A 72,089-nucleotide genomic window follows, 5' to 3' on the forward strand; every position below is an offset into this window, starting at 1 on the left:
TATATATATATATATATGGGCTAAATATAATAAAAGAATATCATAAAACATTATCTTTGATGGAAATAATATGCTGAATAAAAAAACTAACGTTCCGTTTGGACATGTATTTTAAAAAGTTTATTTAGTATTTTATAAGTGAAAAAAACTTAAAGTATGTGTTTGGAATAAATTTTTGTAAAATATTTTTGAAAAGTATTTTTTAAAAAGTGTTATCCAAATATAATTTTTAAAGAACAATTGAGAGCTGATTTTAGAATGAAAGTCATTGATGGAACTCAAAACACATTACTTTGGAAATGTTAAAATGTTTTAATAAAATAGTTGTTCAAATACATATTTATTCTTAAAAAAACTTTTTAACACATTTTATTTTTAAAAAAAACACTTTTATAAAATGTTTTATAACCTAAGTGACTATTAAGACATTAGTGAATATTTTATTATTTTTTAAATTTTAAAAATGTACTAGCCTAAATTTTGAAAATAAAACTAGTGCCTTGTGCACGCAATGTGTGCATACACAAATTTTTTTTTTGAATACAAAGCTTTTTATGTTAATTAATTTTCATGTTATTTTCAAAATTAACACGATGAATTAAATATTTAAAATTTTAAAAATAATATATTATCTAATCTAAAATTTATAAATATAGATAAAAATATAATTAAGTTTTAAAATATAGATAGATATAGTACTAATATTTTTTTAAAAAAATTATATTTTAAAAAAATAGAAAAATAAGTTTCAAATTACAGATAAGAATAAAAACTTACATATATAAAAAAAATTAGGTCAAAAAAAGGGCATTAGTGTAATTTATTTTGGGTTTCACCAAATTAATTGAATTTGAAGGTAGTACAGGGGTATATTTTTAATTAAATAATAATAATAGTAAGATATTGAAATGGGCAAACCTTTGTTGGATAATGGAAATATTTATTTTGGAATTCCTTAAAAATAGCAAGATTTTTTTTTTTGGACATGAAATAGCAAGATTTTAAGGCTAGCAAAAAATACTAATTAAGAAAAAAGTTGACAAGTGTTCAAATTTAATTGGTGTATTAAGCAATGTAACGTATTAGAAGATTTTGGCGCCGTATTTTCACTCAGAGCACGTAGAAAAGAAAAATCTCTTCTATACCTGATTACATCATTGAATGTATGATCTTTGGTTTGGTGGTGACAAAAGGATCATAAAATAACATTATTGTGCACAATGCATTTGAAAGAATAAAGCTTCAAGGTCATCTTCCAAACAACTCTACTACAAAACAGCTAACCAAATCTCGTACCAACAGAAACTAGACAAAAGATGCAACATCGCGATAGAGAGCAAATAGGGGGAAGTGAATTCGACTCTAACGGAACAAGCAGCTGCAGCAGATGAAGTTAGTTGCTCAAGTCTTGAAGAATTCCGCAGGTATGGATAGAGGACATTGCTTTTTTGCTACAAATTGATAATGAATCACGAAGAAAAAACATGATTTTAGGATTAGCCAACATAAATGGAGGATATGTACCAAAAGGAAAGGGTTTTTGTTCTTGAATAAGTTTGCAGTTTAGGTTTGCGATACTAGGGGTTGATAATACCTTGTTATTGCCTTGTGCAACACGAACAAATCTACTAGAATAAACAGAATCAGCACTGAAGGCGTTAATCTAATAGATTTTTTTTAGCTAATAAATCAAGGGACACCTCAGGAGACATTTAGCTATAGATGCTGCCATCTAATATGATACTGTTGGAACACGTTCTCGGATCAGTCAGATGTGATACCCGTAGCAGCGAAAGTTTAAAAGTTTTATTTTCTGATCTGGAACGATTCCAGATCATGGGTATCAAATCCTAACGATTAAAACAAACAAGTAAAATAAAACAGAATTAAATTTATCTCTCAAGTCTTAACTTGAGGTTATGGACTCCAACAGAAAATTTTGTTCTTCTTGTATATCCCAGGAACTGATGACTCGCTAGAAATTCTATCAGAAGTTTCTACGAAGAGAATAAACAGATCTGATCTGTTTAATCAGACTGCAAATTCGAAAATTTGCTGACTGAAAAATCGAACACAGAGAAAGGGGGGCGAAACCCTAGGGAGAGTGCTCTCTAGGTTTCGAAATTTGTGAGCTGTGTTGTGTAATTTTTGTACTGCAATAACTTATTTATAACATGGGCTGCTAACAGCTTAGGACCCATTAGTCATAAGTTCAAGCCTGACAAGCAAAGCCCGCATGTTCAAAAATTAATATAAAATTCTCGTGACTTAAATTGACAAACCGATTTTACCAATGTGTACAGAAACCTTTTTTGTACATTTTAAAGTCAAGATAAATTTTCTGAATCCGAATTCAGTGGTTTCCAAAAATGGCATCCCTATGTCATTTTAGGAAATCTCACTCCCTCTACTCATTAATAAGAAGTCCTACTTCTCATTTTCTAAATTTAACTCATTAAATTTAATTATCTCAACGGGGATTAGAAATTTATTACTTGTGTAACCCTTAATGGTTCAGGGATACAGCTAGCCGTGGGCCCACAACTACTTGTGACTCGGAGCAACAATTTTTGACTTACCCATCGAATCATGGTAAGAGCGCCTATCAACATCACCCCATGATTCCCTAGGTATCACTGATAGTGCCTGCAAGAACCAGTAGGTTTTGGTTAGCGTACAGTACGGTCCCTTCATCCATATATCCCGATCGAATCAACAACCATTGGTATATCGAGAGTCGTTCGAGATTCGATAACTATGCAATACATCTTGAAGATCAAATAGTGACATCGCATGTGCAACTAGAAAACCAAGTAACCCAATGCACATCATGTACTCTGGCCAGAGATTTGTCACACTAATATCTCCTCAGATCGCATAGGATATCCACACTCGCAAGCGTGTGGTGAATCCTTGACAACAAAGCATTGAATCCTATATGTGTTGTACCTGTACCGAATCTCGACACCTGATGACCCTCATAGAGTTGGTAAACGAGTCAAAGTACAGTACTAGCATATAGAGTCTCCATGATGTTTCAAGTAGTAAGGACTAATGGTGTACAACCAAAACCGCGGACTTATCCACTCAATTAGTGAAAACCACTTGGAAAGTTCGAATAGGGTAGTTCGATCATCCATCAAATGAATATCTATTTGCATGCTTCGAACATCTCTATGTTTCATACCAATGAAACGTGGTACTTGGCATCACAAATGCTAGTCTCAATCTTGAGCGATCCTTATCCTTATTGTGGATGACTCAATTGACTAGGAACTGGTTTAGAATATACAGTGATTACAAGATGTGTTTCATGATAGTCATCCATATCCACTATCACATCTTGCATACACTTTAGTATATTCAAGGTCTTTATTTAAATATTGTATAGCACGTCACAACATAAAAATATGATAAAAGATAAAGTAAATGTCAATATAAAGTGTAAATTATATTAAACAAAGATTGTTTACAAATAGAGTCATAAAGGCCCTTAGCCACAAGTTGGCTAACAAGGCACCCACTCTTTCAATCTCCTACTTGCCCTAATGCCAACTAGTCATACTACGTAGTCTCATTGCTTCGCGATGTTTGTCAAATAATGGTCCTGGCAAGGGCTTAGTAAGTGGATCAGCGTTATTGTCTGCAGAGGCCACTATCTCGACAGTAATGTCTCTTCTTTCCACGATCTCCCGGATGATGTGGTATTTCCTCAATATGTGTTTGGATCTTTGATGAGACCTTGGTTCCTTTGTATGAGCAACGGCACCAGTGTTGTCACAGTACACCGGGACTGGACCAACAGCTTCAGGAATGACCCCCAACTCTTGGACGAAATTCCTCATCCAAACGGCCTCTTTAGCAGCAGCTGATGCTGCAATGTACTCTGCCTCGGTGGTGAAATCCGCTGTGGTGTCCTGCTTGGAACTCTTCCAAAAGACAGCACCGCCATTGAGCATGAATACAAATCCAGAGGTTGATTTCGAGTCATCCACGTCGCTTTGGAAGCTAGAGTCGGTATAGCCTTCCAATTTCAATTTTCTTCCCCCATAAACCATGAATATAATCTTAGTCCTTCTCAAGTACTTAAGAATTTCCTTCACAGCTTTCCAATGCATTTGACTAGGGTTCGCTTGATATCTGCTCGTGACACTCAGAGCAAAGGCTACATCTGGTCTGGTAGATATCATCTCATACATGATACTACCTATAGCTGACGTATATGGTATGTGTGTCATTTTCTCTATCTCTTCGTCAGTCTTGGGAGACATTGACTTGGATAGAGAAACTCCATGACACATAGGTAGATGTCCTCTTTTGGACTCATCCATGGAAAACCTCTTCAATATGGTGTCGATGTAGATTGCTTGAGTGAGTCCTATCATTCTTTTAGATCTATCTCTATAGATCTGTATTCCTAGAATATAGGACGCCTCACCCAAGTCCTTCATCGAGAATCTACCTGATAATCATATCTTTGTTGACTGCAACATCCCTACATCATTCCCAATGAGTAGGATGTCATCAACATAAAGTACTAAGAATGTCACGACATCCTTAACTAATTTCTTGTACACGCACGGTTCCTCCGGGTTCTTGATGAAACCAAAGTCTTTTATAGTTTCATCAAATTTCTGGTTCTAACTTCTTGACGCCTGTTTGAGACCATAAATTGATCTCTGAAGCTTGCATGCCTTATGCTCGCTTCCCATGGATGTGAATCCCTCGGGCTGCATCATATAGATTTCTTCCTTAATGTTTCCATTAAGAAACGCAGTCTTCACATCCATCTGCCATATCTCATAGTCATACCATGCTGCTATGGCAATTAAGATTCTTATGGACTTGAACATTGCGACTGGTAAAAAAGTTTCATCATAGTCAACACCTTGTCTTTGTGTATAACCTTTTGCGACCAATCGTTCCTTGTAGGTCAGCACCTTACCATCAGACCCAAGTTTTCTCTTGTAGATCCATTTACACCCTATAGGAATAATTCCATCGGGAGGATCTACTAAAGACCAAACTTGGTTTGCATGCATGGAGTCTATTTCAGACTGCATGGCTTCAAGCCATAGATTCGAATCGGCATCAAAAATTGCCTCCTTGAAGTTTCTTGGATCACATCCAACGATGGGCTCACTTTGATCCCCTTCAAGTAGGAGATTAAGTCGATCAGGAGGTCTAGAAGTCCTTTCGGATCTTCTAAGAGGTGGCGTGTCAATTATTGGTTCCTGAGGTGTGGGGTTGCTATTTTGTATCTCGGATACTTCTCGAACTTCTTCGAGTTCCATCATTTTGCCTTTTCTATCAAGTAAGAATTCCTTCTCAAGGAAGGTGGCATTCCTAGAAACAAACACTTTTGTTTCAATAGGATGATAGAAATAATATCCGATCGAATTCTTCGGATACCCTACAAAATAACATAAAGTGGATCGACTATCCAACTTATCTCCCACTGTCTGCTTCACGTAAGCAGGACATCCCCAAATCCTCAAGTACGAATACTTAGGAGTTTTGCCAGTCCATAATTCATATGGTGTTTTGTTCACTGCTTTAGTATGGACATTGTTCAACAACAATACCGCCGTTTCAAGTGCATAGCCCCAAAAAGAGGGTGGGAGCTCAGTGAAGCTCATCATAGATCGAACCATGTCCAACAGAGTTCGATTACGACGCTCTGCTACACCATTAAGCTGAGGTGTGGCAGGAGGAGTCCACTGAGAAAGAATTCCATTTTCTTTCAGATAGTCCAAAAACTCGGTACTCAAGTATTCACCGCCTCGATCAGATCGAAGTGCTTTAATACTTTTACCTAGCTGGTTTTCTACTTCATTCTTGAATTCTTTGAACCTTTCAAACGATTCAGATTTATATTTCATTAAATATAAATACACATACCTAGAATAATCATCAGTAAAGGTAATGAAGTAGGTGTGACCATATTTAGTACCAATACTAAATGGGCCACAAATATCTGTATGGATCAAATCCAATAGATTTTGACTACGCTCAGGTTTTCTCTTAAAAGGTGTTTTAGTCATTTTTCCTTTTAGACAGGACTCACAAGTAGGTAGAGAGTTTATATCTGACAAATCAAACATTCCCTCTCCCACTAGCTTGTTCATCCTTCGTGAGGAAATATGACCTAGGCCTAGCATGCCATAGGTTTGTCGGGTTTTGACTATCGTTTTTTCTTTTAATTGTTGTTGCCGGTTTATCAAAATAATTAACTGGTACGTTTTTCAATTTTAAGTTATATAGATCGTTTTCAAGTTGTCCACATCCAATTAAACATTCATTCTTGTAAATATTGCAAATCTCATTCATAAAATTGCAAGAAAAACCATCTCTATCAAGCATAGAAATAGAAATAATGTTTTTAAACCAAATCTGGCACAAATAAAACATCTCTCAAAAATAACTTAAAATTGTTCTGCAGAATTAAATAAACGTCTCTCACAGCTTTGGCTTCAACTCTAGAACCATTTTCGAGCCTAAACTGGGTCTCACCCATCCTAAGCTTACGACTTCTTGTCATCACCTGCAAGTCATTGCAAATATGAGATCCACATCCGATAACCAATACCCAAGAAGTAGTATTAAGTGAAACATTTATTGCAATATAAAACATACCCTTTGCAGTTCGCAACTGCTCGATATATTCTTTGCAGTTACGTTTCCAATGACCGGGTTTCTTGCAGTGATGGCAAACATCTTCAGATTTGTTCACGTTTGAAGCCTTTGTCTTGTTCTTCTTCTTGGGTCCAGTTTTATTGGGTGGGGCAGAACGTTTCTTACCCTTTGCACTTGGTCTCTTCTTAGAGTTAGAAGAGGAGCCTACCAAGAGTACCGGTTTATCCTTTTTTAATGTGGCCTCATAAGTGACAAGCATATTGACCATCTCTTCAAGGGTGGCCTCTATCTTGTTCATATTGAAGTTCATCACAAAACCGTCAAACGACGAAGGAAGAGAGAGAAGTAATAAGTCCGCATTCAATTTGTGCTCCAATGTCAAATCGAGTGTTACCAACTTTTCAATGAGCCCGATCATTTGTACCCTATGCTCACGGACAGAAGTCCCATCTCGCATGCGGCATGTCATTAGCTCTTTGACAGTGGCGTACCTCTCGGATCTCGACTGAGCTCCAAAAAGTTCCTTGAGGTTGTTGTGAATGTCAGCAGCATTTACTGCATCCTCAAATCGCCTCTGAAGTTCATCAGACATCGAATCCTGCATGTAGCATTTGGCCTTGATATCATGGTCCCACCATTTATCAAGTTTGGCCAACTCTTCCGGACTCACATTAGCCGGGGCTTCCTTCGAAGGAGACTTTTCTAACACGTAGAAAACCTTTTCCGAACTTAGAACAATCTTTAACTTACGGAACCATTTCGTATAGTTAGCGCCAGTCAGTTTGTTTTGTTCGAGAATAGAGAATAGTGGATTACGCGAATTCATCATAATGAAATACTGAAAAGAAACAGACAATAATCAGTGATTGTTTAATTAATTTACTAAGACATAAAATAAGACGAGATTAATTTTATGAATTACACTACCACTATTTTAACGATTTCACCACCCTCTAGTGAAAACGAGAAACTGGTTTTCTTAGTGGGAACATGGAGTCCAATTGACAAATCATAGTCTCGAATAATATCAGTCAACCATAATTTTCAAAAGGTAGAGCCCAATTGCTTCCAAAACAACCCCCATGTTTTTACCTCATGTCCAATAAGAGCCCAATAATATGAGGCCGTTTATTGTGACATGTCAAGATGACCCACCAATATTAAGTTTTGATGGACGGTCGCCGTATGGATCCCCCAATAATATGAGCCAATCCCACGGGAGTTCTACCCAACTTACAACATGTGTCGATCCAATGTACAGCTTTCCGACGAACGAGCCCCCTAATAATATGAGACGGACCATGCCCGCGGGTAGCATCTCATACAATGATCGTTGATGGAAGGTAGGAACATTTAAACAATATTTAAATTCTCTTTTGTTAATCTTGATATCAATTTTAAATCAAATTTAAAATGAGGGATTTTAATTTTAAAAATTTGTCTCATCATTTAAAATTTTGTATGCTTGCGTGATTCATGCAATTTAGTCTAAACATGCATACAACAATAATATCAAATATTATATAAAGGATGATCGATGTCTAGATCTACTCGACCCGTGGTTGCCAATCACGAGTCTAAGTCCAATCCTAGGTGATATGCAAGTATGCAATGCAATCCTATTACATTGAGATTCCAATTTACATTTCTTCGGTCTTTATTGTCTGTTGGGCCCACCTTTGTCTTCAAATCTTTATCTCCCACTAAGTCTAATAAATTTACAATAAATTTTGATGACAAGTAGGGGATACATATTTAAGGGTGGGAACGAGCCATAAACCAGACCCACTTTTATTACAAATGACAAATCAAATTTGGGCAATAAACCAAGTCCATTAATAAAACCCAACAATAATAATAAAAACCAAATGTAAACAACCTAACATACAGCTAAAAAATTGGTCATGACAATCGATCATCCTTTTATCCAATTATTTAATTCAATTAAATGATTGGATAACATGCAATTCAAAGTGGCAATAATTATAAATAGATAAAATCATATTTCATACATAAAATCTTATTTTATATATAAAATCATATTTTATCTAGTTTATCCATAAAATCATATTTTATATATAAAATCTAATTTCATATATAAAATCATATTTTATAATCAATTGTATCAAAATAATTAATTTTAAAAATTTTAATTTATTGGATTAAATTTATAAATTTCCAAAATTCAAAATTTATCCAAAAATTAATTTTCTTAAAATTTTGGGCTCAAACAATTTTGACCCATTGCCTCGTGGACCAACTGAAACAATTTTCAATCGGGCCAAAAACTGGGCCCAACAACAATTAACGGGCCGAAATCCAAAATTTCAAAAAATCAAATTTTAATTTTTCTGGGCTGCCCGAGACAATCCCGGGCAGTCCCCGACTGTCAGGCTGGGGGCCCAGCCCCGTCTCTGGGCCGCCGAGCGCGGCCCAGCTGCGCGCAGGGCAACGGGCAGCCTCTCGAAATTTGTTTTTTGTTTTATTTTCTGAAAAATCGAGGCTTTATACAATCGAAAATTTTTAATCGTTTGATCTGAGAACAACCTGTCTCTGACGCCACTGTTGGAACACGTTCTCGGATCAGTCAGATGTGATACCCGTAGCAGCGGAAGTTTAAATTTTTATTTTTTGATCTGGAACGATTCTAGATCATGGGTATCAAATCCTAACGATTAAAACAAACAAGTAAAATAAAACAGAATTAAATTTTACCTCTCAAGTCTTAACTTGAGGTTATGGACTCCAACAGAAAATTCTGTTCTTCTTGTATATCTCAGGAACTGATGACTCGCTCGATCAACTCCTGAATCAGGTTCACGAACAGAATTCTTAATCCCTCTGATAGACTGCACCAGAAAGTCTATCAGAAGTTTCTACGAAGATAATAAACAGATCTGATCTGTTTAATCAGATTGCAAATTCGAAAATTTGCAGACTGAAAAATCAAACACAGAGAAAGGAGGGCCGCCGAAACCCTAGGGAGAGTGCTCTCTAGGTTTCGAAATTTGTGAGCTGTGTTGTGTAATTTCTGTACTGTAATAACTTATTTATAACATGGGCTGCTAACAGCTTAGGGCCCATTAGTCATAAGTTCAAGCCTGACAAGCAAAGCCCGCATGTTCAGAAATTAATATAAAATTCATTGTGACTTAAATTGACAAACCGATTTTACCAATGTGTACAGAAACCTTTTCTGTACATTTTAAAGTCAAGATAAATTTTCTGAATCCGAATTCAGTGGTTTTCAAAAATGGCATCCCTATGTCATTTTAGGAAATCTCACTCCCTCTACTCATTAATAAGAAGTCCTACTTCTCATTTGCTAATTTAACTCATTAAATTTAATTATCTCAACGGGGATTAGAAATCTATTACTTGTGTAACCCTCAATGGTTCAAGGATACAGCTAGCCGTGGGCCCACAACTACTTGTGACTCGGAACAACAATTTCCGACTTACGCATCGAATCATGGTAAGAGCGCCTAGCAACATCGCCCCATGATTCCCTAGGTATCACTGATAGTGCCTGCAAGAACCAGTAGGTTTTGGTTAGCGTACAGTACGGTCCCTTCATCCATATATCCCGATCGAATCAACAACCATTGGTATATCGAGAGTCGTTCTAGATTTGATAACTATGCAATACATCTTGAAGATCAAATAGTGACATCGCATGTGCAACTAGAAAACCAAGTAACCCAAAGCACATCATGTACTCTGGCCAGAGATTTGTCACACTAATATCTCCTCAGATAGCATAGGATATCCACACTCGCAAGCGTGTGGTGAATCCTTGACAACAAAGCATTGACTCCTATATGTGTCGTAACTGTACCCAATCTCGACACCTGATGACCCTCATAGAGTCGGTAAACGAGTCAAAGTACAGTACTAGCATGTAGAGTCTCCATGATGTTTCAAGTAGTAAGGACTAATGGTGTACAACCAAAACCGCGGACTTATCCACTCAATTAGTAAAAACCACTTGGAAAGTACGAATAGGGTAGTTTGATCATCCATCAAATGAATATCCATTTGCATGCTTCGAACATCTCTATGTTCCATACCAATGAAACGTGGTACTCGGCATCGCAAATGCTAGTCTCAATTTTGAGTGATCCTTATCCTTATTGCGGACGGCTCAATTGACTAGGAACTGGTTTAGAATATACAGTGATTACAAGATGTGTTTCATGATAGTCATCCATATCCACTATCACATCTTGCATACACGTTAGTATATTCAAGATCTTTATCTAAACATCGTATAGCACGTCACAACATAACAATATGATAAAAAATAAAGTAAAGCACCAACTCTTTTAGATACTGCAGATTCCATTTGCAAAACCTGAGACTCAAAGATAGGTTTATCCTGAGAAGAAATCGAAAGAGGAAAAAGTACCTCTCCCTAAAGTATGTGTTATCACTTATCAGCAACAGAACTCTTCAACCTGAGGATCATAAATCCCTTCACATTTGATTAAACAAACAAGTTGATAAATTACAATTTCGATTAAGATGATAAGGATTGTCTTGTCTAATGATTTAAAAACATTGATGAAGACATTTATATGGCGCAACTAAAAGACTTAAATTTCGTGGAAACTCAACAAAAGGTCTAGAGATTTCAGAATTTGCATTTACAGATTTAAACAAACATCCTGAAAATGGAACATCCAATCTACCTATCATCAAAATCATCAAACAGTTCTCTAATTCAACCTTTTCTTTTTGCTGCAAACTAATTATGCCAAGTATCTAAAAGTGCAACAATCTTTTCAAAACAAGCTCCTTCCTTCACCAAAACCATGGCAAGTTTGCGGTACTCTTCCTCTTCAAATGAATTTTCTGCCACTAAAGTATCAGAACATTCAATTTGTCTAAACAAGATTAGGTTCACCTCTTTCATTATGCATCAAGAAAGTGGCAGTTTCACCAGTGGAGTTTTCCACAGCTTTAGGCAGAACTTGTCATCCAATGGATTCTTCTCTTTCAAACCTGCAATCTCCTCTTCATCATCAAGAACAACTCTACCCTGTTTCATATCATCCCCTGCCGCAACATTTTTTATGTTTGGAACCTAGAAATAATCTTGCGTATAAGAGTCACCCTCAAAATGGAATCCAACAGGTGTTGTCCAACCAAAAGAAGCGAAATCATGATTTCCTCCGTCGCTAAATCATTTGCAGATTGCACACTGGAATCACCAATATAATATTTTCATCGGTCGATCATAATCGATGCAACAAGATTCTTGGCGTATACGAAGATAAACCTAAAGACCCATATTTCCACCTGAGCAGAGGCACAAATCTCAGCCGTCTGTTAGTTACACCAGGATCACCGCCGAGAGAGAAGAGTATGGTCATGGAGTCGATGCAAGAAAATTTCTTCAGAAAGTTCATCATGCCCGTATTCAACAAAGCAGTCCCGTCTCCCCGCCCGAATCGATATTTGAGCAGCGACCACATGGCCGTCAAAGGATTGGACAGAAAAAGGGGATATTACGGAAAAGAAAAAGCACCAGACGCGACCTCCGCGCGGCAGCAGGATCACGGTGGCAGGTGCAAACTTTAAACACACCTGGCATTTCCGCAAACACCACGCGGGTCTGAAGAACAAGAGCCGCGAAGCTCTTGGAGACCGAGGCGCAAATGCAGAGGCATTTGGCATCCAAAATCTTGTCGAAGATGGGCACTATCAGCTCTTTCAGGAGGCGATTGAAATGGTTTTTCTTCACAAAAAATTCAGACGCCAATTCATTTTTTTCTCAATGATTCTTCCATTGTTTCTCTGTATTTTCTTGTTTGTTCGTGAGTAATCAGTGTACTGAGAGTGTTTCAAAAAAAATATCAGTGTACTGAGAGTGGAGGAGATCAGGAGAGGGGACGGAGCTTGTTGGTCAAGTGAATGGGGTGGGTGGGGTCTCCTGATTTCGTATTAAATTCCATTTATGAGGGCATCCGCGTTCCCAACGATTAATCTGAGGATATTAACTAAATCAAATAAATTATAATCTATCCATCAAATCAAATAATGTATTAACTAATTTTTTTTATTTATTTTTAATTTACATTTGATTACTTATCCATGGATTACTTATCCTATCACTCAAACCAAACGATTCCTGAGGATATTAATAAACTAGCTAGAACATAGTCCATTTCACAAGCATGCATCAGTTAGCCAGCAGTAGCTAGAAAATAGTCCAATTCACAAGCATGCATCTGTAACCATATTCTGTAATAATGTGCAAACCATAAAACTTCATATTCCATCAAAGAACCAACTAAAGTTGATCCCAATTCTTTTCCCATTTCAATTTAATAATCTGCAAGGCGGAAAGCCAGTAACTATTGTGTGATGCTAATAGATTCATTGTATATTAACATAACAGCCAGCACAAAGCACTATTTTCTTCAGAGATGAATCATCAGAATGATGCTCATCTGTACAAAAAACTGAAGTAAGATTAAAATTGAGCGGACTTGAATGTTGGAAGATTGTAAAACAAGCTTACAATGTCAAACAAAGCATACAGATACCATTTGCCATTCAGCGTTTATAAACAGATAAAGAACAAATAAGGGGAAGTGAAGTTGATTTTAATGGAGAAAAAAGCTGCAGCAGATGAAGTTAGCTACTCAATTCATAGAAGAATTCCATAGGTATGGATGGGGGATTACATTGTCACTACAAATTCATAGTAAGTAATGATGGAAAACTTGGTGTTAGATTCAGCCAACCTTATACTGTGTATAAAGTCTTGAAACAAGACAAAACAAATAGTTTCAGCTTTGATTATTTTTGGATACATAGCTGTAACATTAATCGCCTCGGTGTTGCTTATATACTTTATGCATACAAAAAAGAGAAGAAAATTGGCCAAAGTTTGAAATATAAGTGATATTGTTTTAACTAGAGAAATCTCATGCTCGTGATAGCAACACCTAATGGGCTGCATCAGCACGACCCGTCCTCAAATGTGTTGATCCCAGGTGCAGCATCACGAGATAGAAACTATAGAAATTAAAGAATAAATAGACATCAAGATTTACGTGAAAAACCCCCAAAAATTATTAGGGTAAAAACTACGGGCCCAAAAAATTCCACTATAATATTTGGAGAATTACAACATCTCTCTGTGTTTCCAAAGAGACACTCACTCTCTTAATACAGAAGAAAACCTATCTCACAAATATATATAAAAATATAGGAGATGAAATACACTCAAGAACAGAAGAATGCTTGAGGCTGGGATGATTCTGAAATGCCGAGGGAAGAGCTCTATTTATAGAGCTGATCCCTCATCTAAACATGCAATTTGAACACAAGCAGCAAATTCAAGAATGAATTTGCCACATTTATTGCACCTGCCAAGTTAGACTTTTCAAACAACATGTGCACATTTGCCGACATTTCTCCCACTTAAATATTTGATTGAGAATCAAACACATCTCCACGCATCCTTTCAATCTTGCCATTCCCGCTGCTTACGTTCCTGCGAGGCCACTTGAGGATCTACACCATTCAAATTTCTCTGTGTTCACTAGCTTTGTCATAATATCAGATATGTTATCCTTCGTATGGATATTCTGCATATCCACACTTCCTTCCTCTACTACCTCTCGTACAAAGTGAAATTGAACTCCAATGTGTTTAGTCCTGGAATGAAAGGCTGGATTCCTTGCAATGTGTAAGGTACTCTGACTGTCACAAAACAAAGGAATCTTTTCTTGTTTGTGCCCAAGCTCCTCCAATAACCTTTTAATCCATATTGCCTCCTTGCAAGCTTGAGTAGCTGCCATGTATTCTGCCTCCGTTGTAGATAACGCCACAACTGTTTGCAGTTTTGAAACCCAGGTGACTGCACCTCCTGCAATTGTAAACACATAACCAGTAGTAGATTTTCTTTTATCTGCATCACCCGCATAGTCTGAATCCACATAGCCCCTGAGTGTAAAATCTGATCCTCCAAAACATAATGTAGCATCCGAGGTACCCTTAATGTATCTAAGGATCCTCTTAACCATGCTCCAATGCTCTTGTCCAGGATTTGCCATATACCGACTGACTGCTCCCACTGCTTGTGCAATGTCTGGTCTTGTACAAATCATGGCGAACATTAAACTTCCCACTGCTGATGCATACGGTACTCGAGACATCTCCATCCTCTCTGCTTCACTGCTAAGACACATCTCAGAAGATAACTTGAAGTTAATAGGAAGAGGGGTTGAAACTGGCTTACTATCTTGCTTGTTGAAGAGCTGCAAGACTTTCTTCAAATAATTTTTCTGGGAAAGCCAAATCTTCCTATTGATTCTGTCTCGGTGAACTTGCATCCCTAGAATCTTGTTTGCTGGTCCCAAGTCCTTCATATCAAATTCCCTAGCCAACTGTGCCTTCAATTCTTGGACCCGATCTTTGTTGGGGCCTGCTACCAACATGTCGTCCACATACAACAGCAAAATGATATAATCATCATTACCATAACTCTTGAAATACGTACAAGGGTCTGCACTGAGTCTGTTGTACCCAAGGCTCATAATATAGGAATCAAATCTCTTGTACCAACACCTCGGCACCTGTTTGAGACCGTACAGAGATTTGTTCAACCTGCAAACCAAGTTCTCTTTGCCTTTTTCTGCAAAACCTTCTGGCTGGAGCATATAGATTTCTTCTTCAAGATCTCCATGAAGAAATGCCGTTTTCACATCTAGTTGTTCTAGATGTAGGTCAAACACCGCACACAATGCCAATAATACTCTGACTGTTGAAAGTAGAACCACAGGAGAAAATATCTCATTGAAGTCAATCTCTTCTTTTTGAGCGTACCCTTTGACAACCAATCTCGCACGATACCGCTCCACTTGGTTATTGTCATCACGCTTGATCTTATAGACCCATCTGTTACCGATAGCTTTCCTCCCTTGTGGTAGTGTAACAAGATCCCAAGTTTTATTTCTGTCCAATGTTTCCAATTCTTCCTGCATCGCTGTCATCCACAGGGATACATCCGAGATTTGAGTAGCCTCAAGAAAACTAGATGGCTCACCATCCTCTGTTAATAGACAATATGCAATGTTGCTTTCAGTGACATAATCTGAAAGCCAACCTGGTGGTCTTCTCTCTCGAGTTGACTGCCTCACTTTGGAAACCTCTGACTCAACTGGTTCTTGTTCCTCGTGCTCTGGTACTGCTTCATAAGAAACTTGATCTTCATCTGTCTTATTTTCCACCTGAATGATAGTAGTTTCTGAATTCAGTGTGCCTTTGTCTCCCTTAACTTTATCTTCCTCGAAGATAACATCTCTGCTGATGATAAGCTTGTGGACAGTAGGATCCCACAAGCGAAACCCCTTTACTCCATCAGCATAGCCCAAGAAGATATACTTTCTGGATTTGGAATCCAACTTTGATCTTTCTTGTTCATTGTTCAACACGTACACCGGACTTCCAAATGTATGTAACCGAGAATAATCAGCTGGCTTGCCAGTCCATACCTCCATTGGAGTCTTCAAATCAATCGCCACTGAAGGAGAACGATTGATGATATAAGAAGCGGTTTTGACTGCTTCTACCCAAAATGACTTTGGTAGACCCGCAGTACTCAACATGACCCTTGTTCTGTCCAACAAAGTTCTGTTCATCCGCTCTGCCACTCCATTCTGTTGAGGCGTGTAAGCCGTCGTGAACTATCTTTTGATGCCTTCATGCTGACAGAATGCATCAAATTCATCACTGGTATATTCTCCTCCATTGTCAGTCCTCAAACCCTTGATTTTCTTGTCAGAATCAAGTTCAATCCGCGCTTTGAAAACTTTGAAGACTTCGAAAACATCTGATTTCTTCTTGATTGGATACACCCAACATCTCCTAGAAAAATCATCAATAAACGAGACAAAGTATCTAGCTCCTTGATAAGTACATTATGTATGCATTAGTTCGTGATTTTTTTTTATTTTGTGTGCATTTATATTATTTTATGTGTGTGTTTATGTGTTTTAGTTTATGTGTGTGTATTTCACTCCTCGGGTTAATTTTGTAGGAAAATGAATTGTTGAAGAGTGAATTACGGAGCAGCTTTGGTAGAAAACTCAAATTTAATTTTAGAGAGACCCAAATCCGATCTCCACCGTTCACAATATATTCAAGATGTTTTAAAGCTTCTGTCCAAATTTCAGCTTGATCCGACGGCTAGATCTGAAGATATGAATTTTTCAAGAAAACTACGCGCAGGTGAGGATGTATGCACGGACCCCGTGCAGGGGTCCGGCTATGGGTCCGTTCCGCTTCGTAGAAAATTCGGCGTTTCCAGTTTAATGCACGGACCTAGACACGGACCCTTATCCAGGGTCCGTTCATGTCGCAGAATCAAAAAAATAGAATTTTTGGGAATTAAAACTTTCAACTTTTCGGGCTTTATTTCTTGGGCTTTCAAAGACATATAAATAGGAGATTGTCAGACGTGAAAAAGGGTTGGAATCGCATAAGAGAGACGGCGGCTAGGAGGCTTGGAGATTGAAGAACGCTCCATTCAAGTTTTTCTTCTTTTCTTCTTTAGATTATTAAACTTTTGTTTGAACTATATTTTTGTTTATTGATTAGTTTTTCTTCAACCAAGACCACGAGATTGGGCCAGACAGTTTTATGTTGAATATTTGGATGTTTATTTAGGATTTTTGGATTTTTGTTAATATTATTGATTGTTGGATTTAAATTATGTCTTGTGAATAACCTGATCAACTATTTACTTGCTTGTTAATTGATTCCAAGTCGACAGAGGAGGAATTGATTTCAATCACTCCAATAATTGACATTTGGTTAAACCGACAAGAAATAGTATTCGGTTTCAGTATGCGGCTTTAGATGAAAACTGAATTATCACAAATATTGAATGCATTCATGTTTGATTATATAGTAACCCAGATTCTAATTTAAGATAATAATATGATAAACATGATTAAGGGTTGGTAATTAATCAATTTCGAAGTGTTATTGGACTTCGAAAGAGATTATGGGCTTTTGACTTTGGGCCGGATCGGAAGCTCCGAACCAGATCGGAAGTTCCAATCCCAGCCACTTCGGAAGCTCAGCGGAAGCACAGAGATCGGAAGCTCCGATCCTAGAACGGAAGTTCCGATCTCCAGCTGCCAGCAATGTTCGATGACTCAGCCGCGAGTTTTGACAAGTGTTGAACGTAGAGCAGATCGGAAGCTCCGATCGTCGGATCGGAAGTTCCGATCCTGGCGTGTCCTGCATGCACGCAATGAGCTGGATCGGAAGCTCCGATCTTGAAATCGGAAGTTCCGATCCTGGCCGGGAATTTTGCCTATAAATAGGGCTCGTTTGATTTCATTTTGAAATACGAATTCCCGAGTTTCTTTCTTCAGTTATATAGTGTGAGATATACACGTGAGGGCCCTATCGGTTATAATAGAGGTTCTGGAATAACCAAGGTATGGTAATAGTCATTCGGGACTAGCGACTTCAAAGGGCTAACTACGGACGAAGGTATGATCCGGGAATCTGTTTAAGTTTTGAGAGTACTTATTAGCTTAGTTAAGGCTTATAGAATTTATGTAGTGATACGGTGAAATTTTTAATATAGGCTTTGAACCTAGGATCCTACTTTACTTGAACTAGCCTAGAGGTACGTACACATTGACTGAGATTTCCAGCGAGTATACATGTTTATATGTTGCATTTATTTGGCATTATTATATGGCATGATATATGATTTACCGCTTTTTATATTCATATGTCATGTGCATATACACGTTGAGCCTATACCTTGTTATACCTGACTATAGATTCGCTCAGCTCTATACTCGATAGTCTGTCATTGAGAGTACCGCGACGGCGGGGGCATTTATGTCTGTCTACTCTGGTATACTAGACGAGTGTGGTTGCACCCAGAGGTTGATCCGTGCGGTGGCAGCACTCATGTGGCGCCGGTTCTGAGCATGATTTTTCAGATGACCCTGTACCAGTCATCATGTTGCATGCATTATATACATATGTTTACTCATGTCTATGTACTGGGCGTTAGCGCTCACGTCCTAGTTGTTATCTTGGACACCCTATTTCATGGGGCAGGTCACAGGATGGACAGAGCTGGTAGTTCAAGGCAGGACTAGAGAGCAGGAGCCTTGAGAATTTTATTATACAGCAGGATCTGATATAGCTGTATAATGTTTACTGTTTAAGGTTTCGATTTGGTTGTATCACTACAGATTTAAGTCTGGATTATATTACTAAGCTGATATGTATTTTATGGTTTTGTTTCCGCATGTTTTACTCTGTTAAGTTATTTTGCTGTATTAAGTTTAATGCATGCTATTAGTTGCCAGTTAGTAGGTGATACCATGCAGGATCACTACATTTTTGGTATCAGAGCATGCTTAGATTTTGGGATTAGTACTTGGAATTTAGAATTAGTTTTGAGTAATTCTTGCGCATTTGGGATTTTAATGTGCAATTCTTTTCAGGATATGGCTGACGAGAGTCACGGTAGTGTTGGCCAGGGAGGTGGTCATCATCATCGTCGCCATCATCATCATGATGATCATCATCGTCATCATGAGGGCAGACGTCGCTACTCTATCAATAAGTTCATGCAAGTAGGACCGAAACCTTTGGTGGGAGGTGAGAATCCTGAACAGGCGAGGAGTTGGATGTCTAAACTCGAGAGTACTTTTCGTGCTTTCGATTGTACTGAGGATCAGAAATTGGAAGTTCTAGAATTTGTTCTAGAGGATCGAGCACGTTTTTGGTGGGATGCCAAAGCTGCTCAGGCACGTACTGAGAGAGGATAGGTGACTTGGGGGGATTTCCGTCGGGAGTTCCAGAAATTGTATTTTCCTCTGGATGTTCGCCAAGCACGATCAATGGAGTTGCTTACTCTGAGGCAAGGATCAATGACTATTGATCAATATCAGCAACGATTTCTTGATCTGCTACCTTTCAGTCCTCATATTAATGAGAGTGATGCATCGAAGTATGATATCTTTCTACAAGGTTTGAACCAAGATATCTACTCTCAGGTTGTCGTCTGTGATGACCCGGTATCTTTTGAGACTTTGGTGAACCGTTGCCGTCTTGTGGAGACTAGCAACAGGCGGGCACAGTTGATGATGCCAGGACAGCCTAGTGGATCTTTTGAGCCTCGAGCTCAATCTGTTGTGCAATCTGGACCAACGTCTTCTTCTACTCCTACTACTTCATCTGGATCTCGTGGTTCATGAGGTATGTTTCATTTTGGGAAGAAGAAGAAGAAGGAGGAATTTTGTAGCCATTGTGGAGGGAAGCATCCTGCAGCTTCATGTCAGAGAGCTACTAGTGCTTGTTATATTTGCGGTCAGCAGGGACATCTGCGGAGAGATTGTCCTCAGCGCATGGGTTCTGCTAGTGGATCGGGATCACAGGTTGGATCTCAAGCTTCTATTGTTCCACGTCAGCAGCCAGCACCACAGAGTTCTTCTGGTTATCGTCCCCATACTCAAGGGCAGGTGTTTGCTCTATCTCAGGAGCAGGCTACAGAGGGAAGCGATCGCATGTTGGCAGGTACCTTTCTGTTATGTGGTATTCCTGCACTTGTATTAATTGATACTAGAGCATCGCATTCCTTTATTTTTAGTCGCTTTGTTAAGAGACATAGATTACCTTATGTATCATTAGATATGGATTTAGTTGTATCTAATCCGTTGGAGCAAGAGATAGTAACTAAGCGTCTAGTGACGAGTTGCCTTTTGGAGTTTGAGGGTAATGTGTTAATAACTAATTTGATGATATTAGCGATGACAAATTTTTACTGTATCTTGGGAATAGATATGCTGACTTTGTATCACTCTACTGTGGATTGTTATCAGCGTCTGGTACAGTTTCATCCGGATGAGGGTGATAGCTGGTATTTTTATGGTGAGGGTGCGCGACCTCCGATGCCACTTGTTTCGGCTCTGAAGGCATGTCATGTCTTGGAGTCAGGTGGGGAGGGATACCTCATCTATGCAGTTGATATGTCCATGAGCAGTACGGTTATTGATCAGTTACCGGTTGTCAGAGAGTTTCCTGATGTATTCCCTGATGAGATTCCTTGTTTTCCTCCGGTGCGAGATGTTGAATTTGGTATTGATTTAGTACCAGGAACTACGCCTATATCCCAAGCACCTTATTGTCTGGCACCTTCAGAGATGAGGGAATTGAAACAGCAGTTACAGGATCTGCTTGATAAGGGTTATATTCGTCCGAGTGTTTCTCCGTGGGGAGCACCTGTTTTATTTGTCAAGAAGAAAGATGGATCGATGCGATTATGTATTGATTACAGGCAGTTGAATCGTGTCACCATCAAGAATAAGTATCCTTTGCCGCGGATTGATGATCTGTTCGATCAATTACAGGATACTTCTGTTTACTCAAAGATAGATCTGAGATCTGGATACCATCAGATGCGGGTACGAGACTCAGATATATCTACGACTGCTTTCAGGACCAGATACGGGCATTATGAATTTCTGGTGATGCCATTCGGTTTGACGAATGCACAGGCAGTCTTCATGAATCTGATGAATCAGATATTTCGAGTATCTGGATAGATTTTTCATCGTCTTCATTGATGATATTCTTGTCTATTCTCATGACAAGGATGAGCATGCACAACATCTAAGGATTGTTTTATAGACGTTACGAGATAAGCAGCTGTATGCGAAATTGAGCAAGTGTGAATTCTGGCTTGATCGGGTAGTGTTTCTCGGTCATGTGATTTCTAATGAAGGGATATCTGTTGATCCTAGTAAGATAGAGGCAGTGCTGAACTGGTCTCGTCCGACGATGGTTGCTGAGATTCGTAGTTTCTTGGGTCTAGTTGGATATTACCGTCGGTTCATCGAGAATTTTGCACAGTTGGCAAGACCTTTGACACAGCTTACACGGAAAGATGTTGCCTTCATATGGTCCTCGGATTGTGAGGAGTCATTTCATGAGCTGCGTAGACGTCTTACTACTGCACCTGTGCTAGCTCTACCTTCTGGATAAGGAGGTTATGTTGTCTATACTGATGCCTTTGGTCAGGGGTTAGGATGTGTTTTGACACAGCATGGACATGTTATTGCCTATGCTTCTCGACAGTTGAAGACGCATGAGACTAAATATCCAGTGCATGATCTCGAGTTGGCCGCCATTGTATTTGCGCTCAAGATTTGGAGACATTATCTTTATGGCGAGAAATTTGAGATATTCACGGATCACAAAAGTCTGAAATATTTATTCACTCAGGCGGAGTTGAATATGCGATAGAGACGCTGGATGGATCTTCTGAAGGATTATGATTGTGAAATCAAATACCATTCAGGTTCTGTTAATCTTACTGCTGATGCCTTGAGTCGGCAGGTGAGACTTTCTGCACTTCAGACTAGTGAAGTATCTCATATGATTCAAGAGTGCTGTTCATTGAGTTTTACGCTCAAGCATAAGAAAGGAAAAAATGGGATTCGATTGTATACTATTCTATCTGAGCCAGCATTGTATTCTCGGATCAGAGATGCTCAGATATCTGATGTTAAGACTCAGCGTTTGGCACGTCTGGCCAATGGAGTTAATACATCTGGATTCCATTTTTAGGCAGATGGTTTATTGTACCTATCTAATCGAGTGGTTGTACCTAATGTTGCGGAGCTCAGGAACGATATTCTTTCTCAAGCTCACAGGAGTCGATTATCTGTTCATCCTGGTAGCATGAAAATGTATAAGGACTTGCGAACTAGATTCTGGTGGAAAGGGATGAAGAGGAGTGTGTATCAATTTGTTTCGAGATGTTTAGTTTGTCAACAGGTCAAGGCTGAACATCGACGACCAGGTGGATTATTGCAGAATCTTGAGATTCCCGAATGGAAGTGGGAGCACGTAACTATGGATTTTGTTACCCACTTACCTATGACTTCACGTCAGTGTGATGCTATCTGGGTCGTTGTTGACCGTTTGACAAAATCATCACACTTTATTCCTTATAACCGGGAGTATTCTTATGATCGCATGACACGTTTATACATCCAGGAGATAGTGCGATTACATGGGATTCCAGTGAGCATAGTCAGTGATAGAGACCCGCGATTTACCTCACGTTTTTTGGGTAGTTTTCAGGAGGCGTTGGGTACCACTCTGAGTTTGAGCACTGCATATCATCCGTTGACTGACGGGCAGTCAGAACGGACGATTCGTACGCTGGAGGATATGCTACGTTCTTCTGTCATGGATTTTGGCTTATCTTGGCAGGATCAGTTACCTTTGATCGAATTTGCCTACAATAACAGTTATCATCGTAGTATTGATATGGCACCTTTCGAGGCATTGTACGGTCGACAGTGTCGTACTCCGTTATTCTGGGATGAAGTCGGGGAACGACAAGTCGAGGGTTCTGAATTGGTGCAGCAGATTGTAGACAAGGTAAATTTGATCAAGCATAGGATCAAAGTTGCTCAAGATAGACAAGCCAGTTATGCTAATATTCGCCGCAGGCCACTTCAGTTTGAGCCTGGTAAATATGTGTTCCTTCGAGTATCACCTTTCAGGAAGGTGATGAGATTCGGCGTGAAAGGCAAGTTGTCTCCTCGTTTCATTGGGCCTTTCCAGATATTGGAGAAGATCGGAGATATTGTATATCATTTGGCTTTACCGCCAAATCTTTCCAGTATACATAACGTTTTTCATGTGTCGTTACTTCGACAGTATATAGCTGATGAATCTCATGTGATTCAGTCTACTGATATTCAGCTAGAGCCAGATCTGTCTTTTGTTGAACGACCAATCCGTATCCTAGATAGGAAGGAGAAAGTTCTTCGAAACAAGACTATACCACTGGTGATGGTACAGTGGCAGCGCCGAGGCGTTGAAGAAGCAACTTGGAAAACTGAGAGTCGTATGCGAGCAGAATATCCTGAGTTGTTTGCTTTGTACTTTTGATTTACCATGTAAGATGTAATTACAATTGTTGTAATAAAACATGGTTTGAATGTTTCATATTGTTATCTTGATTTTGTCTTTAGATATTATTTCGCGGACGAAATATCTAAAGGTGGGAAGAATGTAGTAACCCAGATTCCAATTTAAGATAATAATATGTTAAACATGATTAAGGATTGGTAATTAATCAATTTCGGAGTGTTATTGTACTTCGGAAGAGATTATGGGCTTTTGACTTTGGGCCGGATCGGAAGCTCCGAACCCAGATCGGAAGCTCCGATCCCAGCCACTTCGGAAGCTCAGCGGAAGCACAGAGATCGAAAGCTCCGATCCTGGAACGGAAGTTCCGATCTCCAGCTGCCAGCAATGTTCGATGACTCAGCCGCGAGTTTTGACAAGTGTTGAACGTAGAGCAGATCGGAAGCTCCGATCGTCGGATCGGAAGTTCCGATCCTGGCGTGTCCTGCATGCACGCAATGAGCTGGAACCTAAAATCGGAAGTTCCGATCCTGGCCGGGAATTTTGCCTATAAATAGGGCTCGTTTGATTTTATTTTGAAATACGAATTCCCGAGTTTTTTTCTTTAGTTATATAGTGTGAGATATACACTTGAGGGCCCTATCGGTTATAATAGAGGTTCTGGAATAACCAAGGTGTGGTTATAGTCATCCGGAAATAGCGACTTCAAAGGGCTAACTACGAACGAAGGTATGGTCCGGGAATCTGTTTAAGTTTTGGGAGTACTTATTAGCTTAGTTAAGGCTTATAGAATTTATGTAGTGATACGATGAACTTTCGAATATAGGCTTTGAACCTAGGATCCTACTTTACTTGAACTAGCCTAGAGGTACGTACACATTGACTGAGATTTCCAGCGAGTATACATGTTTATATGTTGCATTTATTTGACATTATTATATGACATGATATATGATTTACCGCTTTCTATATTCATATGTCATGTGCATATACACGTTGAGCCTATACCTTGTTATACCTGACTATAGCGCCGCTCAGCTCTATACTCGATAGTCTGTCACTGAGAGTACCGCGACGGCGGGGGCATTTATGTCTGTCTACTCTGGTATACTAGACGAGTGTGGTTGCACCCAGAGGTTGATCCGTGCGGTGGCAGCACTCATGTGGCGCCGGTTCTGAGCATGATTTTTTAGATGACCCTGTACCAGTCATCATGTTGCATGCATTATATACATATGTTGACTCATGTCTATGTACTGGGCGTTAGCGCTCACGTCCTAGTTGTTATTTTGGACATCATATTCCATGGGGCAGGTCGCAGGATGGACGGAGCTGGTAGTTCAAGGCAGAACTAGAGAGCAGGAGCCTTGAGGATTTTATTATACAGCAGGATTTGATATAGCTGTATAATGTTTACTGTTTAAGGTTTTGATTTGGTTGTATCACTACAGATTTAAGTCTGGATTATATTACTAAGCTGATATGTATTTTATGGTTTTGTTTCCGCATGTTTTACTCTGTTAAGTTATTTTGCTGTATTAAGTTTAATGCATGCTATTAGTTGCCAGTTAGTAGGTGATATCATGCAGGGTCACTACATTTTTGGTATCAGAGCATGCTTAGATTTTGGGATTAGTACTTGGGATTTAGAATTAGTTTTGAGTAATTCTTGCGCATTTGGGATTTTAATGTGCAATTCTTTTCAGGATATGGCTGACGAGAGTCACGGTAGTGTTGGCCAGGGAGGTGGTCATCATCATCGTCGCCATCATCATCATGATGATCATCATCGTCATCATGAGGGTAGACGTCGCTACTCTATCAATAAGTTCATGCAAGTAGGACCAAAACCTTTGGTGGGAGGCGAGAATCCTGAACACGCGAGGAGTTGGATGTCTAAACTCGAGAGTACTTTTCGTGCTTTCGATTGTACTGAGGATCAGAAATTGGAAGTTCTAGAATTTGTTCTAGAGGATCGAGCACGTTTTTTGTGGGATGCCAAAGCTGCTCAGGCACGTACTGAGAGAGGACAGGTGACTTGGGGTGATTTCTGTCGGGAGTTCCAGAAATTGTATTTTCCTCCGGCTGTTCGCCAAGCACGATCAATGGAGTTGCTTACTCTGAGGCAAGGATCAATGACTATTGATCAATATCAGCAACGATTTCTTGATCTGCTACCTTTCAGTCCTCATATTAATGAGAGTGATGCATCGAAGTATGATATCTTTCTACAAGGTTTGAACCCAGATATCTACTCTCAGGTTGTCGTCTGTGATGACCCGATATCTTTTGAGACTTTGGTGAACCGTTGCCGTCTTGTGGAGACTAGCAACAGGCGGGCACAGTTGATGATGCCAGGACAGCCTAGTGGATCTTTTGAGCCTCGAGCTCAATCTGTTGTGCAATCTGGACCTACGTCTTCTTCTACTCCTACTACTTCATCTGGATCTCGTGGTTCACGAGGTATGTTCCGTTTTGGGAAGAAGAAGAAGAAGGAGGAATTTTGTAGCCATTGTGGAGGGAAGTATCCTGCAGCTTCATGTCGGAGAGCTACTGGTGCTTGTTATATTTGCGGTCAGCAGGGACATCTGCAGAGAAATTGTCTTCAGCGCATGGGTTCTGCTAGTGGATCGGGATCACAGGTTGGATCTCAAGCTTCTATTGTTCCACGTCAGCGGCCAGCACCACAGAGTTCTTCTGGTTATCGTCCCCAGACAAGGGTAGGTGTTTGCTCTATCTCAGGAGCAGGCTACAGAGGGAAGCGACGCATGTTGGCAGGTACCTTTCTGTTATGTGGTATTCTTGCACTTGTATTAATTGATACTGGAGCATCACATTCCTTTATTTCTAGTCGCTTTGTTAAGAGACATAGATTACCTTATGTATCATTAGATATGGATTTAGTTGTATCTACTCCGTTGGAGCAAGAGACAGTAACTAAGCGTCTAGTGATGGGTTGCCTTCTCGAGTTTGAGGGTAATGTGTTAATAGCTAATTTGATGATATTAGCGATGACAGATTTTGACTGTATCTTGGGAATAGATATGCTGACTTTGTATCACGCTACTTTGGATTGTTATCAGCGTCTGGTACAGTTTCATCCGGATGAGGGTGATAGCTGGTATTTTTATGGTGAGGGTGCGCGACCTCCGATGCCACTTGTTTCGGCTCTGAAGGCATGTCATGTCTTGGAGTCAGGTGGGGAGGGCTACCTCATCTATGCAGTTGATATGTCCACGAGTAGTACGGTTATTGATCAGTTACCGGTTGTTAGCGAGTCCTTAAAATCCTTAGTTTGTAATATCTACTCAGTAGAACTTGAGTCCTTAGTTTGTAATATCTACTCACTCTCAGTAGAACTTGAGTCCTTAGTAGAACTTGAGTCCTAATTGAGATTTTCCTCCCACTCTCAGTAGAACTTGAGTCCTTAGTTTGTAATATCTACTCATTCAATCAAGAATGAATTTTAATCATAAATAAATTGAAAATCCAACCATACATTGGCTTAAAATCCCATCATGCCAAAAATCTCGTAATAGTCACAATATTATGATAACCAGCAACTTAACAATCATACATCACAATAGAAGCCAACAGTTATTTGCATATTAAAAATTCAAACTGGACAAAGAAAAGGCTAAACAAACAATAAGACGAATCCACAAGCATCACCTTGCACAGCCCATTCACTTGTTGCAAATAATACTCTTGCATCTGTTAGCAATGTGGAAGCACAAAAATAAGAAAAATTTGATATTATGTTTACATAAACAACACTTGAATCTACACGGGAAAATCTAAACTTACATTTAAATGTAACAATTCAGCAATCAAATTTTAAGACAAAGATTGCACTTCACATAACTCACTTCCAAAGAAAATTTATGCTAAACAAAGATAATCATCATCATCCTTAAGAAGATCGAAGAAGCAACATAAAGCACACCCGAAGGGCCGCCAAGAAGGAATGAAATATTTCGAGATTATTTCTATTTGTAGTTCAACGAAAGTGAGGGATCTCAAGAAATCAGAAAATCCAAACGAAACCCAGAGATGAACAAAGTGAAGGTAGAACACCAAGAATTTGAAGGGAGAAAAACGAAACAAAAACAAGAGAGAAAACACTAACTAACCGAAGCTTTCCAATCCCTCTTCGAAGAAGAATTGAAGAAGAAAAACGAAGGTCGAAAGAAGTCGGAGAACCAAAAAAAAAAAATGAAACAAAACAAAACAAAACAAAACAAAAACCAAGAGAAGAGAAGAGAAGAAAGCTAACCCGAAATCGAAGCTTTCGAATCCAAGAGGAGGGAACAACACTCTAAGCCAAAGGAATTACAGTGAAGCCAAGAAAGCCGATGGAAGTCAGAGTCCCAATACTTACTGGAGGTGAAGCTCTCGTAGAAAAACGAAGGACGAAAGGAGTCGGAGAACAAAAACCAAAAAAAGAGAAGAGAAGAAAGCTTAACCCGAAATCGAAGCTTTCCAATCGACGAAGGATCGGTAATCAAGTGAAGAAAAATGAAGAACGAAAAACGAAAGAAGTAAGGGTACCCGCAACGCTAGGTTTATTTTTTTAAAAAAAGTTGAACCTGGAGGCTGCTCGCGTTGCAGCCTGCAGGTTCTAATTCTCAAGCTGAAGCTGGACGCCAGCTTCAGCATCCAATTTTTTATTAAAATTTTTTTTAAAAAAAAAAAAATTGTTGTGGTTATGGTTGTGGTTGTGGTGCGTTTCCACGCACCCCATGCCCCATGCAATTAATTATTAATTTTTTAATATAATTTTTTTAATTAAAATGTTAAAGATTTTGAAATGTTAAATAAAAAATATCAAAATATAATTAATCATCATTTTACGTATTTAGAATTATTTTATTAAAATTAATTTTACTTTATTATAAAAATAAATTTAAATTAGTTAATAAATTAGAATTATATAATATGTATAGAATTGATTAGTGGGACCCTCAAAAAAATTAGTTGTTGGGTTTAGGATTGTGGAAAGAAGTTATAAAAATTTTATTTTGTGATATAAATGATGTGTCATAGTAGGGCCCACAATAAAGTTGGGTTTTTTAGTTCAGAGTTGCGGTTACCCTAATAACTTGTATCGCTTAAACCAGTTTTGTTTTGGTGCGCCATCTTTTTTGCTGCGGTGGAGAAAGAACCCTGTTACACGTGTATTTGGGATGACGGGCAACCGGAAGTAAACTGGCCATTTTTTGAATTAGCAGGCTTTCATATATGTAGATAGATATAGATATAAAGTAGGTATTAGGGGGAGATATATATGAAACATGGTTTAGTACATGCCGCCCGCGGGGCACTATCCTACCCTGCGGGTGACGTGTAACCCCATGATTGGTCAAAATTAATGGGTCTCACGTAGGGCCCACTGATTTTAACCAATCATGAATCGCCACATAATCCGCAGAGCACTATCCTGCGGGTAACATCGACTCAACCATGAAACAGTGGCAATTCTTAATAAAAGAAAACTCCAAAAAGCACAGTAGAAAACAAACAGAATTGATGACTTAAAATCCGAGGTGTAATTTTTCGTTAGGCTAAGCGTGGTACATGTGATAGGATTATTAAAGTAAAGATAAATTGTGGGATAATTATATTTTTCAATATAATTATGAAATATATTTTAAAAAATTTAATTTGTTTGTTTGATTTTTTGTGTGTAGGATTAAAAGTTGGACTATGTAGCTTTTACCAAAATTGCCCCCAATCTTTACCAAATCTGACCAGATCTTACATGATCTATCTCTTCACTGTCTCTCTCTGGAAAGGATGTTACCAGCAATGTTTTTATAATTGTACCGGTGATCAAAACAGTCTATCTTAAAAAAAAGGTCCAACCGATCGGACAGTTTTAACCGAACGTTATGACCGAAAAACTATTTATATAATATAATATAATTAATAATATCTTTTAAATTTTAAAAACCTAAAAGATGTATATAAATAGACAAAAATATATTTATCATAGTTTAAAAAATAAATAACTATATAAATATATTCAATATATTAATTATAGTTATATATATATTTAAAAAATTAATTAATTAATTAAAAAATCTAATAATACTAAAATAATATTTTTAACAAAGTACTAATTCCAAATAGTCATGTATATATAATAAAATATCAAATTAAAATTTTAAATTTTTTTAAAAAAAACTAATTTTTTTAAAAATTTAAAAAAAATCAAAAAACCAGTTCAACCGGTTCTTGGCCGGTTCGATCGATTTTGACCGATTCTTGACCGGTTCTGAGCGGTTTAACGTTAAAACAATTTTTTGGGGTGTTCCGAACCAGACCATTGCGCTCTGACTGTCCGTCAGTCTCTGACTGTCTGTCAGTCTCTGGGTGATATGCTGTACTCAAGCTAAGAGTAGTACCCATAGCGCGCTGAAGACTCCCCCAAAACCTAGAAGTAAACCTGGGGTCTCGATCACTGACAATGCTCACAGGCACTCCGTGCAATCGAATAATATCCTGGATGTACAACCGTGTCATCCTGTCAAAACTGTAGTCCCGATTATAAGGAATAAAATGTGCTGACTTGGTGAGTCGATCCACCACAACCCAGATAGCATCACAATTCCTCGAGCTCACCGGTAAATGGGTCACGAAGTCCATCGTGATCAACTCCCATTTCCACTCAGGAATAGGTAAACTGTGAAGCAACCCTCCAGGTCGTCGGTGCTCTGCCTTGACCTGTTGACACACCAAACATCTAGAAACATATAGATACACACTTCTTTTCATTCCTTTTCCACCAGAACCTAGTACGCAAATCCTTGTACATCTTGTTGCTCCCCAGATGAATACTCAACTTAGAACGATGTGCCTGGGATAAAATTTCCTCCCTCAGAGTATCATCCTCCGGAACAACAATACAGCCAGATAAACAAAGAAAACCATCTGACTGATAGTGGAATCCAGACAAACTATCATCCCTGGCTAAACGAGCCAAACGTTGGGTCTTCGGATCAGTCATCTGAGCATCTCGAATCCGAGAATACAAAGCAGGCTCAGATAAGATCTTAAACATCTGGATACTCTGCATACCTTTCTTATGCTTGAAAGTATACCCTGAAGAACAACAATCTTCAATTGCACTTGCCACAGAACAAGTGTGTAGTGCAGTCACTCGCACCTTGCGACTTAAAGCATCAGTAGTGAGATTAGCAGCTCCTGGATGGTACTTAATTTCACAGTCATAATCCTTAAGCAAATCCATCCAACGTTTTTGTCTCATGTTCAATTCTGCCTGAGTAAACAAATACTTGAAACTTTTGTTGTCTGTGAAGATCTCAAATCTTTCTCCATAAAGATAATGACGTCAGATTTTCAACGCAAATACAATAGCTGCTAACTCAAGATCATGCACTGAGCAGTTATTTTCGTGAACTTTTAACTGTCTAGAGGCGTATGCAATCACATGCCCATTTTGAGTCAGGACACATCCCAGTCCCTGAAGATAAGCATATGTGTACACTACATACCCTCCAGATCCAGACGGTAAAGCCAACACAGGTGCAGAAGTCAACCGTCTACGAATTTCACAAAAATTTTCTTCACATTCTAAGGACCACTCAAAATTTACGCCCTTTAGAGTAAGTTGTGTCAAATTAGATCGAGCTAGCTGCGAGAAATTCGCGATAAAACGACGATAATATCCTCCTAGACCCAGAAAACTACAGATCTCAACTACCATCGTCGGACGCGACCAGTTCATTACTGCCTCAATCTTGATAGGATCTATAGACACTCCATCTGTAATGCCCCGTTTTTATCTTAAATGAGTTTATTTGAGTTAATCGGAGGTTTCAGAGTTCACAAGCCGACTTGATTTTGATCAGGGTCCATTTTGCAAATTTTGGAAATTTCAGGGACTAAAACGCAATTATTGGATTTTATATATTATCTACACTTGTATTGACTTTACAAACATCCCTCATCTTCCTCCCAACCGAGAAGACTCCATTGAAGCGCCCCTTTTGGGTTTCAAGCTTTGGGATTTCAGTCCGAACTCGATCCGTCCGTTGGAAATTATTTCTGAAGGCAGTTTAGCGATCACGGCTGCGAGAGCTTCGTTCTATCGTAAGTTTTTCTACGATCAGATACATTCTAGTTTTTGGATGTTGTTAGAATCGTTTGAGATTCGAGTATGTTGTTCTTGACAGAGTTTTGATCGTTTATTATCCGTCGGTTTTGAAATAGAGCGACGTTCGGATTTGTTATGATTTTTGGAAGCACTGTTCTTCAATCAGGTCCACGAACGGATATTTAATCCCTCTGATAGATTGCACTAGAAAATCTATCAGAAGTTTCTACGAAGAGAATTAACGAATTTGATCCGTTAAACCAGACTGTAATTCAAAATTCACAGACTGGATTTTATCGAGCAGAGGGGAAAAGGGGGCGGCCACTTCAGAGAAAAATACTAGGGTTTTTAGAAAATTTGTGACCTGTTGTGTGTAATTTCTGTACTGCAATAACTTATTTATAATATAGGCCGCTAACAGCTTAGGGCCCATTAGTCATAAGTTCAAGCCCGACAAGCAAAGCCCGCATGTTCAGAAATTAATATAAAATTCATCATGACTCCGATTGATAAACCGATTTCACCAATGTGCACAAAAACCATTTCTGCACATTTTAAAGTCAAGATAAATTTTTCTGAATCCGAATTCAGTGGTTTCCAAAAATGCCCATCCCTATGTCATTTTAGGAAATCTTACTCCTCTACTCTTAAATAAGAAGTCCAACTTCTTCGTTCATTAAATTTAACTCTTTAAATTTAACTATCTCAACGGGGATTAAAAATCCATTACTCTGTGTGACCCTCAATGGTTCAGGGATACATCTAGCCGTGGGCTCACAACTCCTTGTGACTCGGAACAACAATTTCCGACTTGCCCATCGAATCATGGTAAGAGCGCCTAGCAACATCGCCCCATGATTCCCTAGGTATCACTGATAGTGCCTGCAAGAACCAATAGATTTTGGTTAGCGTACAGTACGGTCCCTTCATCCATATATCCCGATCGAATCAACAACCATTGGTAAATCGAGAGTCGTTCGAGATTCGATAACTATGCAATACATCTTGAAGATCAAATAGTGACATCGCATGTGTTACTAAGAAACCATTTCTTAAAACACATCATGTACTCTGGCCAGAGATTCGTCACACTAATATCTCCTCAGATCGCATAGGATATCCACACTCGCAAGTATGTGGTGAATCCTTGACAACAAAGCATCGACTCCTATATGTGTTGTAACTGTACCCAATCCCGACACCTGATGACCCCAATAGAGTCGGTAAACGAGTCAAAGCACAGTACTAGCATATAGAGTCTCAATGATGTTTCAAGTAGTAAGGACTAATGGTGTACAACCAAAACCGCGGACTTTATCCACTCGATAAGTGATAACCACTTGGAAAGTCCGGATTGGGTAGTTCGATCATTCATCATATGAATATCCATTTGCATGCTTCGAACATCTCTATGTTCCTTACCAATGAAACGTGGTACTCTGCATCGCAAATGCTAGTCTCAAACTCGAGCGATCCTTATCCTTATTATCGGACGGCTCAATCGACTAGGAACAGTTTAGAATATACAGTGACTATAAGATGTGTTTCATGATAGACATCTCCATGTTACCACATCTTACATACACTATAGTATATTCAAGGTCTTTATCAAAACAACAATAGTATATCACAATATAACAATATGAAGAAAGATAAAGTCATTGCCATTAATAAAAGTATAAATTATATTAAACAAAAGATTGTTTATACAAAGAGTCATCAAAGCCCTTAGCCACAAGTTGGCTCACCGGGCACCCACTCTTTCAGAGACAAAGATGGTTGTGGATGAAATCTTAGAGAGTTGAGGGTGGAGGTGGTTAAATAGATTTAATAAACTAGTGATGATGGTGATAGAGTTGGTTGTGCATAAATTGTCGTCGAAGCTGTGGCGGCCGTGGAGAGTGTTGGAGAGTTGAGGGTCGGGATTGGGAAGAATTACACACAAACCGGTGGCAACAGTTGTGGACGTGGATAAATTTTTGGAGAGTTGAGAACTGCGCTTTGATAAACTGGTACCGACCTCGGGGGTGGAGGCAAATACGTTGGAATGGAGGGCGGGTTAAGGGACAAAGTGAGGTTTAACATGTCATCGGTATCCTCTTCGGAGCCATGTTCATTGATCTTTATTTTCGTGTCCATATGTAGGTAAATCAGGGCTCTTCCAATCATTAGGGGCTCGGGCGTATATTTGGATCTTGTTTTCGATGATGAACTGGACGATTTGAAATGATTTCTGTCACAAGTCAAACCTCATCTTGTATTTTCACTCGCATCTCTTGCATTGGAAGACATTGGTTATTGTTTGGATCTTGGTGGTGAGTAGTTTATGGAGGTTGTGCACTGTCCCACGTTGTTTCGTTGCCCAAGGTTACGGCAACAAGATCTTGATGAAGATGCTCTTTTCTCCAAGTGGGAGTTGAGTAGGGTTACGCCAAGAGCATACCGGCATTCATTGGTTGTCGTATCCGTTGAGAACTGCTCTTTGATAAACTGGTACCAACGCCAGAGGTGGAGGCAAAGAAGTTGGAACGTAGGGCGGGTTAAGGGACAAGGCGAGGTTTAACATGTCATCGGTGTCCTCTTCAAAACTGAATTGAAAAGAACTTGAGCCATGGTCGGTTATCTTTCTCTTCTTGTCCATATGCAGGTAAATCAGGGCTCTTCCAACCATTGGGGCTTGGGTGTACATTTTGCTCATGTTTTCGATGATAAACTGGATGATTTCAAATTATTTATGCCACAAGTCGAACCTCTTCTTGTAGTTTCGCTCGTATCTCTGGCATTGGACGATGTCGGTTATGGTGTGGATCTGGGAGGAGAGTAGGTTCTGGAGGTTGTGCACTGTGACACGGTGTTTATTTGGCCAATGAAATGGCGACGAGATCTTGATGACGATGATCTTTCCTTATAGAGGGAGTTGTGTAGGGTTACGCCGAGAGCATACCTGCATCCATGGGTTGCCATATCCTTGCCAGAAGGTTTTTGAGAGAGTGGCCGTGGGAGAGGTGGAGGTCTAGGCGGAGACGAAGATAGTTGTGGAGGAAGTATTTGAGAGTTGAGGGTTGCGGTGACCAAATGAATTTGATAAACTTGGGACGACGGAGATAGAGTTGGTTGTGTATAAATTTTCGTCGGAGTTGGAGGCGACCGTGGAGAGTGTGTTTAAGAGCCGAGGGCCAGGATGGTGAAAAATTGCACAAAAACTAGTGGCGACGATCATGGATGTGGATAGATTCTTTTAGAGTTGAGAACTGCAATTTGATAAACTGGTACCGATGTCGGAGGTGGAGTCAAAGATGTTGGAATGGAGTGCGGGTTAAGGAACAAAAAGAGGTTTAACATTTCAGCGATGTTTTCTTCGGGACTTAATTGAACGGAACCGGAGCAATGGTCATTGATCATTCTCTTCTTGTCCATATATAAGTAAATCAGGGCTCTTCCAAGCACTAGGGGCTAGGGCGTACATTTGGCTCTTGTTTTCGATGATAAATTGGATGATTTCAAATGATTTATTCTACATGTCGAACCTCATCTTGTTTTTTTGTTCGCATCTCTTGCATTGGACAACGCCGGTTATGGTATGGATCTGGGTGTAGAGTAGGTGCTGGAGGCTGTGCTCTGTGGCACAATGTTTTGTTGCCCAATAGTACGACGACGAGATCTCTATGATGATGCTCTTCTCTCCTCGATGGGGTTGTGTAGGGTTATGCCGAGAGCGTACCGGAATCCATGGGTTTCTGTATCCGTTGCCAGCTGGTTTTTGGGAGAGTGGCGGTGGCAGAGGTGGAGGTCGAGACGGAGACGAAGATGGTTGTGGAGGAAGTATTGCAGAGTTGAGCGTTGCGGTGGCCAAATGGATTTCATAAACTGGTGATAATGGAGACACATTTGGCTATGTATAAATTGTCGTCGGAGTTGAAGGCGGTCGTGGAGAGCGTATTGGAGAGCCGAGTACCGGATGGGGAAGAATTGTATACAAACTGGTGACGACGGTCATGGACATGGATAGATTCTTGGAGAGTTGAGAACCGCACTTTGATAAACCGGTATCGACGTCGGGGGTGGAGGCAAAGACGTTGGAACAGAGGGCGGGTTAAGGGAAAAAAAGAGGTTTAACATGTCATTGGTGTCCTATTTGGATATGAATTGAACGGAGCCGGAGCCATAGTTGTTTATCTTTCTCTTCTTGTCCATATGATTGTCATTTGTCACTATTCTCTATCTCTACCATTTAGATTTTTTTAACCACATCTCTATTATATATATATATATATATATATATATATATAAAGTTTTTTTATGGTGCCCAACACTATATGCCCACTTCATGCCCATCATATACAAATCAACTCATCTATTGTACCGGTCAACTCATCTATTGTACATGGTGGGCATGAAGTGGGCATATAGTGTTGGGCACCATAAAAGAACTCTATATATATATATATATATATATATATATATATATATATATATATATATATTATAGATTAAATTGAGCACCATCAAAGGAATGCATGCTAGTGTTGTCATGTTGCTCTCCATACATAGCGTCTGTTACTCTACGTTATTTTGCACAATTAACAATTTTTTACAGAAACAAAGTAAAAAAAAAAAAAATTCAAGCGTTGTGACATAGATTTTTATTCTAAAAAATACTTCAGTGATTAAAATCTCACCACCCAAGAAACTTAAATCACCATTTTGGGTTGGATTACTTTTCAAGAAAACTGTGACCATTAGATTTAGAATCCCAGTATGAATCCGATGAAACATTGTCAAAAGCATCAAATGCAGATCTCCCGTCATCGCTTGATGTACCAGAAATAGTTTGATTACTCATTGCAACTTTCTAACACGGGAACAATTTACTTGACCGTGAAATGTACATAACATCAATTATAAAAACAAATAAGCTCTCATTGTGATCCATGTCGCATTGAAATTACCAGATAGGAATCAATTTGGTAAGTGGTATTAATTAGGTTTCTTGGTGTACAGTAACTACACATCCATGGACAATTATAGATCATACAAATGATAACAAGGATGAATCACTTAATTCGCTCACACATTATATTATATTATGAAATGGCTCACACATAAATTACATACACTTTTATTTAAATTTTTTTTAAAATAAACCCTTCCATAAACTAACACACAATATCTATGGTTACAATGGTCTGAAGCTAACAAGGAAAATCAACATTAATCCTCGACGATGTTTTCTGATTATTTAACTCCAAGAATGACAAATCCAAAAATACTTCAACAATCATCAATTCAAAATTATTATAATTAATTTGAATACACACGCACATATATATATTAACACACTGACACACAAACCAAGGATATATGTGTATATGTAGAACTTGATTAATACATGCATACATGTTCATCTTATAACATAAATATGAATAAATCAGAGTCAAATCATGTCATAGACTACTTTCAATTACTATATTAAAAATGGACAGGTCAGCAATATATGAGAAATATTCATTTTTGGGCGACTAATCAATTGATTATTCTAATATATGATGAAATATTCATTTTTGGGTAGCTAACCCATTGATTATTATAAATTAAATATAATATTGGTTGTCCAATATAAAAATATTATATGAATGATTTATTATTATTTTTTTAATATGTGGATTTTATCTAAACATAATGTTGAAAAGATCGTCATTTTTTAGATAGAAAACAAAAAAGTTAACTATTTATATATAAACAATATTATCAATTATCTTAGATACCGTGATGATATATGATATAAGTGTTGCATGAGTATGTGCTATGTGATTCTCATGTTTTTATTGCTTTAGAACATGCATGTTTTTATAAATACTGGACTGCATCCCGTTAGATGTGAGTCATGACAGTTTTCATCGATGATGAGTTACTCCTTATGGATTCGTGTCTGGGGAGGCTCAGCCCTTAGTTTTGCTATAACTAGGAGCGACCACGACGGTGGAGTAGACGCTATAGTTGATCAGGGAATATACGAATGACCCCGCAGACTAGCTATCTAGCACGGCGCTGTATATTCATGGCGCCCCTGAGCAGACTGATTTACTCTTGTTTTAAAGTCACATATGTGCTGCATATATTTTATATATCATTGCTTCCGTATTGAGCGTAGTCGCTCACGTCCAGTATTTTTCTATATGTCTGGACACCCCATTCGACGAAAAAGTGCAGGTTCAGGTAGTGTGCCCAGTAGCTTGGAGAGACCAGCGACCAGTGAAGACAGTGGGATTAGATGTACGTTTTACTTGCCTTCAGGATTATTTATTCGATTGGGTTGTAATCGAATTTATTTAACCGGTTATATTATGCCGATCAACATTTATTTAAGTCTTCCGTAGTGAATTATTTAATTCATTTAATTGCATGCTTAATTATGCTCTAAACTCAGATTAGGTAGTGGATCCAGGTTGGGTCGCTACATTTATTGGTATCAGAGCGCATGCAAAGAGACTTTTGGGACATAGTAATGAGACTTTGGGTTATCCTTGTAGGAATTATAAGACCTTTAAAAGAAATGATGATGAGGCGTTTAGGTTGCCCGAAGACTATCATCATCGGCAGGATTTTTAAAGATTTGGATTATGGGATTCCAGCAAGTGTGGAAAGGAGCTATCTTCTTTGCACAAAATCGCAGTCCACTTCTGCTTGAAATCTAAAATCATTTTAGGGTTTTGTTGCTCGCACCCTAAGCTTCATTTCTAGCCTTCAATCGACACTTTTTGAGCAAGAAATAGAGTTTGACGAAGTGTGTTTGCGAGTTGTTTTGCACAATTTATTCCAATCCCAATTTTCTTCGGTTTCATACCAATTTCCAACAACTTCTATGATATTTTGGTTGTTTATAGGTTGGATTCGAAGCTTGGAACTATCCTAATTCAAGCCCTAATTTCGCAGCTCGTTTCACTTCTCCAACGAGATTTCGACAGAGTAGCGCGTTGTTCGGATTTCAGATAAGTTTGGCTTTGAGTTGGACAAATTTTATTCTTATTTTCAACTTTTAACTCGATATTTTAGTTCTTTATCGTGAGGTTCAATGGGCTGCTTGGAGATGAAAAAGTATCCCCTCGATTTTTCAAATTCTATTGCAATTATCACATTATTATTGATATATAAATCCGTTATTCTTGTAGATGTCGAATTATTCAAGTTTGATGTTGATAGGAATTATTGTTTCTGTTACAAAGTTTACATATATGTATATAGGTACATCTTTTCAAAAGAAAGAGGATCAAAAGGGTGTCATTGTTCTATTTGTCATCGGCAGAAGTTATTTTTTTCTTCTCTGACCTTTTTTCAACATTTGTATATGCACTAGATTGGTGTTGCACTCATTGGAGTTTGCTAGAGTCTAATTTATCATTCACTGCTCATCGTCGGCACATAACGATTTAATTGCCACAATCCTGGGAATTAGCTCCCAAACGATTTGATTTTTTTTTGTTGTATTTAAATTCCACTTCTTATGTTGCCTTATTTTTCTCATCTTGTTTGTTATTGCAATAATTAATCATTGGAATGGTCGTTTTTCCTAGCCTAAACATGTTTATTAATTCATTACCACCTTTCGAATGTTGGTTTACAGTGAAGATTAACTATCTTAGTATTGTATTAAATGATTTTTTTTCAAAAAAAAAATTGACTGTGTTAACTTTCCTGTCAATTCGATGTTTTTCGATACTCTGTGGCTGTTATGTATATGTATGGATTCTCCCACACTCCCCACCTCGTCTCTTGTTAGTGTCTAATTGTTTGATTATAAATCCTAGTGTCATGATTTGTGATGCAAAGGAGTGTTGGTGCCAATACTCAGATCCTGCTCTTCTTCAAATGGTCCTCGCTCTGTTTATCGTTGGTTTTCCATTTTTTTTTCCTTCTTCTCGATCTCCAACAGGTTGAACTGAGACAGTCCTTTAGTGAAAATTTGATGACCCATAATTTTTTTTTTATCGGTGTCATAGGAACACTATCAATCTTTGATTTCATTCTTTCAGTTCTTTTGTTCACACTCAAATTATTTTGTACTGAAATATTTCTGAGAACCTTTGATTAGAGTGGGTTTGTACTTCGTATAATTGGTTGGTGGATCCTGATAATGTTACATCAATTCAAGAAAACACGGCGGAACTATTGTTTGAAGCTGAATAGGTAGCTATGGCTACAAGGGAAGCCCTTAAATGGAAGATTTCTCAAGTTGCTGCCAAAGACTTCAAGTCCCAGATTGCCAAAGTGCTTCGAAGTGTATATATGTGCAAAGATTTGAAATTTCAAGAAGGTAAAAACTTTATAATTATTGAGTTTTTCAATTGGGGAAATATGATTATCCTGTTAAATTTATAGTATATCTGTGATGTATGGAGAAACAGTAGGTCCCTGTGGATTCCATATAGGATCCATTTTGATCTAACCTACCCAATAAAAAGTTAAGGGTATATATATGTTTCGGTTAAACAAGACGTTGCTGCAATAATACTTGCTTAGTGTGGCATGCTTTCTTCTTTTTGTTTTCATTTTCGTTTTTTTTTGTTCTGTTTTGTTTTGTTTTTTCCAATTTTGTCATTTTTTCCGTTTTTACTCAATGCCTCCTTTGTTTTAGACAAATTTGGAGCAGCATTGATGGTGGTACAATCCGATATCAGTGGCAAAATAACAGTAAGATATTTATCTATGCTTGATATATTCTTGTAGGTTAAGATGCTGTCAATTTTTGTTGGATGTCAAGGCTGATGTTATCTATTCATTAACTTTTTTCAGAGGTTGGAATCTAAGTGATGTTAATTTTGAGATACATTTTAGGTGACTTTTGTCCAAATTCTCCAAACAGCAGGTTCAGCGAGGGTGGACTCAACAACTTGGGCAACCCAAGCTTGGTGCATGCTCAGAGCATCTTGTTTATTAAATAATTAATATTATATAATATATCCCTTTGTTGTAACATATTTAATTTCGATTTTAGATGAGTTATTTTGTGTGTTTCATAGATGGTGACATAACACATGGATATATATATATATATATATATACACACACATGGATATATATAGATTTCAGCAACCGTAATTTCTCTTGCTATCTGGATTTTGGATAATAAGCAAGCTTGAAAAATTAGCTTATGTTCTCATGCCACAAAAAAAACGTACAATTAGGATTTCTGGTACTTTTCAGTTTTAATGGTCGAGGATGAGTAAGTATTTTGTTTGTCGAGCTTCTTCGTTGTAGTGACCCTTACCCGGATCACCTACTAAACAGAACTTAGGCATGCAATTAACTTAATAAAACAGATATCAGAATAAAACTGCGGAAACCAATAACATTATACAATCCCAAGTAAAGGAATCTGTAATTATCCAATATTATACAACCAAATCGAATAGCTGTATAAACCCAAACAACAGTAATAAAACCTAGACGAAGCTCCAGCTGGCCAACCACTGACTAGCCCCTCCTGGATCCACCCTCCTCGTCCAATCGCAAACCTGCCCCATGGAATAGGGTGTCCAGAAAATACAGAGTACGAGACGTGAGCATAAAATGCTCAGTGCGAGAGTATGAGTATACATGCATGCAAAGTGAACTCCCTATAGACTCGAGGTCAAGGATCAGATAACAGAGACAGACCGGGCCCTGGTATGTAGCACGTTGTGCCGTCGCTTCAGGAGGTGGCTCCCATATCGAGATAATCGTGGAAACGCCGGACCCAAATCGATGGAAGTCCATCCACTAACAGGATAGGGTACAACCCTACTAACAGACATCTCGAAGGAGATACAGCAAGATGCAAATGAATGCAGCATAATATCATGGCATATAAATCATGCAGTCATATAATACATGCATACTCAGTCAGGATATCTCGAACAGTACTTTCGTACCTCAATACAGTGAAAGCTCTACCAACTCTAGGTCCATGCCTATAGTCTGCTCTACACTGCCAAATGATACTACTATCATTAAAGTGCTCTAAAAGCCTTAACTAAGCTATTGCATACACCTAAATATTTATAGGAAGCAAAAGCTATACCTTCGTCTGTCGTTAGCCCTTTGATGTCGATGCCCCCAGAACTTGGGCATGACTCCTCTACGACTACCGAACGCCTCTCCGACCTTCGGACCAAGCCTAAGAAGACTAGAACAGCTCCAAAAGGACTAAAAAGGAAAGGAGAACTCGGAATTGGCAAATGAAAGTGAAGTCTCGGCCTTCTATTTATAGACAACGATCGGAACTTCCGATCCTTGATCGGAATGTTCGAACCTCGATCGGAACGTCCGATCCTGCCATCGGAGCTTCCGAAGATCCTGATCTGCCACGTGTCAAAATATCACTCGATGACTCCGGATAGGGGTGATCGGAGCCTCCGGTCCTGATCGGAGCTTCCGATCCAACCACACGTCATGCCTGACGTAATATCGATCGGTGCCTCCGATCGCTCATCGGAGCTTCCGATCCTGTTCGGAGCTTCCGATCGTGCCTTCGGAGCTTCCGATCCGTCCAATACCCAATTCAATTAATTAGCATTAATCCTTTAATTACTCAATTAGGGCACGGGCTACTACATTCTCCCCCACTTAAGATATTTCGTCCTCGAAATCAGATCTTAAGTACCGAATGCAAATACAGAAATCAGAAACATTCTTTATTCAATCAAACGTTTACAGAGTTTGCAACTGAATACAACTTAAAGAATGAAATCAAAACAACTCAGGGTGGTCTTTACGCATCCTGTCCTCAAGCTCCCAAGTGGCTTCCTCAGTGCCTCGGCGCTGCCACTGAACTAAAACCAAAGGAATGACTTTGTTCCGTAAAACCTTATCCTTATAATCCAGGATGCGAAGAGGTTTCTCAACATAAGTCAAATCCTTGTCTACCTGAACCTCAGATCGCTGCAGAATATGAGATTCATCCGCCACATACCGTCGCAACAGAGATACGTGGAACACGTCATGAATACTGGATAGATGCGGTGGCAAAGCAAGTCGATAAGCCAAATCGCCAATGCTCTCCAAGATCTCAAACGGACCGATAAATCTGGGAGACAACTTGCCCTTAAGGCCAAATCTGAGAATCTTGCGGAAAGGTGACACTCTCAGAAACACTTTCTCCCCGACCTCGAACTGCAAAGGCCTACGCTTGATATTAGCATAACTGGCCTGACGATCCTGGGCAGTCTTAATCCGTTTCTTGATTTGATCAACAATGTCTATCGCCTGCTGGATAAACTCCGGTCCTTCAGCCTGTCTCTCCCCCACTTCTTCCCAGAAGAGTGGAGTACGACAACGTCGCCCATACAACGCTTCAAAAGGTGCCATCCCAATACTAGTGTGATAGCTGTTGTTGTAAGCGAACTCGATCAACGGCAAATGATCCTGCCAGGCTGAACCAAAATCCAAGACGCACGCTCTAAGCATATCCTCTAACGTACGGATAGTGCGCTCTGACTGACCATCAGTCTCTGGATGATAGGCTGTACTCAAACTGAGAGTAGTACCCATCGCACGCTGAACACTCCCCCAGAATCTAGAAGTAAACCTGGGGTCACGATCGCTGACAATGCTCACAGGCACTCCATGAAGTCGGACGATCTCCTGAATGTACATCCGTGCCATGCGATCCACAGAGTACTCTCGGCTATAGGCAATGAAATGCGCTGACTTGGTGAGTCGGTCCACCACAACCCAGATAGCATCACAGTTCCTCGGGGATACCGGCAAATGGGTCACAAAGTCCATAGTGATAAACTCCCATTTCCATTCAGGAATAGGCAGACTGTGAAGCAATCCTCCAGGTCGTCGGTGCTCTGCCTTGACCTGTTGACACACCAAACATCTCGAAACAAACTGATAAACACTGCGTTTCATTCCCTTCCACCAGAAACGAGTACGTAGATCCTTGTACATCTTGTTGCTCCCAGGATGAATACTCAACTTAGTGCGATGTGCCTGAGATAAAATCTCCTCTCGCAACTCTTCATCCTGTGGAATCACAAGCCTACCAGACAAACACAGAAAGCCATCTGACTGATAATGAAATCCAGACGAGCTACCCTCGTTAGCTAGACGAGCTAAACGCTGGGTCTTTGAATCAGACATCTGAGCATCTCGGATCCGCGAATACAAGGCTGGCTCAGATAATATCGCAAACATTTGGATACTCTGCATACCTTTCTTATGCTTGAAGGTATAACCTGAAGTACAACAGTCACTGTTCGCACTAGACATCGAACAAGTCTGAAGTGCGGATAGTCGCACCTTGCGACTCAAAGCATCAGCGGTGAGATTAGCAGCTCCCGGATGGTACTTAATCTCGCAATCATAGTCCTTAAGCAAGTCCATCCAACGTCTCTGTCTCATGTTCAATTCTGCCTGAGTGAACAAATACTTGAGACTCTTATGGTCGGTGAAGATCTCAAATTTCTCGCCATAAAGATAATGACGCCAGATCTTCAAAGCGAACACAATGGCTGCTAACTCCAAATCATGGACTGGGTAGTTGTCCTCGTGAAGCTTCAGCTGTCTAGAAGCGTATGCGATCACATGCCCATTCTGAGTCAGGACACAACCTAACCCCTGAAGAGAAGCATCCGTGTAAACTACATACCCTCCAGATCCTGACGGTAATGCTAACACCGGCGCAGAAGTCAACCGCCGTCGAAGCTCACGGAAATTCTCCTCACACTCGGAGGACCACTCAAAATCCTTGCGGGTAAGCTGCGTCAACGGTCGAGCTAACTGGGAGAAGTTCAGAATGAAGCGACGATAATACCCTGCTAGACCCAGAAAACTACGGATCTCAGCAACTGTCGTCGGACGCGACCAATTAAGTACCGCTTCAATCTTGCTTGGATCAACAGAAATCCCCTCCCTGGATATGATATGGCCAAGAAAGACCACTCTATCCATCCAGAACTCACACTTGCTCAGCTTGGCGTACAATTGCTCATCTCGAAGAGTCTGCAGTACCAACCGCAAGTGAGAAACATGTTCTTCCGTATTACGCGAATACACCAAGATGTCGTCAATAAAGACCACGACAAACTTGTCCAAATACTCCCTGAAGACACGGTTCATCAAATCCATGAATATAGCCGGCGCATTAGTCAAACCAAATGGCATCACTAGGAACTCGTAATGCCCATAGCGAGTACGGAATGCAGTCTTGGCTACGTCCTGATCACGGACTCTCAACTGATGATACCCAGATCTCAAGTCAATCTTGGAGTAAATTGATGTGCCCTGCAGCTGGTCAAACAAGTCATCAACACGAGGCAACGGATACTTGTTCTTCACAGTCACTCGATTCAGCTGCCGATAGTCAATGCACAGCCGCATCGACCCATCCTTCTTCTTCACGAAGAGAACAGGAGCTCCCCAAGGAGATACACTAGGACGAATGTACCCCTTGTCCAAAAGATTCTGTAGCTGATTCTTTAACTCACGCATCTCTGACGGAGCCAGACGATACGGTGCTCTAGAAATAGGCGAAGTACCCGGCATCAACTCTATGCCAAACTCGACTTCCCTAGCAGGAGGAACACCCGGAATCTCATCAGGAAACACATCTGGAAATTCATCCACAACAGGAATGCTCTCTATCCCAATACTCTCAGCGGACAAATCAACTGCATAGATAAGGTAGCCTTCCCCGCCAGACTCCAGAGCTCGACAGGCTCTCAAAGCTGATACCAAAGGCATCGGGGGTCGCGCTCCCTCACCATAGAAAAACCAACTCTCACTCCCTTCCGGATGAAAGCGTACTAATCTCTGATAGCAGTCTACTGAAGCTCGATAGGTAGTCAGCACATCTATTCCCAGAATGCAATCAAAGTCGTCCATCGCCAGGACCATGAGATTCGCTAACAGAATGTTCCCTTCGAACTCTAAAGGGCAACCCATCACTAGACGCTTAGCCAAAGCAGATTGGCCCGTCGGAGTAGAACAGATATCAGAATAAAACTGCGGAAACCAATAACATTATACAATCCCAAGTAAAGGAATCTGTAATTATCCAATATTATACAACCAAATCGAATAGCTGTATAAACCCAAACAACAGTAATAAAACCTAGACGAAGCTCTAGCTGGCCAACCACTGACTAGCCCCTCCTGGATCCACCCTCCTCGTCCAATCGCAAACCTGCCCCATGGAATAGGGTGTCCAGAAAATACAGAGTACGAGACGTGAGCATAAAACGCTCAGTGCGAGAGTATGAGTATACATGCATGCAAAGTGAACTCCCTATAGACTCGAGGTCAAGGATCAGATAACAGAGACAGACCGGGCCCTGGTATGTAGCACGCTGTGCCGTTGCTTCAGGAGGTGGCTCCCATACCGAGATAATCGTGGAAACGTCGGACCCAAATCGATGGAAGTCCATCCACTAACAGGATAGGGTACAACCCTACTAACAGACATCTCGAAGGATATACAGCAAGATGCAAATGAATGCAGCATAATATCATGGCATATAAATCATGCAGTCATATAATACATGCATACTCAGTCAGGATATCTCGAACAGTACTTTTGTACCTCAATACAGTGAAAGCTCTACCAACTCTAGGTCCACGCCTATAGTCTACTCTACACTGCCAAATGATACTACTATCATTAAAGTGCTCTAAAAGCCTTAACTAAGCTATTGCATACACCTAAATATTTATAGGAAGCAAAAGCTATACCTTCGTCCGTCGTTAGCCCTTTGATGTCGATGCCCCCAGAACTTGGGCACGACTCCGCTACGACTACCGAACGCCTCTCCGACCTCCGGACCAAGCCTAAGAAGACTAGAACAGCTCCAAAAGGACTAAAAAGGAAAGGAGAACTCGGAATTGGCAAATGAAAGTGAAGTCTCGGCCTTCTATTTATAGACAACGATCGGAACTTCCGATCCTTGATCGAAACGTCCGAACCTCGATCGGAACGTCCGATCCTGCCATCGGAGCTTCCGAAGATCCTGATCTGCCACGTGTCAAAATATCACTCGATAACTCCGGATAGGGGTGATCGGAGCCTCCGGTCCTGATCGGAGCTTCCGATCCAACCACACGTCATGCCTGACGTAATATCGATCGGTGCCTCCGATTGCTCATCGGAGCTTCCGATCCTGTTCGGAGCTTCCGATCGTGCCTTCGGAGCTTCCGATCCGTCCAATACCCAATTCAATTAATTAGCATTAATCCTTTAATTACTCAATTAGGGCACGGGCTACTACATTCGTCCTTTGTCAATCGCAATCATGATGCGGATGACTTCAGGCATCCTATTGATAGACAAGTGATTCTTGAATCTTGTTGCCACTTTTCTTTTGACAAGATGTTTCAATTCGTATTTTGAGATTTTCTTGTGTTGTCTGTGTTTTTCATGTGGATTTTTATTCAGTTTGTTTCCGATGATTTGTTCTTTTAATGCAGGAACTGTTGCAGGGCAAGTCACACTTTTGGAGAATATAGGGAAATCTGTTCTTGTAGCTGAAAATCAGGTCATCGGATTCAATAAACACTAGTTCTCCTACATATAGGCCAGATATGGGCATGTTTGGATTCTGATAATTAGAATATTGATTGGTATGGATGTTCTTATGCGCTCATATATTGGCAACAAACATTGTAGAAAGATTCTCGTGGGTTCTTTTATATGTTTTATGTTTTTCATGCGTAACTAAACTTTGACTAAAAGATTGTGCCTACAGGTTTATGCAATGTCGGTATTCAACTTGGTTGAGAGAACAATTTCGAAGAGATTTAGCATCATCCCTTCTGGATTTGTGCTTAGCCTCATTGTCCATTCTGTCTATGTAGGTGAGAATCTTATCATGGTTTAAATATTTTTGCAGCTTTTACCCATTTCATTGGTGTGACGTTCCCTTTCTTTGGTGATCTTCTTAGCTTCTTTGTTGGATTTGGATTGCTCCAACTTCTTACTTTGTGAGCCAACCCTCCGAATTAATACTATGTTTATGCTTTGTGAGCCAGCCCTCTGAGAAGTACATAAAACATACAAAAAGATAAGATCCGCAAATATTAAAACTTTAATTCTCATTTACTAACTTTTCAACATATATTAAATAAAATACTAATAAATATATTTGTCTGTGTATATACGTAGCACGGTGATACTCTAATGATTCATGTGAAACATCCTAGGATTTATCCAAGTACGTGTTTCATTTCCCATTGGTGACCCAAAACAGGATGTCAAGTTTCAAGTGAGAATTATTTGGGTATGAGATTCTTGCTCTTATTCTTGCTTTATTGCTGTTTTTGGAGATTATCTGAATTTGTTCCTCTTCTGGGTGGTTTTAGATATATGTATTCCGATTCTTTTTTAAACAGGTTGATCATTAGTATGTATCTTCATCAGTGGGGAATGGAAGAGATACAACAGCTGGAAATGAAGCTGGAGGCATTACTAAGAAATGTCACATCAAGGAAGGTGGTGTTTTTTTTCACTCACTCCATATAATATTAACTGACTTAATTTTTTTTTATGGAGTGATTCTTTTTTTTCCAGAAAGAACTTGCCATGAATGAGCTTCCTATTTCTCTGGATCAAACAAAGGTTTCTTCTACTTTCTTTGTTATTTTAGTCTAATTCCTGATAAAACGTATGACAAATTAGTGATTTTTGATGTCATGTTAATTTTTTTTCTAGTGTTACATCACTACTTTCCTGTGTCACACTAGGAATTAGACTAAATGGCTGAAAATTAAAGTTAGAGTACTAAAACCGAACAGTAAAAACCATGAATCGAAACCTAACATTTAACAAGTTAATTAACCAAAAAAAAATATTTCCCCTATTTTCTGTCATGTATGTATATATATATATTTCAGCATTTATAGCATTATGTAAATATATGTTTTCTGAACTCTTTGTACTTGAAAAATATAAATTTTCAAAAATCTGGGAAAGGGTACACAAGAAGCATACAATCAGCAGAAATGGTGCCTGGTAATGAAGAAACTGGATGTCCCAATATCTCTAACATGATAAATAGTAACTATCCAGCAAGATGGCTTCCACCACCTCCAGTTGTTTACAAAGCTAATTTTGCTGGAGCCCATTTCCAAGAAATGAATGCTTCTGGAACCGGGTGGATTTCCATAACTTGGGAGGAGAATTCATGGCTGCCCAAGCACGGTTTTTTTTTTGAACATATTTCTAATATCTTTTTAAGGGTTGTGTTGCTTGACCTTTGTTTTATTAGTGTCATTTGTAGTCATTTTATTGGTTGTTTATGAATTTTTTTTAGAACATTGAAAAATATTATTATCGAACGTTGGAAAATTGAATATTAAATTTTATTTTTGAATTTTGTATATTAAATTATTTATAATACTATAAATTGTGTATTTAATTTTATTTTTTTTTTGTTTTTTATCTAAAAAAAGACAACTTTTTTAAATCATTGTCGTAGGCTTTTTAAAACTGTTGTTAAATAATGTGTTATTAAATGGGGTGTTTAAACACCCCCTTTAACAACATAGTCTTTAACAACAGTTTTGAAAGGCTTACGACAACGGTTTTTCACCGTTGTCTTTAGTCTCTTTTCTTGTAGTGGAAGGATCGTGTCCGAGTTTTCGAAACTTCTACTCATATGAATCCTAGCTGTGGATCGAGTACCAGATGATGGAGGCAGTGACAGAGGATTGGTTGGGACACACTTGATGTTTGCATCTGTTCCATTAGGCCATGATGACACTCCTCTGAATATTCTCCACTCGTAGTTGGAGAGGTTGTCATAGAGATTTTATCTCATTCATCGGGGGTTACACATATAACAGTGATGCACCCGATTGAGTGATAAAGAATCTCTAGGTTTTGAAGCGTGAATAAATATGTATGTCGGAGTATGCTTGCATCGATGCTTAGACATATGAGAAACTTCATGCTCAAAATCAAGATGAGTGCGATGATTTAAATCTTTTGTTGTTGTAAACAGTATTTCAGTTGTAAGTAATGAATCATCAAACTCTGGTTGTATCATTTCAAGTTATTGGTTGTACATTTTTCATTGTATTTTGAATACTGAATTTTTATTATATGGGACTGTAATAAAGAAATTGTACATAACTTGAAACGATGATAAATGTATTATTTTTGGAGATAAATCCAGCGATTTGTTGGTCAGTGTTCGACTGTGGTGATTTTGCTAAGGTTCAGCATGGTTTTAGTTGATGGGTTCAAGGTGTTTTATTAGGATGACCTAGTTAGCTTGTGGACTAAAGTTAGTGTCAGCAATGAGGTGATTCATCAGGGGCATGTGTTTTGTTCTAGGTAGTGACCTTGTGATGACGGATTTTCACCAGGGTGCCAGGTCGAGTAATACAAAGAGTTGTGAAATATTACCAGGAGTAGACGTGAGGAGGTGCGCCCCTATGCCGGTATTACCTGGGAGCCTTTGTGATTCAGGAGGTGGCGGTGGGAAGGCTACTCAGTCTAGGGATTTCTAGCAGTCGCGAGGGGGTATGACCTTGGTGTGGATAGATACCGGGTCTGGTATCGGAATTTTATTTATCGTCTGGCCTTTGTCAAAGATATTGGTTTGGGTTTTTCTACTGTCAAGACCAATCTTGGAGGGATTTTCGTGACAAGCGAGTGCTCTGAGTAGATAGGTTTGACCTATGAGATATTGCTAGACGAGTGGATCTAGTAGATAGTCAAACTTCTACCAGTGGTGGCGCAGAGTGTCGTTTGATGTCTTCCGAGACTAAGCATAGGATTTTTCACGGGATGGAAATGATCTTGGTTGATGGATCGAGGGAAATTCCTTGGGTTTTAGTTCACCTTGGTGTCGCTTTGAGTGAACAAGGTAGCGGTTATTATTTATTAAATGACGCAAGAAGAGCGCCAGTCTCTTAGCTCTTGCTTGATGCTGTCAGGGATAGGTGAGTTGAATCCAGCACGACTTTGTATTCCAAGTGATTGGGATTAGAAGATGTGTGGCAACTGGGTCAAGATTATTGATCGAGCCATGTAGGTTTCAATAATCAGTGGTTGTCTGATTTGATTAACACCGACAGGCCTAGTAGAAGCCACAGTAGATCGACGTGGTCGATGAGTGAGTCCAATCAGTGATGGTTAGGATGAAGCGAATAGAGGAAGTACTTGGGACAATATGGCACTAGTAGAATTTCTGCATATTACTTCGCTACTTTTTACTTCAGAGATCATTATTGCCGAAGTAATACATAGTTATTTACTGCGGTTATAAAACTGACGAAGTAAAATGTAATTTTAGACTTCATCGATTAAAAAGAACGGGCTTCACTTACATTTTAAGTAACTTTTTACTTCATCAAATTTAATTTGATGAAGTAAAAAGGTGAAAATAATTATTAAAACTTACATGTTGTGAAGTAATAGGTTGATCCGTTTAAAATTCTCTATTTTCTCTTGATCCCCTTTCTCTCGATCTCCAATCGATCTCCAATTGCAAATCCATTTATGCTTTTCCATTCTTTTCCTGCAGATCGATGTTTGCCGGCTGCCATCACTTCTGCCTGGTCTAGGGCTTCTGTGTGTATGGTGCATTGGGGTTTCTGAATATTTTGAAGGCAGCGGCGTTGTCCTTGCCAGTCCCGAGCCCAGGAATCCCTTGTAGTTCCCGTGGTTGAAGCAGTGCCATCTTCCTAACCTCTTTTCGATTTCAATTCCCTGAATCTGCGAGAATGGGAAGAGGCTCGTCGGAGACAAAATTGGTTCAGGAACTGATTTTAAATGCCGCCAGATCCGCCCTCCCTCAGCTGCTTGGTGTTGCTCGTCGGGCTCAGGCATCTCGACCGTAACCGTGAATTTCTTCCAAGAAACTCTGGAGAACAAGAAGAAAATCGCCAAGCATTTAGGCCGACCTCTCATACAAACTAATCCTTATGAGGTAACTTTTACCTCTGTTGTTTTTATTTTATTAACAGAAATTATCGAATTACTCCCATTTTGCATCATTTTGCTGCAAGATAGGTTTTAAGCATTTTTATGAGTTGAGACTTGACTGCTTCGGAAATTTTACTATGTTGATTTTAGGATGAAGTCCATTCAAGGTTTAAGTAGATGATTTTGATAAGTTTGATTTATATGATATCGTGGATAAGTATCAGGTTTACTGAACTTAGATAAAGATTTCAGAAGTGTGTTTTCTGAGATGCACTGCATTTGGGTGGGCAGATAATTGATCCAGAACCAGGGGAATTCGACCAACACCACTTAAATATACAATATTTCAAAATTTACGTATTATTCTAGAAAATAGATGGAATCACCCCCTCCCTGCTAGTCACTAGACCAATGTTTTGTATTCATTCCTGCTAGTGCCTTTGAGTTTAAAATTTTTTGTGCTTTTGGGTATTTTGAAAAGTATTGGAATTTGATCTTCGAGTGTTGTTCCGCGATCACAGAATTCAATCTTTATGAGCGTCTTGGGGTAGACAATTTTTTTGATCGGTCTTCGATCAAGGAAGGGTACCAGGATGTTTTTGTGGATCATGTCAAATGGGTAGGTTGCTTGAAATGTGCCTTATTTGCTGCTAAAACATTTGCTATTGAATCAGTATATGGAAGAGCTTGAGTTGTGGCTCAATGGGCTGATCATGAAGACAAGATTCAAGAAGCTATTGGCGTATGCCCAGTGGACTGCATCTCGTAAGAATACCATCCATACCACTTTATCATATTTATAATTCTTGTTTAATAACATCTTTTCTTGATTTGATACAATTTTTTTATCTATATGAACTAATATCGCTTTTTGGTTCCTTGTAAATACTCATTTTTCATCTGAACAACAGGTTTGTGAAGAGGTCTGACCTGCCAGCCTTCGAATTTATAATCTTCCTCATTCCAGAGGAAAATGCAGATGATATGTTTGAGGAAATTGTGAAATTTCTTGTTTTGATGAGTATATTTAATTTTTTTTTCTTGAAATTGAGTTACACGTTTTCATTTGAGTAGATTGTGAACATTCGTCTTATATCTTAGAATATTTGCAATGGGTTCCTTAATTTCTATTAAACAAACATGAAGCTATTTCGAGCATAGTCCAGTCTTTTTCCCTAAATTTATGGACACGGTGATGGGCTTATTTCTCTATTCCATGCTTTTCTTTTCTTTTTTTGGGTTTTTTTTCCATATCAGTTGAAGATCTGTCGGTTTTGTGTTCTTGGGATGCATTACTTTCTTCTGGTTTTGCTGTGTCGAACGTCTGGGATATGCAGGTCACCTAAGATGATTTTATTATAATTGTTTCATAGTATCCTTTTAATAAAGATGATCGTTGTTCAGTTGTTTATAGACTGCAGTGGCTTGGAAAGTCGATGTTTTGCTATCACTAATATGATTTTGGTGCGTCTAACCTAGCTTTTGTTTTAATCACTTTTTTTGTGTTTCGACAATGAACATTTGAAGTATCTCGAGACATTCAGAGAGTTCTATACTTTTGAAATCATAGAATGTCATCTCTCTTGGATGAGAATTCTTGAAACAAACATTAACTCACATTTTTGTTTGGATGAGAATCTTCTCCAGAATGCCTCCCCGGGTCTTGTATGAATATTTACTCTGATGAAGGAAATAATATCTTTGTTATATCAGTTGCTTTATATTTTTGAACTGTTGCAATCACTTGAGTTTGACTTCAAAGTTTTTTTGGTCAGGAGTCCTTTTGTTTCTTTCGTATATGAGATGGGCTGGCGCCAAAACTTGAACACAAGTGGTTTTCCTGGTCCTGAAGAAGAGGTAACGTTTTGTTTCCACTTAATCGCAAGGGTGCAATAGTTTTCAAGATTAAGTCAAAAAAAATTTAAACGAATTTGATATTTATTTTGCTTCCAGATGAGGGGAACAGAATTAAAGAAAAAGGTGGAATATTTCATGTTTAATTTAGTCAGCATATGAACATGCAGATAACATAGATTTTTTATATTGTTAAGTGGTATAATTTTATATCAGTGGATACTTAAATGTATCTGGTATCTGTAGTGTATGTGCTAAACTATTTAGATAGTCTGACTTCAGTATGTAAATTTAAAATGACAGTTAACTTTTCAATACACTGAGTCTTTTGAGTTTTTATATGAGAAAACATGTTATATTTCATGTCTTATGTTGATATGAGATGATTGAAGGTGTTTATGCATCAGAAACTCCCAAGGACAGCACAAGAACAATTCTGATATTTTTTTAGCAGAGTTCTGATCGCTCGATCGGGAAATTCTTACCGATCGAGCGAGGCTCCATTTATAAAAACAGAGTTCTGCTCGCTCGCTTGATGAATTCTTACCGATCGAGCGAGGCTTAAATTTTTTTAAAAAAATTTCCTTTTCTTGGTTGATTACCTTGTATCAATTATGGATAATTGTTAATTGCCCTATAAGGTTAGATTTGCCCTATAATTGTTAATCGCTCGATGACAATGTATCTTTTCTCTATCTTCACTTTGATATCTCTAGTTATAGTTGACCACTTTGTTAGAAATTTTAAATTAATGCATAATGAGCAATTGATGCTGGTAGCTCAGATTAAATGGCTTGGAGAGTTGGAGTTGGCATGTTACCATGTGATTCACATGAGTAAAATAATGAATAATCTTCTGATTGGTTACAATGCATGTTAATTTTAAAGCTCAATATATTAGGATTTTATTCCTCTTCCTCTGGACATGTTTGTATGTGTGAGTTACTAATATGTACTTAGCCTTAATTAATCAGTGGTCTTGTGCTGATAATGGTTTTAGAAAAGACAAATGATGTAGCTGATTGGCATTCTATGATTGGACCTACAGATGCAAACAAAGCTAAGATGACTCATCCAAAAAGGTGTGTTTTATGTGCTTTTGTTATCTCTCTTCTTTTTTATATGATTGTAGACAAATTTCATTCTCGTTCAAAATAAAATGAATCTGCATGAAATGTGTGCCATGCTCGAAAATGTGTTGATCGTGACTGTACCTTGAATATGATTATATAGGAATTTAAAAGAGAAGGAGAAGACACACAAGCTGGTTTTCGGGAATCATGGGTACGTTTTAAAAGAGAAGGAGAAGACACACATGAAAATGTGTGCCATGCTTGTCCATACTGCACTAACCCTTTTCACTGCACACGGTCTTTGCTTTGTTATATTTTGGGCTAAAACACATCAGATCTCGGAGGTATATATTAATGATCGAGTCTTGGTCTAATTTTTTGTTGAATTTTCTAAAAAAAACAGATTCTTGATCTTTTTTCAGATGATCAAATGGAATAAAATTGGGGATTTCAAACCTGGCTGGTGAAGTAGCTTTGGTCTCTGGATTAATAATGTCGATTACAAGCCTAACTCTTGTTAGGAGGAAAATATTTGAACTCTTCTTCTATACACATCATATGTACATTGCTTTTGTTGTTTTCTTCGTTTTACATGTTGGATTTCTTTATTCTTGCATAATGTTACCCGGTTTCTACCTCTTCTTGATTGATTGGTATCTGAGATTCTTACAATCTCAGCAAAGAGTTCGTCTGGTTTCTGCTCGTGTATTACCTTGACAAGCCATGGAACTGAACTTTTCCAAGGATCCAAGTGACGTATAATTCAGTATGCACATATAATGCTTTTTGATTACCTAACAGCGAAACTTTATTGTCCATTTTCTAATTTTCCATTCAATACCAGGCTTGAGTTATAAGACATCAAGCATTATCTTTGGGATAGTAATTTTTTTGAGGAAATACGTGTGGATGTGTACACGTTTAGTTTTGAGAAAGTACGTATGGATATGTGCATATAATTTCGCGTTATTTTGGTGGATAGATAAAAATATGATCTATTTGCTGGACTCTACTACTAACAGATGTCGAGATGAGGAATGGAAAAAGATAGTGACAAAGTAGGTAGTAGATTATGTTGACGAATCAATTCTCTTATACATATGAAAAAAAAATAATTTTTGACTTTATCAAATGTAGTGGGGTCAAGATGTACAATGCTTCAAGAGGTATTCCTAGAGGGCCACTTTTTAAACAATTGACGGTATGTGTTGTGCTTACATATAAAAACATGAATGTGATTGCAATATTTTGATGGCGTTAAAGTACTGTACTATAGGGACTAGGGATGGTGTTTTAGTGTTATATTATATTTGAGAACTTTACTCATTTGCTTACCTAATTCAGTTTTTTTTTTTCTAAACTTATTGCTGAAATATTTTTTTATTTCATTGTAGGGTAATATAAAACAAAGTGGTTCGGTTGAATGCGGATTTTGTGTGATGAAGTATATGAAAGATATAGTTGAATGTGAAAATCTACATTTGGATAAAATGGTGAGTTTTCTTTTCATTTTATGATTTGGTTTACGTGAAAATCTGTTTCCATCCTTTTTTGCTACTTAGTTGCTCATAAATGAATCTGAAGTTGGCATCTGTTTTGAAGTTGGCATTTATGGTAGGCTCTGTTTTGAAGTTGGCATTTTTGGCATTCTTCTTTTCAAACTTTCTGTCTTAGCACTGTTAGTGGTGAAAGGGTTTTATAATTATTTTTTAAACAACTCTTTTTCAGAGATATTGACATATTGTACTTGCTCGCTGGTTTATATCATATTTTCTCGTACGAAAAAGGCCATTATTCCATGCTGATAAATGTTGGAATCAAAATTGTCTGAGATTACTTGCGACTGCTCTATGATGTATGGATTATTGTTTCTAGTTTGGATTGGGTCAATGGTATTTCGTGCGACTGTTCTATGTTCTGGGCATTTGATTCTGCACTTATTGGCTATTTCTATGGTGGACAAGCTATGGTTCACTACATTGTTAACATCAATTGAGTGTGATTGTTTTCTTTAGCTAGCTGTTGAAATTATTTGTGAAATGACAAATATATATGTATCCTTGATAGAGTACTGTGTTTTCAATTTAGTAATGTTTTAATTTAATCATCTGTTGCAATGACAACCTGTGATCAGTACCTGCATATGTCGTTACCCTTATTTGTGAACTGGCAAATATGAATCCTCGATCTTAAATTTTATTCTAATGTATTTTATTTTTTTTACATTTCAGTATTCAGGATCCATCAGGAACCAATATTACGACCAAGCTCAATTTGACGAAATTAGAAGTGAATGGAGCGAATTCGTCTACTCCTATGTAGGTTCATAAATTGGTCATATGCATAATACTTTTATTGATGGATATACTTTTGGATGGATAATTTATCAATCTTTTGTAGAAATACTCGTGGATGCATAATTTTTTATTGATGGATGTACTTTTGGATGGATAATTCATCAATCAATGTAAAAGCCGAAGCCATATGTACTTTATTACTTCGTCAATTAATGAAACTGCTGCAGTAAGGGCATGTTTTTACTTCGCCAAGTTACATAACATTTGAAGTTAAATAGAGCATTTACTTCATCACTCAATGTAAATACCGAAGTCATATATGTTCTATTACTTCGTCGTTTAATGAATCAACGGAAGTCATATATGTTCTATTACTTCGTCACTTAAGAAAACTGCCGAAGTAAAATACGCGCATTTAATTCGTCAGTCAACGTAAATGGCGAAGTTATAGATGTTATATTACTTCGTCACATAATGTAAATGCTGAAGTAAAAGGCATGATTTTACTTCAGAACCGGTCCAATATTAAGCGAAGTAAAATGGTACCCTATTACTTCGGTAATTTCATGCCTAATACTTCGGTTATTAAGCGAAGTAAAATGGTACCTATTACTTCACGTGCATCTACTTCGGTACTTATCTATCTACGACTTCAGTTAATATGCGAAGTAAAAGGCATAAATTCTACTAGTGTGGTGAGTCGTTATGCTTAGAGATGGGTACTTGGTACAGTCTCAGAGCAGTTGGCAATTTGGGTGATAACTTGTTTATCAGCAGTAGTAAGAGCTAGCAAGAGAATTGATAGTTTCTCAGTTTAGTGTTTTCTTGTTAAGAAGAAGCCGAAATTGATCCAAGAAATTGCTTAGTATTAGAAATAGTATATTCAAGGTTGAGTAACGAAGGGATCAAGTGTTTGCTCCATGTCAGTGGTGGACAATAATTTTCGAGGACTGACAACCGAACATCTTGCCAAGTGTTCCTGTGATGACTTCTTAGTATACCGTTTGGTTTGAGATCCGACAAGTATTATGGATTATAATAGGCATCAGCGAGTGAACACCAGTTTTCTGATCGTGGAATGATAAAATAGCTGAGACTTGATTTTTCGAGGTCTATCAGGATGAGTCGTTGCATTTTGGCATGTGAGTGATCTTTGTTGTTGATCATCTCTTGTATTCATACAGATTCGTTGGAGTTTGTTGAGCCCTGTGTTAGCAGCATTTGATCGTCGAGAGTTGGACGAAGAACAGTAAAGAGATTACCTTGAACCGTTGCCTTTGTTGTTGGATTGTTTAGTTGTTGATTAAACCTTTTGTTGTAGCTTATCCAGAGTTGGAACTACTGCATTGAAAGGTAAAAGCAGTCATCGTAGCGGGATAGCATACTCGGGACTGTTGGTTCTCGAGTTTTCCCCTTTCAAATCACATATTGCATCAATACTTGTTCTAGCATGTGGAACTTGTATTTTGGTTGTTATTTGAGTTTGTTTATATGGCTTATGTGTTATGTTGCTTTTACGCATTCATCTTGAGCCAAACTCTTGTTTCAGCGGGCCGAACATCCCTTTTTGTTTAGACGTTTGGGAACTATGATTGAGTGGCCTAGGTCGTAGTCGTTTCGCCTAGTGATAGCATACTCATTATGGTTGCTTAAATTCTAGAGGAGTGAGATATGTGGCACCACCTCGATTGGGAAAGTCGGTGAGTCGTCACATGATCTCATCCTCGGGATCCCAAAAGTAAAGCAGCAATCCCTCGTTTATCAGATTTGATATCAAGTTTTAAAGACATGCATTTCATTACGTTGATATTGATTACGTGTTGCCTTGAAAGCATGTTTATTGATTTATTACTTGTTATGTTGCTTTTACTGAGAGTATCGTTCTTACCGGTTATCCAGCTGTTGCTTTGTTTTGTATGTGTACTTGACAACAGGTGGGGCAGGAACAAGTCAGAAGAGGCATGGTTAGCTTCGAGGGCAAGTAGTAGAAGTGAGACTCGGTTTAGAAGTCGAATCAGCATGTTTATCTAGTTTAAGATTAAAGCATGTTAGAACTCGAACTTATTATGTTGTTATTCGAATTGGTTGTATTCGGATTATAATCTAGAATCGAAGCATGTTAGTGTTGTATCGATTTAGATTCTTGTCGATCTTAGGCTTTTTGGAAGCATGTTTGTTTTGTGTATTCTCAATACCATGTATTAGAGTATGTTATTGAAAGCACGTCGGTAGCAGCGCGGAATCCTTTTTTTTGGGTAGCCTGAGCATTTCTGCCCAGGCCTACCGCGCGCGAGCGAGGTGGTACCTTGCGCGCGTGCGGGGTACTCAAGGGCTTGGGTTTGTTGGCCCGTGCGCGCGCGAGAGGGCATCTCGCATGGGCGCGAGCCTTCACCCGAGGCCCTGTTGGGAGGGCCTGCACGCGCGCGAGGGTGCATCTCGCGCGGGCGTAGGCATTTTGAAAAAAAAAATTAATTGTTGGCTTGGATTAATGTATGCTTTATTATTGTTTAATCCTTGATTAGTTGTTTAGAACCGAGGTCTCACACCATCCTTGGATATAATGTGGCCAAGAAATACCACCCGATCCTGCCAAAATTCGCATTTACTCAATTTGGCGTACAACTGTTTATCCCTTAGAGTTTGCAACACCAGCCTCAGATGATATGCGTGCTCATTCACATCATGTGAATACACCAATATATAATCAATAAATACAACGACGAACTTGTCCAGAAATTCTCGGAATACTCGATTCATCAGATCCATGAATACAGCCGGTGCATTAGTTAACTCAAATGGCATTACAAAGAACTCATAATGCCCGTACCTAGTTCTAAATGTTGTCTTGGCTATATCTTGATCCCGGACTCTCATCTGATGATATCCAGATCTCAAATCAATCTTCGAGTAAACCAAAGTACCTTGCAATTGATCAAACAGATCATCTATACGAGGCAAAGAATATTTATTCTTGATTGTTACTCTATTCAACTGGCGATAGTCAATGCACAGACGCATAGACCCATCCTTTTTCTTCACGAATAGAATAGGTGCTCCCCAAGGAGAAACACTGGGACGAATGTAACCCTTGTCCAACAGATCCTGCTGCTTCAAATCACGCATCTCTGACGGAGTCAGACGATACGGTGCTCGAAAAATAGGCGAAGTCCCTGGCATCAGCTCTATGCCAAACTCAACTTCGCGCACTGGAGGAAATCCTGGAATCTCATCTGGAAATACATCTGGAAATTCATTCACAACAGGAATAGCTTCTATACCAACACTTCCAGCGAATGTATCAACTGCATAGATGAGGTAGCCTTCCGCGCCAGATTCCAAAGCTCGACAAGCTTTCAAAGCTGATACCAATGACATCTGAGGTCGCGCTCCCTCACCGTAAAAGAACCAGCTATCATCGCCAATCGGATGAAATTTTACCAATCTCTGGTAACAATCCACTGAAGCTCGGTATGTAGTTAACACATCAATTCCCAAAATGCAATCGAAATCCTCCATTGCTAATATCATGAGATTCACCATTAAGACATTCCCTTCGAACTCTAAAGGGCAACCCATCACTAGACGCATAGCCGACGCAGACTGACCCATCGGGGTAGAAACAACAACCACTATGTCTAGTGAAATGTATGACAACTTATATCTTTTAACAAAACGTGCAGATATGAAAGAAAGAGATGCACCAGTGTCAATGAGTACAAAAGTGGGTATATGAAATAACAAGAACGTACCCGCTATAACTTTCTCATTCTCATCCATGGTCTGATCATGCCTCAAGGCGAACACTTGACTGGAAACACGAGGTTTCAGATTAGAACCCCCTGTCGACTGTCCCTGTGGCCTCTGCTGCACTGAAGCCTGAGAACATAACCTGAGCCAGAACCAGCTCCCCCAGCCTGTGGACAATCCTTCTTCAGGTGGCCAATATCTCCGCATCGAAAGCACGCCCCTGAAACCTTCCGGCACCTATTGGCAGGATGATTCCCACCACAATGCTTGCAAGGACCTTGATTCTTTCTGCCGAAACGCATCACATCTCCGGATCCTGAGGAAGAAGAAGTAGAATCAGACTTCTTGAACGACTGAGCACGGGGACCCAAAGAACTCGCGGGTCTAGATGAGTAAAAGGATCTGTTACGGCGGATGCTGTCCTCTGCCTGGTGACATCGGCTCACTAATCCCTCATAAGTCATGTCATCTCCCACAGCAACTTGGTCATGAATCTCCGGATTTAGGCCTTGAAGGAACAGATTATACTTCGCCTCTGTGCTATCAGAAATCTGGGGGCAATAGGGCAGTAACTCAAAGAACTTCAACTGGTATTCCTCGATCGACATTGATCCTTGTCGCAAACCTAGCAACTCACTTGTCTTCGTCTATCGGAGAGCAGGAGGAAAATAAATCTTATGAAAAGCCGTGCAGAACTCATCCCAGGTAGAAACTCCTCGGGCTGCAATAAAAGGGTCAGAAGTAGAATCCCACCACTTCCGAGCTCGTCCTTCGACCAGGAAATCAAGAGTCTCCATCCGCTGCATCTCAGTGCATCGGAACTCCCGGAAACAAACTTCCATACGTCGTAGCCAGTTCCCCGCATCCTCCAGTGACTCTCCTCCGACTAAAGGTTTCGGACCCATCTGCATAAACCTATGCATGCTGAAATGCCTGCGATCATCATGGCGATGGTGATGACAGCCCCGACGATGCTCTCGATCGTCCTGATCACCCCAGCGTCCACCTATGCTACCATGACTACTCTCGTCACCATGACCCGCCATCTACACAATGATTAAAGGTTAAACCCAATTCCAACAATCTAGATCCCAAGATTACTATGCATGCTCTGATACCATAAATGTAGTGACCCGCACCGTGATCACCTACTAATCAAAAGCTTAAGCATACATTTAACTTAATAAAATAAATCAAAAATTAAACAGCGGAAAACTTAAACATCAACAAAATATTGTTTACAACCATATCGAATAAAATCCAGTGTATTAACCCAAATACAACTGAAACAAAAGCCTAAACAAAAACCCTGCTGGTCCTCCATCGCCTAAGCTCTCCTGGAACCACCCGCCTCATCCAGCCGCAGACCTAGCCCATGGAATAGGGTCAGATACAACAAGTACGGGACGTGAGCATGATAAGCTCAGTACGAGAGTATGAGTATACGGTGTTATGTGTGCATGTATGCAAGTGAACTGGGTACCAAGACTCTCAGGTCAAGAAACAAGCTCAAAGACCGGGCCCAGGGTATATAGCACGCTGCGCCGTCGCATCAAGAGGTGGCTCATATACCAAGTGGATAATGGTGACCTGATACTAGTACATGTGTCCAACCATAAAGGTGACCTGACACAAGACTTACGTATCCAACCATCCACAAACTCGTAGGGTAAGCGCCCTACTACAGGTTACTTCTAAGGTAAAAGCTTAATATGCTCATGTATGCAACATACAGTCATGACATGTTGTATATAAAGACATATAAAACATGCAATCACATAATCCATGCAAACACATAATACATACATACTCAATCTGGATATCTCGAATAATACTTCCGTACCTCATAAACTAGGCAAGCTAGACCAGCACTATGTCCAAGCCTATAATCCGCACTACAATGCAAAGTACTTATGCATTATAATCTTATTCTAAAAGCCTTAACTATGCTATAGCATACTCCCTATTTACTATAAGGATCCAGAGCTATACATGCGTCCGTCGTCAGCCCGCTGATGACGACTGCCCCAGAACTTGGGCACCGCTCTGCCGCAACCCCGGAGCACCTGGCCAACCTCCGGACCAAGCCTAGGAAGGCTGGAAACACCCCAAAACTCCAAAACTAAGCAGAAACCGAGAGAGATGAGATGATTTTGGTGTGAAAATGTGGCTCTCAGAACCCCTATTTATAGACGGAGAACGTTGTGTCCGTTCTAGGAACGTTGCGTCCGTTCTCCACCTGTCCTGCCACACGTCGATCCAATTTCATGCAAATCGAACATTTGTCCCTGGCAGGGAACGTTGCGTCCGTTGGTGGTTCATTGCGTCCGTTCGGCATCGGACGCAACGTTCTGCTTCGGATGAAACGTTCTCGTTTGGCTGCTTCTGGACTGTCTGAGACCCCCGGGACCTTTTTTTACCATTTTTGGACGTTTCGGATTTGATTTTTCACTTATTTTCATCAAATAAGGACTCCTTAAACATGTTTTGATACTTTTAAAATTATATGTCATTTTCTAACATGTTTAAAATCATTTAATCTTGTAAAATGGAACCGGACTACTACAGGAATCCTGATGAATGCAAACAGTAACAACAAACTCAATCAAAGCTAGACAGTGACTAATCGAAATCATGATCATATACTTGGATACTGTTGGTGTATTAGTTTATGTCCTACATCGGTTGGCTAAATAACATGAAAGTCCTTTATATAAACAAGGGCAATCCTCACCTCTTGAGCTAGCTTTTGAGGTGAGTTAGGTTCAAGTTTCATTTCTTAACATGGTATCAGAGCTCGGGTTCCACCGTTATGTGTTGGACGGCCCATAGTTGACCTCACCCGTCCCATAGTTGGCCACCCGTTAATATCTCCACACTCCAGTCGTTTCATTCCTGGGCATGAGAGGGGTGTGTTGGTGTATTAGTTTATGTCCCAAATCGGTTGGCTAAATAACCTGGGAGCCCTTTATATAAACAAGGGAAATTCTCACCTCTTAAGCTAGCTTTTAAGGTGAGTTAGGTCCAAGTTTCATTTCTTAACATATACATATTTTTTAAAAAAATTTTGCATTTTATTGAGGTACTATTGTTGGCGTCTAATCTTTACTCGATAAAATATATTTGGTTGTGGGCTTTGTACTACATTCAGAATCTTTAAAGTTTCAATTGCATCATTATTGTAATTGATGGTTAGATTAGCACTTTCCATTTTCTTACTTCAAACAGGTTCTATCATCTTTGAACGATATCTTCAAAACTCTTCTAACCGCACTTTCAGATCCATCTGCTGAGGTATTTCCTCCACTTGCTTTCTGCACTTTCTCAAAGCCTATTTTTAAAATCAATCTCTGCTTCAATTTCAGTTGTAATATTTTCAATGAAGACATTGTAAGAGTTAGTTTCTTTGCTTTTATAAATTATGCGGTTCAAACTTACATTTTGCATGTAAGAAAACATATGATAAGGGAAATGCTTTGTTGGAACACGTAGAAAGTCCAACTTTTTCGATGTTCTCTGTCGCAGTTAGATCTGCTCTTGTTCTTGTTCATGTTCAGGTTCTCTTATTTTTGAGCTTGCCAAATGCACAACGTTACACTTCATGTATGGTAATAGATATATATATATATATTTAATATATATATATAAACACACACGTATGTACGTACATGATTTACTTTTTCCATAGTTTGAAAAAAAAAAATTTACACTGAATAAGTAGACCTACTTATTTTGTTTAGAAATTCTAAAGATTAGTGTTAATTATTAACATCTCATTCGTTATCATCTCATGTTTTCATCAGGATAGTGTTTTGAATATAAACTAAAATTATGAACACAAGTTGCTTAGTTTTCCTCTTGTTAAAATCTTGTTGTTGTCCAAGTTTTACGAGCCATTATGTACAGAAGCACTTGGGACTTGCGAACCATTATAATTACGTGTTAGAATATTTTCAGAAATTTTGTTGCCAATGACGAATAAATATTTTCGCTGCGAAAATTATGGGGATCGAAAACATCACGACTATTCGCGAGTGGATGCTTTGGTTCATGAACGGATGCATTGTTTGATTAAGAGTCACACCCGTTCAGATACGTCTTTTTCATTCTCTATAAATAGAGGTGCATCATCAGATTCAGATATGTCTTGACTCAGTTTATAATTTCCATTATATCATGAGAGAGATCTTAAAAACATCTCTTAAAAAGATAGCGTTTAAAACGTGCCTTGGAGTTCATCATTAAATCCTTTCTATATTTTCGAAATTCTTCGACATTATGTACAAAAGCACGTGGGGCAAAAAATGGTTTGAAGAAAACCTCACCTGTTTTCAGAGGTATTTGGACATGGAATAAACTACTTAAAAATATGCTCTGTTTGCCTTGTTAGTGTCCAGGTTTTACAACCTACTCTGTAGAAAAGAATTTGGGAAAAAAATGTTTTGAAGAAAACCTCACCTCTTTTCAAAGACATTTGACCATCAGATTAACTACTTAAAAGATATGTTCTCTTCTGTATATCCCAAAACTACTTAAAAGATATGTTTTCTTTGTCTTGTGCATCAAGATCCAAAACTACTTAAAAGATATGTTCTCTTTGTCTTGTGCATCAAGTTCTGTGTATCCCAAAACTTCTTAACTGATCATTATGTATATGTATGCTCAGTGCATACACATACAATGAACAAGTGATAAGTAACATTTACCAAAAATTATATGTGGCGAAATACAAAAAAAAACAATGTGATTAATAATATTTTTATTTTAAAATATTAAATTATAATCTGACACTTGTCATATTGATTGATGACTAATCTATTGGGTATTGAAGTGGACAAAATCAATTGCAACCTTTGTCATAAATTATCAATGACTTGATGACTAATTTATTTGTATTGAAGTGGACAAAATCAATTGCAACATTTGTCATAAATTATCAATTACTCAAATCATCTCACATAATATATAAACTTACACTTATCAGCTTCAATTTTACTTTATATAAGGTTTAGTTTGTAAATCAAATCCAATGGAAAACAATTCTTACTGCACTTGTATCGAATGCGGATAATGTTACTACAATTATCTATTTCAAAATGAAGTCAAAAAACTGATAAATTTTTTTACTCCAATCCAGTGTGGGCCATCGTTTTGCAAAGAGTATTGCAGATGGAACCAAAGCTAGCTTTCTCTCCTGTCAGAGTATGCAACTGGTATTGAAACATAATCAGATGGGAATGATATCTGTCAAAACCAATATATACAGTAAATGATTAATAAAATAGCTATGTTGTAATATTCAAAACCAATATGTACAATAAATGATTAATAAAATAGTTATGTTGTAATATAAAAAATGCTTTGTTGTAAAACATATATATATATATAAACCTATTAAGAGCTTTAAATAATATACTGTATTCAACTTACATATATCGCAAAAAAAATTTCATTTCTTAGTTTTGTTATAATCCTTCTGATATCAATAGATCTTCATATTTCTTTCATTACTTTCCAACTTTATCATTGTTACTATCGTTCTTAGCTATCTTTGTATATTATTATTAAAAATATTATATAATTATATCTATTTATAATAATAAAATAATAATAATAATTATTAGGGAAGTGTTATTTACACTCCACTATTTATTAATTTCACTCCACTTTTAATTTTTTTCATAAAAATGGACTATACTATCCTTTGGTTTTGGAATCCTCGCAAGAAGAGCCTTAAAGTGAGGTAAGTTTTCTTTTCTCCTCCACTCTCGGTTCCTCCTCTAAATTTCTGATGAAAATTGTGGTTCACACGTGAATAGCATACACTAGACAAGTGTCCCACTAAAAGAAAGATTTTGCACCATGGCCCTTCTAATTCTTCACTACCCGAAACTTCTATTTAATTCAATTTCAATCCTAAATAATTTAAGAATATTAGAACTTAAATCAAACTTCAATTATTCTCAAATTAAATATTTTCGAATTAAAATTAAATAATTTTGGGCGTTACAATTTTCCATTGATTGCTCTTCTTGTTTGGGTAAATTTTTTAGTAATTTTCCTTCCTAAAATAATTAATTATATAGGACTTTAATAATTCAAAAAATAATTTTTATTATTTAATTATTCCGTATTTTTAAATATAGAACAATAAGAAAATTTTATTATGTTGAGTAATTTAAAATATTATTCATCATAACGATTTTTCATTATTAATTATATTTCTAATTTTTGGAATAAATATTTTATTATTATATTTTTCATTATTTATTACATACATTTTATTATGTTTTTACTGCAACTTAAAAATTCAAAGTTTAATTTTATTACAATATCTTATAAACGAGGCATTATTAGTTTATTATTATCAATAAAATATAAGTTATCAAATTTTTAGTTAATATATTTGTGGTAAAAATTCTTCTATACCAAAAATAAAATAACAAAATATTGATTTTAATACATCTATATTAAATGAATGAGTTCAAAAAATATATATCTATTAAATGAATAGAGTTCAAATAATATCTTTATATCATCATAATAATGTTCTTAATAACTAGATTATACACTGTCAAAAATATTCTGAAATAATAAATTATTTTATCTTTTAATATATATAAATTCAAATATTTTCCCTGGAATTGATTCAAATTTTGGTAAAACAAAATTTTGAAAACCCCGTTAATTTTTTGTATTTTATAAAAAAAATTACTAAAATTTTGTATACCTTATAAAAATTTGAATAAAACATTAATAATTTAATTTTAAGATCAACAAAAAAAATTTATGTTTTTTTATAATTTATTAAAACCATGAAATTTTTTTTGAGATATTAAAATTTTAGAGGTTGACAAATAAAATGATATAACTTGAGGTGTTTTTTTAATGGTAGTATAGATTTTATAATATAAGGAAAGTAATATTAGGGATAATTTTGTCCATATAAAACTTAAATACATAAGATGGAGTGTTATTAACACTTTTTGGAGTGTAAATAACACTCCCCTAATAATTATTATAAAAATATAAATTAGATTAGTTAAACTATAAAATGATAATTTTATAATAATTAATATATTGTCACGCCCCAAAACTGGGGTTTGTTGACACCGACGTTGATCTCAAACGTTAATTTGAAAACAACAAGCCTCATAGTACAAGCTTTAACAAAAAACCAGTATATTATTTCATGACGAAATTTGTTCTTACATCCAAAAATGCAAATTATAAACAAAATACATCAGTGGAAGGTAAAACTTATCATCATAGAGACAAAGAACTCAAATAATAGCAACACTTCTAAATTTCTCATTCTTCATCAGTCCAATATTAGCTATGATTAGGGGTGTTCACGGTTCGGATAACCGCCCGATCCGAACTAAAATCGAAAATTTGGTTTGAACAAAAAACCGAACCGAAATTTCGGTTCGGTTTTCGGTTTTCGTATTTTTGAATTTTCGATTTTCGGTTCATTTCGATTTTTTTCTGCGGTTAACCGAACCGAACCGAAAAATCAGTTTTTTTTTTTTGGTTTTGGTTTTGGTATTTGAATTTCTTTACTAATCAATTAATATGTGCATAATGTGAGCTCAAAAAATTAATTTTATGGAAAAACTGGAAGAACATAAGCCATAATTCGTTCTTTAAAAAAAGAAGAAGACATAATTGGTTTAATTTTTTATCTAATTAGTCAAACATACATGACTTCAATTATGGATTCAACTTGAAAAATGTATTGATTTAGTGATTTTAAAAAATATTTATTTTTCAAATAGAAATAATTAAAAATTAATTAAGTTATTTTATTATATTATATATACACGTATTTTCATTATATATTACATTATTTTTATAAATTCATAAATTATTATTATTGAAATTAAAACGTTAGCACTTTCTTTGTTATCAGTGCAGTTATTTTCAAATTTATTTTTTGAAGCATTAAATCAAAAATATTTATATGAATGTATGAGTTTGTGGATTCTGGTTATAAGTATTGATATATTTAGAGTAATATTCAAAAATACACAACTCAAACTCAAAGTGTACCTATTTTTAAAAGAACATATAAACATAAAACATTTGTGGTCTTATGGTTTTTACAAATGGAAAGATAAAAATTAATTAAGCTAATTTTTATAAAATTATACATATGCATATATTTACATTATATATATAATATTATTTTTATAAATTCATACATTATTATTAACCAAACGTCATGATGGAATCTTTGTTCTTAAAAATTAAATCTCAAACGGTTTACGTCCAAATACATTTTGCGAAGCAATTAATTGTTAATCGCATATATTTGAATCGATATAATTGGTTGTTCACTTTTCCAAATATCATTTCATCAAAAGAATTTTCAAACCAAACCAAACCAAATCCAAAAAAAAAAGGTTAACCGAAAAACCGAAATTTTTTCGATTAAAAACCGAACCGAACCGCTCCATTCGGTTCGGTTTTCGTTTTGGTTTTTCGGAGAACCGAAATTTCGATTAACTGAAAACCCGGTTCGGTTCGAGCGATTTTAACCATTTGGACACCCCTAGCTATGATCTTCCTCTTCAAGTTCCTCTTCATTTATTATCTAGGAGGGAAGTAAGGGGTGAGTGCTTGGGAAAACATCAGCAAGTGATTAGGGCCAATCGTACACAAAAAATACCAAAATATACGTATAATACGAGTTCAAAGGTGACATGTCACATAACATGTCAGGACATGAATCAAGACAAGGATCACACATAATTCAAAACAAGACATCAAAACGTATAATAACTTAAGCATAAACTTATACATGACATTGTTATTCATCTCATTATCCATGATATACTGAGCAGTCCATATTTGTTACTTTTATAAGAGGAAGAGGTCATATATTGGTTATTATAACCCATCACATCAAGGTCATATCATATCTTATTTTGTTTCTGAATTTTCTTTGTCTCTTCTTAATTCAAATCCTAACAACATACATAATGTACTGAAAGTCATATCTTTATTCATGGTATATTGATCAGTCCCTAATTGTTACTCCTATAAGGGGACGAGGCCATATATCGGTTATTATAACCCATCGCATCAGAGTCATATCATATCTTATAATGTTTCAAAAATTTACTTATCAATTCTAAATCGAATGCTAACAGTGCACTTCAGATTTCATAGCATTACAGCAGACTCATGTGGAACGAATGAAACATGTACGGAATTCATGAAACGAGTAGTGTACGATCGAATTTTTAAAAATAGGAACATCATCATTTAAAACATATATAAGCCCACTTACAAAAAATTTTTAGAAAGTGCTTTAAATTCAAAAATTGAGTAAAACTTAACGAGGCGAAATAGAACGAAAATATCGGTTAACAAAGGAAACATAGGATGAAAAATCGTTTTAAAAACATACATAATTATAAAATAATAAGGCCACTTACTTCGATATCATATTCATATAGTGAATGACTATTGTGAATCATCCTCTACCTCAACTTCACGACATAACTTAAGAATTATATACCTCAAGAATCCTTAAATATCCACAAGTACACAATACCCAATGTCTCAACTTGAAAGGTGATTATTTCCGATGGCCCTCAATCTTTCTTGGTTGTCCTCAACTACGAAAGAAACATAATGAATGAATGTTTATTGGCAAATTGATGAAGAGAAATGTTTGCTATTGTGGTTGCTTGTACAATGGCCGATGGATACTAGAATTCTAAGGGAGAAAAGATGAGTTGTATTGAAGTTGGGTTTGAGTAATTTAAAGAAGAAAAGAAACACCAAGAAAGGTGTTATTGGAACACCGATGGAATAATTGTGATTTGATACAAAACCTTCAAGTGTATCTTATCATTTCTTGAGGAGAATTTATATACACAGCACAAGAGACAAAAATACACAGCACAAGAGACAAAAGGTTGACAATTTAATTGGGAAAAGTTATTATCATATTGAAACGAATGTATGAAACTGAGTTACTTTTAAATAATAATATTAAATCCATATTAAATATAAACAAACCAATTTTTAAACATGTTTTCTCTGGAAGCTAAGAAGAAATATTGAAGATTATAATTTATTTATTATTGAATGGGTAAAAAAAATATCTAGAACGTGGGTTCAAGGCTATGAGGAGTAAGGACTTGTGCTTAATTGGGGCATAAAGCCTAACAAATAATCAACAATAATTATATAAAATAATTAGATATAATGCAATTGATAAAATTTTATTAGTGGAACGTGGGTTTGTGGTAGAAAACATATGGATGAAACATAAATTTGTGGGACAGAGAATATTAGGATTCTAGAAACATTAATGATTAATTTAGATGTAGTGACTAATTAAGTACCTAATCAATAATTACTATACATACCATAGATAGTAGTAGTAGCATAGGATACTATATTAACGTGAAGAATAGATAGGATAATTCAAATAAAATATTGCTTAGATTCTCATAGATTGATTCATTTATTTACTAAATAAAATTACAAATGATGGGAATCTAAATTTAGCCATAAAATAAATTTAGAAACCTTAATTTTATTTCACTAGTAGATTAAAAAATTTATAAATATATGTTTATCTATTATATGATTATATCATAAATTGGTGACGGGTATCACCTACATCATCAACAATAATACTAATAATAATAAAAACGTAGCCCAAGGGGTGTTCAAGTTGGTGGAGTAGGTGAACTCTTGGCCAGAGGTCAGGAGTTCGATTCTCCCTGCCAACACTTTCTTGAACTAGTCTGTCACACAAGGTTTATCCAGTGTGGTTTACCTGACTAGCGTAGTTTGCAGGCTATTGCGTTAGTCCGGGGGTTTACCGAGAACGCACTGAAAAGTAGCAGCTGCGGATTCCCACGTCACAAAAAAAAAACGTATGAATAAATATTATTTTGATATATGTAGTTAAAATATGATTTTATTATTACAAATAATTTCATTCCATTCCATTCATTTTTACTCGTACCAATCGTTGGACTGTAATAACCATTTCATTCTCAATATATCTTATTTACTTCCAAAGTTGATTTCATTCCTATTTTAATTCTTTCCAAAGTATCAACCATGTCCTATGTTTTTCATCGTTCTGTCGACCTTAAATCACGAAATAGTGAGGAAATCTTTAATTTCCACACCCAAATTACTCCAGAAAATCTCATTTCCTTCCGGTGTGTTTGGATGACTAAAAAATAGAATTTGAAATTGAAATTGGAATTGGAATTGGAATTGGATTTAAATACATGGAATTGAAATTTTATTTTGGTGTTTGACAAAAAGTTAAAATATATTTTTGAATTTGAAAGTATAAATTTTATATAAATGATATTTTGTAAAATTTTTTTGAAGAAAACTTAAAATTTATAACTAACGTATATACATTTATTATTAAAAATAATTTAATTATTTTTATAAACCCAAATCCCATGAAATCCGACCAATTTTATAAGGATTTTACTTAGTTAAATGAAATCCCATCAAATACCAATCCC

General features: G+C 37.8%; 1 protein-coding gene across 1 annotated transcript; it reads left to right on the plus strand.

Annotated features, from left to right (window-relative positions):
- The first annotated feature begins 55,516 nt into the window (after window positions 1–55,516).
- On the plus strand, window positions 55,517–56,873 carry LOC140871229 (uncharacterized). Its single transcript, XM_073273643.1, has 4 exons — window positions 55,517–55,587; window positions 55,667–55,730; window positions 55,924–56,022; window positions 56,761–56,873. Exons 1-4 carry the CDS (start codon window positions 55,520–55,522, stop codon window positions 56,857–56,859), a joined length of 330 nt encoding a protein of 109 aa, XP_073129744.1. The 5' UTR covers window positions 55,517–55,519; the 3' UTR covers window positions 56,860–56,873.
- Window positions 56,874–72,089: the final 15,216 nt, after the last annotated feature.

Source organism: Henckelia pumila, unplaced genomic scaffold, assembly GCF_033568475.1.
Source record: "Henckelia pumila isolate YLH828 unplaced genomic scaffold, ASM3356847v2 CTG_461:::fragment_3, whole genome shotgun sequence".
In the NCBI taxonomy this organism is placed as follows: Eukaryota; Viridiplantae; Streptophyta; class Magnoliopsida; order Lamiales; family Gesneriaceae; genus Henckelia; species Henckelia pumila.

Bases quoted from the DNA above. Each gene is read 5' to 3' on its own strand.
- LOC140871229 (XM_073273643.1), top strand. From the start codon at position 55,520: ATGATCTATTTGCTGGACTCTACTACTAACAGATGTCGAGATGAGGAA. The intron at 55,731-55,923 runs GTATGTGTTGTG...ATTTCATTGTAG, and splicing joins CACTTTTTAAACAATTGACG to GGTAATATAAAACAAAGTGG. The intron at 56,023-56,760 runs GTGAGTTTTCTT...TTTACATTTCAG, and splicing joins ATCTACATTTGGATAAAATG to TATTCAGGATCCATCAGGAA.